Consider the following 72,089-nt stretch of genomic DNA (forward strand, 5'->3'; position numbering starts at 1 on the left):
ATGACAGCAACAATAGTAATAATAATAAAATAGCCCAAACTTTATGGCGCTTATCATGTGCCAAGCCACGTACTAAATGCCTTACATGTGTTAACTAAGGACATGTGACTGAGTTCAGTAGGTGTGAAACGGGATGTAATTACTACAGGAGGTATAGTTGAGGTCACAAGATTGACAAGAAGTGCACAGTAAGAAATGTCAGGCTTCCTGACAAGAGAAGAAGACAAGAGTTAAAGTAAACTTGAATGTCTGTTCACCTGAAAAAATTGCTGTAATTCTTAATGGAAAAGAACGTTTCTGAGAGGAGGAGGTCATTCATTCAGTTCTGGAATGTCAACTGTGTGATGCTGATAGAGCATGGAAGTAATATTCTGTAGTCAGCAGGACTTAGGGCCCGCATCATGGTTTAGAGATCTTGATTGAAATTGTGACTCCTGAAAGGTAAATCATGAGGTGAATGTACATTTTGGCATGTATTTCCAATTTTTCCAGCTACATATCTTTTCTTCCCAACTAGATTATAATCTCCATCAAGACAAAGAAATAATTTCTGCCCTGACTGGTTTGGCTCAGTGGATAGAGCGTCGGCCTGAGGACTGAGGGGTCCCGGGTTCGACTCTGGTCAAGGGCATGTACCTTGGTTGTGGGCACATCCCCAGAGGGGGTGTGCAGCAGGCAGCTGATCGATGTATCTCTCTCATCGATCTTTCTAATTCTCTATCCCTCTCCCTTCCTCTCTGTAAAAAATCAATAAAATATACTAAAAAAAAAAAGAAAGAAAGAATTTCTTTAGTGTCTTCCATAACTCCTCACACAGTGCCAGTTATGCTAATACATGCTTTTTTAAATATTGTTTTAAGAACAAACCTAGATGATTTTTTCACCAATTAAGTAAAGCAAATACAGTGATTCAAATTCAGGTGAGGTAAATATCCTAACGAATTAAATGTCCACTTTATAATACAAAGTACCGCATTCCAGTGACTGCCAATCCTGATAAGCCCATGAAATTAGAAGGCCATTCTCACCTGCCCCTCCACTGGTCCAAGAAGCAAGGCCCTGCGGTACTTTGACTCACAAACCGGACACTGGCAGAACCATAGGCTATGTTACAGTCAAAGAGCTGACGTCAATGTTGGGCTATTTTTAAGCAATGGAATGATTTCTTAGAATGATATATCAAGAATATTCATATGTAAAGCCAATTTGATTTCCAATTGCAAAGAGAACTTTAGTACCCACAGTCCAGTGGTATATTTGATTGCAATAGTTCTGGGGTGATATGTAATTTTTCTATTATTTGTCACTTTCAATTTAAACACTATAAATTGTTAATTTGAAAAAGCTGTGATGAGAACAGAACGAGAGGAGAAGGTATTACTGAGGATGTGAAAGACAGTTCATGAGATGAATGGCAAGAGGGAGGGGCAAACACTTAAGCGGGCTCCAGGGAAGGCTGGAATGATCAAGAGGCCTTTGTTAATATATATGAATGAGGCACTGCATTCCCTGGCAAAAACAAACAAACAAAAAACAACAAAACACGGTGACATGCATTCTATTTCAGTGCTGTGACTCACCAGCTGCTATTCTCACCTTGACTAAAGTCCATTCAATAGGAGGCAAGCGTTTCTAAAATATGTCCCCCCTCTCTTTTGCTATCTTTAAAGAGCTCAAGAGCAGCTCACAGAAAAAACAGAATGCAAATCACACACATTGATAAACAATTAGGAGGCGTTAGTTGAAAAATACTCCCTGAGCATGGATTTAATTAATCAATTAGATTAATGAGAAGTATTTCACCAAAGACTGGTCAGTTCGGAATTGAAGAGATCCCACTTGACCACCTGAACAAAATATTTTTGTTATTTAAAAACAGACACAGCCGAAACCGGTTTGGCTCAGTGGATAGAGCGTCAGCCTGCGGACTGAAGGGTCCCAGGTTCGATTCCGGTCAAGGGCATGTACCTGGGTTGCGGGCACATCCCCGGTGGGGGATGTGCGGGAGGCGGCTGGTCGATGTTTCTCTCTCATCGATGTTTCTGACTCTCTACCTCTCTCCCTTCCTCTCTGTAAAAAATCAATAAAATATATTTTTAAAAAATAAAATAAAAAAATAAGAACAGACACAAAAAATAATAAAGTAAAAACAGATGCGTTATGTAACAGGAACATAGTTTAAATCACTTTCAGACAGTACACTAGTTGCTTAGATAGCCTCCAAAATAAGAGAATTCAGCTTAGTTACCCTTAGTCTTTTACCTCACAAGATAGATCCTAAGAATTCATTCATCCATTTATTTTTTATTCATATATTTATGTACATTTTCTTTATATATAGAGAGTCACTCAAGACTTTCTATTCCAATGTGTTATTAAACAGTTTCGAAAAAGATTATATAAGGGCACAAATTTACACCACAATAAACTAGGAGAACTCTTAGGCAGTGGTTCTCAACCTTCTGGCCCTTTAAATACAGTTCCTCATGTTGTGACCCAACCATAAAATTATTTTCGTTGCTACTTCATAACTGTAATGTTGCTACTGTTATGAATCGTCATGTAAATATCTGATATGCAGGATGGTCTTAGGCGACCCCTGTGAAAGGGTTGTTCGACCGCCAAAGGGGTCGCGACCCACAGGTTGAGAACTGCCTTAGGGGAAGGCGGGCTCACACCCAGGCAGCTGACTGCATGAACACCATCCCAACTGCAGATTTGGAACCGACTCTGTATCCATTTGGCTTTGGTTCTGTCATTAACACCCAAAAGCAAGGGACCCTGGAGGAGTGCCACCACCATGCTTCAGGCAACAGGCATACAGACCTTGGTTCCAGCTGTGGACTCTGACGTGGCCTGTGAACCAGCTGCAGGCCAAGAGCCCTGGGAGACACCGAATGAGATAATCGAGCGAGCTTCGTGGATAGCCAGGAGTCCAATGGACAAGTTCCAACACAGCTGGAAGAAAAAAAAAATAATAATAATCCAAGTTGGACCCACTGGAGAGGTAGGAGGACCAATTTGATTTCCACATCATCTCTATCCCAAGGTATGAGTGTCGAGAGCTCTTCTCGGGCCATGATTTCTCCTGTAGGGACAGGTGAGAGCATTTGAGTGAGCGCCCAGCTCCCTGGCTGTGACGGACGGACGGACAAACACTGCCTAGACGCCCATTTCCCTCTGACCTCACCCAGGTGCTGAGAGGTGAGCTATGCAACCAGACGGGCAGACTGCGCGCTGCGAGAACAGCAGCCTGGGCTCGGAGCGGATGGAGCCAGAGGTCGTGGATCCTCCTGACAGCGTCAGGGGCCTCCGCGGGAGGCCTGCTCATGAGCCACTGGGGACACCTGGCCTGCAGGCCCCCTCCACTGGCCCACAGGCCTCACCCACACAGCCCCGCCACCACGTGCTCGCCTGCCTGAGGGCGCCTCCCACTGGCAGCAAGATCAAGTGCAAGGGTTAGTGAGCATGCGCACAAAGCTGGCCTGCACCTGGGCCTGGGAGAGCCCAGCCTTGGGAAAGCAGAAGGACCAGGCTCTGCAGGATAGAAAGCAGGCATACAAGCTTAAGAACTCTGCCACCGGTCAGGGCAAGAAATGTGGAGCAGGCCTATCCAAAGAAGGGCTGAGAAAGCCTCAGGATGGCTAGCAGGGTTGAGACTTTTTTCAAAGTATTAATATAGTGTTAGGGGATCCAGTAATCACCTCTCTTCACAAGTCCATAAAGCATATTTATGTAAAAAAAAAAAAAAAAAGAAGAGGAAGAAGAAGAAGAAGAAGAAGAAGAAGAAGAAGAAGAAGAAGAAGAAGAAGAGAAAAGTAGAGAAAAGAAAAGGAAAGGAAAGGAAAGAGAAGAGAAGAGAAGAGAAGAGAAGAGAAGAGAAGAGAAGAGAAGAGAAGAGAAGAGAAGAGAAGAGAAGAGAAGAGAAGAGAAGAGAAGAGAAGAGAAGAGAAGAGAAGAGAAGGAGAGGAGAGGAGAGGAGAGGAGAGGAGAGGAGAGGAGAGGAGAGGAGAGGAGAGGAGAGGAGAGGAGAGGAGAGGAGAGGAGAGGAGAGGAGAGGAGAGGAGAGAAGAGAAGAGAAGAGAAGAGAAGAGAAGAGAAGAGAAGAGAAGAGAAGAGAAGAGAAGAGAAGAGAAGAGAAGAGAAGAGAAGAGAAGAGAAGAGAAAAGAAGAGAAAAGAAAAGAGCCCAATGGAACCAAGGAACAGAAGTTATTGTTACCTGAGCATTGGCTGGCAAACTCCATTGCAGAGAACTTTCATCAGCTGGGCTGGTCATTAAACCTTTATCTTAAATGCCTGAGGTCTAAATTAATTTTAATTAAAACAGAGCAATCCAAATGTACACATACTCCATCCTGGAGGAGAACTGATTACCTAACTAAAAGGAGCGCGTTTGAGCCCATGATGGTGAAAACTGGCCCGAGTCCTAGCAAAGCCACTCCTGCTTCCTCGCTGGGTAAAACCATCAGGTGGCTGAGCATGTTAACACAGGAGTTCCTCACTACCAGTCGCGATCCAGTCTGTGTCCTCAGATGCTGAGTGTTCTTTTCGGGAATGAAGTAAAGCAGAGAAGTGAGTCTTGTCTATCCTGCAGTTGTTTGTTGTACATTATATCGGTGTATTCTCCTTATAGCCTTTTATGTTATGCATTATCATTATTTTGTACATAAAAAATAAGGTTCTGGTACACTAAATATCACCCAAGATTTTTTAAATGAAAATAACAAAGCTAGGACTCAGATCTGGTTTTGACTCCTTGTGAAGTCTGTCTTCTGTATGGCCCACCCTGTATGGAAATCACTGAGTATACCAGGAATGCATCAGTCTTGTAGGTTTCTTGGGCCCTGCTGCAGTGTATTGATTTCTATATATCGTCTAAAAACTGTGCTTTCAAAAAGTTAACTTGGCACTTGAACACCGCTATGACTAGGGAAAGTGACCCTATATTTCTGGCATATAATTTATAATACTGACTAAAAAACTAATTTCACAGCTTTCAACTTGACATGTATTTTGCAACTAAATGGAATCTAACTGAGCAATAGGATAGAACTTTGAATAACAATTTTAGAAATTTTGTTATAGTACTTTGTAAAGAACTGCACCTACAAATTACCTAAAATTAAGGTTCACTCATGTAACGATGCCTACTATATGAATGTAAATACAAAATGAGATGATTAACAGGCCACTTAGAGATTGGAGTGACCATTTCTTCTGCCAGATGTTATGAAATTAAAGGTACCCTATGATTGTGGGTTTCACGAGCTCATCATATTATAAGATCGGGCCTGCCAAGGTTATTATTTCCATTATACAGACGAATTTTCTCCTCCTGTGCTCTGATTGAATGTGAAATTCCTGCTTTTTTTGCAGGTGCCTCTGTTATAACTAGAAGGTTATTTAGGACATCATTTGAAAGAGCTGTAGTCAATGCAAACCACCCATCAGTTACAGGTATGCATCACAGCTTTCATCGTTCAAAGCTTTCAAAACCATAGATTGGTATTCGAGGCAACTGGTTCGAAACACAGGGTTGATTGCTTTTTTATTCCTGTTCTATAAAACACAAGTCCCTCCAAAAATGTGTTTTATAAAGTCATGTGTGTGTGTGTGTTTTTAAGTCTTTACACTCAGACCAAAAAAAAAATATTTATTATTGTAAGTATCTCACTGTTTCAAGTGAGATGATTAGAATCCCAGATCAATTTATTGGCTACAAGAAAATATTGTTCCCTCTTGATAAAGAATTGATAACAGAACTTTCAAGTTACTCAAAGGCCTGTCTATGTGGACTTTCCCACACACCTGTCAGTAAAAAATTGGGGAAGAAAGTGGAAGAGACTGAATTTTGTACTTGATTTTATCCTTCATTCAAGCAGGAGCGATCACAGTAGGGAACCTTTAAGTTGTCTCTGCTTAGCTTTATTTGCCACCTGGATGTTAATTAGGGGGAAAGAAGGTGGGGTTTTAGAGAGAGTAGAAATTTGGAGATATGCATAAAAGCTGCACATCTATAGTATTTCATACATTGTTTTGTTGTGTGTCATCCTTTTTGAGTCCTCAGTTTTATTTGTATAAAATTCATCTTGTCATCATGCTTGTTTTAATCAAAGTTTTGGATAGAATTTCTTGGAAGATAGTTCTTTATAATTTCTGTTCAGAAAATGGTCAACTTGTAAGGATATATCATTCTTGTATCAAGTTAATACAATGATTGAAAAGCAGTAACATCATTATTCTATCCGTAGTTACACCTCAGAAGTAAGTCTCAATTGATATAGTCCTTGGCATTCTATGATAATAACCAAAGGAAATACTAGGTAAAGAATATAATGTAATGTACACGAATAAGAAAGGCCTGGGTTCAAATTTGACACTGTTAATCTTGGTGAAATTAATTAAGCAAAGTCTGCCTCTGGGATAAGCAGTTCTGATAGCTTGGAGATGTAGTTGTTAGTCCCTTTTCAGAAACCTCTCTGCTTTTCTATTTTGTAGATAACAAAATTAAGATGCATAGAAATGTAAATCAACCTCATTAAACTCATTCACCATTCAATTGTTACGTTGTAAATGAGGGAAATGAGAGAGGACTTTGCTCATCTGTAAGGCAGAGCTCAAATATAGTAGAAAACCAATTAAGAGTGTTGGCCAAGCATTTCTAACTGATATTAATTCAGGCTTAGAAGAAGAAGAAAGAACACCTGGAACAAATAACCAGATATGAGAACAAAAACCATAGTATGAGAAATGAGAGGGGTGGAGTTTTATAAATTACATTTAAACTTTTACTATATACTAGTATATGGCTTTGGCTGCTCCCAGGAAAGGAAATTCGGTGTTGGTGGGGGGTGTAAAAATATCTGTTTTCAAGTAAAATTGAGTCCTTGGTAGTACACACACACACACATACACACACACACACACACACACACACACACACACACACACACCAAAAAACAACGCAAAATCATGGTCACAGTGAACCTAGCTCACCCCTTGCCTAAGAGAGGGGCAAACACTGAAGGCAGTAGGTTGACATATCTTTAACAAAGTTGAAGAAAAACTGTTCTGAGACAACATATTCAGTTTGGAAGTGCCAGCTCTCCAGCCCACTGCCCCAGGCCAGCACATATTACAGGCCTACATTATATAGCACCATTTCCAAAAGAACACATAGAGAAACCATACAACTTAGTATCAATTCTTATAATATATTGTATATCAGTTTTGGTATTGAAACTCAGAAGTACAAAAAAAATTTCATTTCTTTGTTTTCTTTAAATTAATTTGATCGAGCTTTAAGTCTCCATACTGAAAAGCTGGTGGGAAATTCTAGCTCATTCTTAAGACGAATGTTCTGAGCATTAGGGAGTCCCTTCTCATTCTCACACATCAGTTCACACTAATTAAGGCTGAGGTGTTTATTGTCTCAGCCTTCGCAATTCCCAAAGGCTGCCAGCTCTGCCATTTCTATACATCTTTGGGAAGTGAGAATGCCCAGGCCTTCAAAGAAGTGTCCCTAACAGCACCAAGTGGTCAAAAGTGTGCTTCTTGGATACAGAGTACTGATGATGACCATTTCGAAAAAAGGTCCCTGCCTTCTCCATAACCCCACTATACCTCTCCTTTGAAGCCTCTGTTAAATATGACTTCTAGCACTGTTTTTCAATGATCTCTCTCTGTCCTCCTGCAGGACACAAAGCTGAAACCTTAATCAGTCTTAAGCTTGTGAAACAGATAGACACAACCAACTTTGCTTCTACTCTGAGACATAAATCTTTTGTTTTCTTTAAATTTTATTTTGTACCGATTTTAGGTGCATAGCCTAGTGGTCAGACAGTGTTCCCCTTGATATTTTCAGGACCCCAAATGGCACCATACCCAGCCAGATATAAATATTTTCTTAAGTAAAGGAAAACAGCAGAACCTGACCACTGGCTTGAAACAAGATCAAAATTACATAGTCACAGAACAAACTAAAGAAAGAAAGAAATATGCTTTTGTTTAAGGTTCAGAAGGCTCAACATTATTAAGATATCAAACTCACCAGATATATTTATAGATTTAACATTATTCTAGTCAAAATGACATAGGTATTTTTTAAGAAATTGACAAATGCATTCTAAAATTTATTTGAAAATATAAAAAATGAGAATACCCAAAATATATTTGAAAAATTAGAATAAAGCCAGATGATTCATACTTAGTTATTTCAAAATTTATTATAAAACTACAGTATTGAAGACAGTGTAATATTAATATTAAAATAGACAAATAAACAGAATAAAAATATAGTCCAGGAATAGGCCCACACATATGTAGACACCCTACTTTTGACAAAGTTGTAAGGCTAATTCAGTGACTAAAGGAATTTTTAAAACAAATGATGCTAGAACTATTAAATAATTACATGCCAAAAATGACCTTTGATTCATAACTTATACAATATACATATACTAACTCAAAATAGATATACCTCAAAATTATAAATCCCTGCTCTTCAAAAGACACTTAAGAAAATTAAACTATAAACCACAGACTGGAAATATTTTGAAAATGACATATTTTATGAAGCATTTGTACCCAGAATCTATGAAGAACTCCCAAATTTCAATAATAATAAAATAATTGAAATCCTAATCAAAAGTTTTGATACGCACTTTATCAAAGAATATGTAAGAATGACTAAAAAATGCATTAAAATTGATAAATATATTTGGTTACTAGAGAAAGGCCTATTAAACTCACAGTGAGCTACCATTACACTCTTATTAGCACGGCTAATTTTAAAAAAGGACTGCAAGTGTTGGAGAGGATATGGAACAACTGCAATTCTCAGACACTGTCAATGGGAACGTAGAGGGCACTGCTACTTCGGAAAACCTTTTGTCAGTTTCTTAAAAAGTTTGATGTGTTCCTACCATATGGTCCAGCTGTTCCATTCCTAAGTATTGCTCAAGGGAAATTAAAATTTATGTCTACATAAAGACTTATATATGAATGTTCAAAGCAGCTTTATTTGTAATAACCAAAAACTGGAAACAACCCAAATATTCATCCATCAGTGAATGGATAAAAACTGTGATATATCAATCAATGAAATACCACAAAACAATTTTTTAAATTATCTATAACATGAATAAATCTCAAAATATTTATTCTGAATGAGGGAAGTGAGACAAAATTAGTACATACTATACATGTAAAGGGAGGTGGCAGGAAAGATCAAGTGTGAGAGAATACCAGAGACAAAAGGATACTTTTGGGTTAGTGGGTAGGTTCATTATCTTGATTGTAGTGATGGCTTCATGAGTTTGATTTAGGGGGTGTCAATTATACATCAATAAAGCTGTGGGGTTTTTTCTAAAATATATTTTATTGATTTCAGAGAGGAAGGGAGAGGGAGAGGAAGATAGAAACATTGATCAACAGAGAGAGAATCACTGTCTGGCTGCCTTGTGTACATCCGCTACAGGGGATCAAGCCCACAACCTGTGCATGTGCCCCAACCATGACCTCCTGGTTCATAGGTGGACAGTCAACCACTGAGCCACACTGGCTGGGCTAATAAATCTGTTTAAAATAAAACTAGTCACAGGCAACAACAGTTAAGAAAAATTTGAAGAAATAAAACTTAAGAATACAATCTACCAACATTTTTTTCTGAATTGACCTTTATAGAGAAGGGGGGAACACTATGTTTGTGTGTGATATTGGACCTCATTGTTTATTTTAAATGATTCTTATTCTCCCCCTTCTATTCTTCCATGTGACTCCAAAGCCATGTTTTGCACACTTAGGTGTTAAACAATGTTCAGCAGTGAACCTAAAAATAGCTTTGTATTAAAAATCCTGAACAATTAACACTTTCATGTTTAAGCCTAAGAGCATTCATGAAAATGTTTTGTGTTATATTTCATGAACCCACTGAATCCCCTTTTGAAGAAAATCAATACATTTTGTGAAATCAGAGTCACATACACTGAAAACTGTGCAGATAAGGGGGAAAATCTATATATATTCTAAGTCTTCCTTCTCCAGGAACTTAAAGGGCTACCTTAGTGCTTAGCAAGATGGAAGCCATGGAAATCTGAACAATAGTTTACATCAATGATGAGAAGAGAGCGACCTTTCCTTTGGAATAGGAAAAGTGGGTATCAGAAGCCTGAGGTACTCAAGAATGAAAAATGAGAGACATTACTTTTATCCAGTAAAATTTATAACATTATTCAAATCAAAATAGTCTCCTAAAATTATATTCAATTCTGGATTTGTAAATACATTTTTCAACTTGCAATGCAAAATGGATGTTTAAAAATGTGTATTTAATATAAATCAACATCCCCATTACCTATTGAATTTGAGAATTGCAAATACTTAAATAGCTGAGTAAAGAATATTTGCTTAGAAAGTAATTAAGGAAATCAGTTTTTTAATGAAAGCAATTAACATATTCACAGTGCTTCCATTTAATGTAATTGCTTAATATTAATGTGTGGCATAGATGGTTTAGTTAAATTAGTTTCAATTTGGTATAGAGCATAAGAACTTTCCAGTGAGATTAGATTTCACCAAATAACCTGTTTCTAGAGGCATAACGTGTTTGAAGATAGTGATTGGTCAAACATTTTACTATAATTGAAAATTGTATTAGAAGATCTTCTCATTGCCCTTTGCAGTCAAAGTTAAACTTTTGAGTCATGATGATGCAAGCCTGCCTAAATTTTAGTGATACAGAATCCATTGCAGCATCACTTCGAGATGCCAACCAGTAATGTTCCCCTTGTCCCTAGATCAGAGCTGATTTTAACAATAGCGCTGGTGCAACCAGCAGGACTTCTTGCAGCCTAATCTTGTGTAGAAAGAGGGATGGCCTTCTCCTAGGAGAAACATGAGCTTTTAACCGTTCTTTTTAAGACTCCATGGTGGGTGCCAAGAGGCCATGGGTCTTTTTTTAAACAAGGAGAAACACCTCATTTCAAGGGAAGACTGGCATTATCTACCTATAGAGAGTGCATTGGAGAGAAAGCCTAGAAAGGATAGACTAAGGCAATCTGTTTTTTTTGTTTTGTGTGTGTGGTTTTTTTTTTGGGGGGGGGGGGTATATGTATATTTGTTGATTTCAGAGCTGGAGAGAGAGAGATAGAAACATCAATGATGAGAGAGAATCATTGGTCAGATGCCTCCTGTACACCCCCCACTGGGGATCGAGCCCGCAACCCGGGCATATGGCCTGACCAAAAAACAAACTTTGACCTCCCAGCTCATAGGTCAATGCTCAACCATTGAGCCATGCTTGCTGGGCAAGGTAATGGTTTTTGATCTGTGACACACCCTAGTGGTTCTGCTGAGCTCCCATATAGAAATCTCTTATAATACTTATCACTCTTTGCATTAAAGTCATGTGCATATTTGCACTCACATGTGTTGCTTTTTCTTAGATTAAAGTTCTTATTAAGAGAGCAGGATTTAGAGTCAGATAACTTATGTTCATAACCTAGGCCTGCCGCTTGCTAGTTTAGATATCTGTGGAAGATACTTGACACCTCTGTTCCTTTGCTTCCTCACCTGTAAAGGGTTAATAAAAGTAACCACCTCATAAAGTAGTTAAGATTTAAAGGAATTAATATAAGCAAGGTTCTTAAGGTAATACCTAGCACATAATGAATATTCAGTAAGTTATCGTTATTACTTAAAACGTAATAAAGTGTACTTAAAGTGTAAGCTTCGTTAAGTACAGAAATATTTATAACTGTATCTACTACAGTGTTTAATTCAGTGTCTTGTACCGAGTAATTTAAAAAACCTCTTTCTCTCTGCTCTTACTATCTGTGATCCATACTTCAATCTCAGAAAGACCCATCTGATTCCACAGCCATTAGTAACCCTCACCTATAAGTTCAATAACAAATGGATGTTCACTTCATTAGTTGAGTTTTTCCCTCCTATCTGCTAGTATATAAACATCAGGAGGACATGGACTTTATCTGCTGATTCCCTGCTGTGTCATTACAAATATTTGTAAAATGTATGAGGAGTACTCACTGCATATTTGTTGAATGAATCCATTGGAATAATAATTCAACAGAACTGACCTAGATGCCTAGATGCTAGTGGCTCACATTGATAACAAAATCTTAAAAGATCAAAAAGGAAACCTGACATGTTAGCAGAGCGAATTGAAAGAGTCAAGCAGTGGATATTTTCATATTTGCACCCTTAGCAGTATTTCCTACTAACGGGAAAATTAGCCGCTTTCATCTCACTAAGTAACCATGTCACTCATTTCCATCATGAATGTGTGTGAATGAAAGCAGATACAGCCATGAAGCAAAAGCTCTAATCTCCATTGATTCTGTCTTAAGGTCTTTTTCTTCAACTCTTAAAAAGCTCTTTCACTTTCCCCTCCCCCTCATTACACTTAGAACGCGACAATCAGCCTTGCCCTGTGCTCTGTCTTGCACTTGAAGCAGAGACTTCACAGCTTTTTGAAATCAGCCGTCCTTTGAGACTGCCCCTCAACAATGCTGCTCTTGCCTTGAGAATGGCCTTCAGAACCCTTATTCCTTTGTTAGTGCTGATTCCTTGTATGATGTGATTTTTCCTAATACCAGCTAGGAATTGGTCTGGGTATTTGACATTCGAAATTAAACCATGCCTATGGGAGATTTATTTTCTCAACAGACATCTCTCTATATAGTAGAATATATAGTAGAAATACTTTTTCTTTTGGAAAGTGAGAATATAACCTTATAAAGATTCAAAATCAATTCCAAAATGCTAATTGCATGAATATTTCTTTGAGTAAATTGATAGATTGATCATATTTTGTTAAAGTAAGAGATACAAATAAAAGGATATGTTGGTGACTCCAAAATTAGAGATTACTATGAATACTATTTACCAATGCAATAATAATTATAATAATTTAAAATGTATAATATATACCAGAATGTTATCTCTTATATTTTTATAAACAACACTGCCTTCCATACATGAAATGACAATCTAATGGGATTCTCTCTATTGCTTTAATTTGTTGCATCTGTTTATTTTATATTATATTGTTATTGATTTTTTGTGCCTTGATGCCACCTAGCACAGAAAAAAATGCATTGTTATTCATTTCCCATTACTAATAACTCCTCACACATGTGGTTTCTATTCATAATTTTCTTTATTTTTTTCAGATCTATTTTTATTAAATGCATAATTTTATTTTTTTAGAATTGGTGGTAACTCAGGGAAATTCTTGTCTGGGTTATGGGGTCAAAGTGATAGAACTTTCATTATACAGTAATTTTGGTGTAGAGCCTGACTCTTTTTTTTTTTTTTTTTTTAATGATCCACTTAGATTTTGAGACAGACTATTTCAAATTTTCTACTGCTTTTATAAAAGAGACAACTCCTGTCACATGTTTCTGCCACTGTCTGTCCTTCCATACATTCCATCTATACCTTCTGCCTCTAGAAAAAATTCACTTTCAATGTGATCATTCATTGGGCCACTTTTGCTGATAGATGCATAACTGGGCATTAAAGAGACAGGTCTCCCCTGATGTCTTCCTAGTTCATGAGTCCGTGGGATATTAGACCTGCCAGACTCTGACACTGCCTCTCAAGGATGAATTGTCAAGTAGGAGCTGCTCTTTAATGACCTGGAAATGCTTCCCCTACTTCATTGTTTTCCAGCTTCTCTGCCTAAGACTGGAGGTCAAGCTAGAATTGACCTCCTCAGTCCAGCATTTTAGATTTAAGGAGTGACATGAATCTAGAATCCTCACTTAGGCCTCCTGGCCAAAGCCGGGTTCTCAAATGCTGGAAGTCTTCCGAAGTGCCTATTGAATATTTGTTCAGCCAGAAATAAATTGGTACTTGTTATCTCATTGAGTTGTATAACTCTTTGTATGTACAATTCCCTTGATAGAAAACCTCACTTGGGGGGGGGGGGGTAACCGGCAAGATTTAGGGACCCTCCTACCACTATCTCTTCTCTAAATGGTAAAATCAGGCACATATCAGAGGATAGCCCTAAATGGTAAAATCAGGTGCATATTAGGAGGTGGCTGTATTTTAATGGGGCTCCTTTCAGACAAATGGAGATCAATCTTTTAACAATTCCACATTCCGCACTGTTAGGTCTGAAACTTAGTCCAAATTCACTCAGAAACTGAGTGAGGAACTATGAATATGCGCGTTATAGTTGAGTGCTTATAGCCAAAATGAGCTGGGGTGCAATAATGATGATAATATAGTAAATAATTTCTAGTATAAAATTTTCTTTGATGTAATTCTTAAAATATATCTATGAGAAAGTGATTTTACTTCCATTTTCTGCAATTAAAAAAAAAGCCTCAAGGAAATCACATTGCTCAAAGGGAAATTTAAAATTCTTATCTTTACTACACAATTTTCCCTCTCAATCAAATATTCCTTTAGAAGATAATGTTTTATTTCACCAATGGTATTGCTACACGGAAATCTAACATGAGATTTATTCATCTGTCTTCTGCCCCACCCCTGGCCTCAGGAGAAAAAAAAAAACAATTTCTTTACAATAGATTCTATGAAAGAGAGAGAAAGAGCATGAAAGATCTGAGATGTTGTTGAAGTACATAAAAGATTGCAAAAAAAAAAAAAAAGAGGACTGGTCACAAAGGACACACACTAAATACTTCACCATTTTGCCTTATCTGTACAGACCTTGTCTGTACAGACTTTTCTATGAATTACAGTCTCATCACTTCCATTTCTTTCAGAGAAAACCTAATCAGAGATCTGTACCATTCACAGGGAAATAATAAAATTATTTCACTCCAGACACGAATGAGCTCTGAATTATCCAACAAAATGACTCGTGTTTGGTCCTGATCATTTTGGTTCCTAGTCTTTTGATCTTATTTGATGAGTCTTCTCTTTCCCTGTGTCCTCTCTACTACCTGTATCTTCAGATGTCCTTCTTACTGTCTGTCCTCCTGTTCCCTCTACACATTCCCTAAGGCAGCTCATTGGTGTTTAAGCAAGCTCAAACTCAATAAGTATCTTTTTTTCATCTTCCCTGTAACCACTTTGATGTACATTTCCTTCCATTCCCTTCTCCTGTCTGGTGTAGACAAAAGAGGAAATGGAAGGAAACAGCACAGCATTCTATTATTGACAGGAAAGCAGAAAAAAAGGGAGAATATTTATCCCTGGGTATGCAGAGGTATAAATTCTCTTACTCTATGAGTAAAAAAGATGCTTCAGCTTCCTTGACATCTTGCCTCTCAGAGTCCTTCATTTCTCACTTGAGTTACTGGCAGAAATGATCCTGGTAGACGCTCTTTCAATGATTTCTTAACCCAGTCAGGATGGCAGCGATGTTTATGGGGGGAAACTACTTCCAGGACCTAAGAGCATCTGTGCCACATAACAAATGTCTGGCTTGGAATTATAACAAGCTTAATTGAAACACTAGAAAGTTCATAGGCATCCTTTTTACCTACAAGACCCCTCTACCCCCTCACCCCACTCCCATCCCACACAGTGTCTAAGTCAGTGCCATATTTTTACAATGAATATTCAATAAATGTTATATTTGAAGGTCTATGTTCTCTTTAATGAATGAGCAAAATATTAAGGTCAAGTCATAACGGACACGTGGTGAAAAAGTCAAAGGCATTTTCTGTTAATCTCCTTCATTGGGTGTTCAACTAATATTTTTTATTAGAGAGAATCACTAATTATTTCTATCATTCAGTGATACAGAAAATAAGACCTAAGTTATCACCAGCATTTCCCCTGCCTTTGCATTTCTCTTGTTTCTGAGGGTAAGGAGGAAAATGGTGGCAGCCTTTAACTGTCTGTAGGATTCCAGAGAGAGCTCTTCGATGTTAACATTAAGAACATCTACAACAATGGGTGCTATTTAAACAGCCTATCATTTCCAAAGCATTCTAATTTATGGGTGGGTTTTTTTTGTTCTCACAACTCCCTTTTGTGAAACAGAATAAGAATTATTAACGCCATTTTGCAGCTAAGAAACTAATGCTCAGACAGGTTAAGGGAGTTGCACAAGGCCACATATCTTGCAAATGTTTGAGTTAGGATTTATCAAAGAGATTCTTTACTCCTGATCCTGTCATCCTTCCACTATATTATGTTCCCTACCTCTGAAAAAGCACATGAGCCATGAATCTGGACCAAGGTTGGACTAAAGAATACTATGGATTTAGTAATGTTTACCTTTAGATCACCTGGATTCTTTATGTGTAGACTGCTTCTCACTTTCAGATGCTCTCTACCTCCTGGAATTCTGCCCTCGTGTTGGCCTGTCTGAATAGATTGTCCATTGCAAGGCTATTCCTATCCTCTCTACCCCATCCCCATCCCCAGAACTTCTCCTCTTAATGTTGTCTCAGTCAGTACTATTCAGAATGAATTAGTCTTGTAACACCAATCCTCATGCCTTAGACATAGTAGGCAAGCTTAGGTATGGGTTGAAGGGACTTGAGTTAACCCATTGCCTTGGAACATACTATTATTTCATACAGAAATTATATACATAAATACGCACTGTTTTAATTATGGCTACTATAATGTTGCTCTTCACACTTTAATTGATGATGACTCACTCTGACAGTATCTCTCACTGGGATTACATCAGAAGCTTGAAACAATGTTCTTCCCCCAACCAGATATTTCTCCAAGGAGAACGGCTCTATCACCTCTTCAGACTCATTGGTTCACTCACCCTTGGTATCCTCCTTGCATTTCAGTAGGGGTACTTAATGTCTTCGTTCAAAGGTGATTTCAGGCAGAATGGAGGCTAATTGCAGGGTATGAGTGTGGGTGTAAATAATTCTGCAGAGATGGGTTCTCTATAGACATAACCATGTTAATCCCACCACTTCCAAATGTATGACAACAGAACCACTGGATCAGGTCTAGTCTTGGGGGAGGGGGGGGGTGTTGTAAATGATATGGAGATTTGCACAGACTAAAAAAGACTGCTATCTGAAAGAATACAAAGAAAATGGAAGAGGGAACAAAGGAAATTAACTTTTATTATGTACTTCCTCCATGTCAGGCAATTTATATACATTAATTCTCATAAAATCCTAGAGGTCGTTATTAGTATCCTTATTGTGTAGGTAAAAGAATTGAGCTTAGAGAGCTCAAATATTTCTCCCCATGCTCATTAAGTGGTACATTTATGTGTATACTTTATACTTTCACACTATATTTTAACAAGTTCGGTAACACAGGTGCACTATATGTACATTATAAATGAGGATGGCCAGGCTTGAACCCCAAGCCCCTCTTCCTTCTACTATACCCTCCCAAATATATAAATTGTGCTTTGTGTGCTATTAGTAAATAGGGACCAAACTGTGAGTGGTGCATGCAAACTAGGACAGTGGTACCATTTTGTAGGAAAGTATATTTGCTCTTCAGTATCTAATCTAGTAAAATGAAATGAACAATAAAGGCACACCAAATAAAGACACTAGTGGCCCAGTGCACGAAATTCATGCGTGGGGAGTGGGGGGTGGAGGATACCCTCAGCCCAGCCTGCACCCTCTCCAATCAGGGGCCCCTTGGGGGACCACTGGTTCAGGCCCGATCCCACCTCAACCAGTGGTCAGACATCCCTCTCGCAATCTGGGATTGCTGGCTCCTAACCCCTCACCTACCTGCCTGCCTGATTACCCCTAACTGCCTCTGTCTGCCTGTCTGATCTCCCCTAACCTCTCTGCCTGCCTGCCTGATTACCCCTAACTGCCTTTGCCTGCCTGCCTGATCACCCCTAACTGTTCTCCCTTGCCGGCCTGATCTCACCCCCAACTGCCCTCCCCTGCCGGCCTGGTTGCCCCCAACTTCCCTCCCCTACCTACCTGATCTTGTCCCAACTGCCCTCCCCTGCTGGCCTGATCTCACCCCCAACAGCCCTTCCCTACTGGCCTGATTGCCCCTAACAGCCTCTGCCTCAGCCCCCACCACCATGGCTTTGTCCGGAAGGAAGTAGGACGTCTGGAAGATGGCCGGTTGACCCGGTCTAATTAGCATATTACCCTTTTAGCAGTATAGACAGATTAGGATTATTTAAATGTGGTAAAAATTATTTAAGCCTTTTTTATCAGGAGGAGATGCTCTTGGCAGGCAAAAAATACATAATCCCTATATCTGGACTGATAGCCAGCCATATGCACTATACTGCCAAACCGGTCATTAAAAAATTGAACCGCTTTCTTACACCTTACACCAAACAGCTGTTGCCCTTAAAACGCCTCCTCAGCCCCCACCTTAGGTTCTGCCTTCACAGTTCATGCAGATCAGGTTCTGATTGGTCGGTTTCTATGCCAGTCAGCATCAAAAGCTCCACCTCCTAGGCAGCCATTGGCTCCTCACACTTCACCCAGATTTGGTTCTGATTGGTCAGTTTCTATGCCAGTCAGCATCTCCGGCCCTATCAATGGGCCTGATCAGAGGGCGGGGCTGATCAGCAGCCCCAGAGGAGGCCGAGAGAAAGAGAGGTACAGCTGCTGGCCAGGCCCGATTGAAAGGGAGAGGCAAGTGCCAATCAACAGCTGCCACAGAGGCTATGACTCAGACCCTGCTTTTTCTCCAGGCCTCTCTTCAGGCCTGATCCGCAGTGCCCCTAAGGCAGTCAGTGCTGGGTCATGGCGCCTGCAGCGGTGGCAGTCAGTCGAGCCTTTGTTCATTTTGGATCTTACGGACCCTGGGTTTTTATATATTAGGATTTGGATCTAATGAGATTCCAGTATATAGCACACACCTGAATGGAAAGTGAATAGAACCCAGAAAAATAGAGTGATTGTATAAAACTTAACAGAATGTTCAGATTATAAAAGATTACATATGGGTAGAGTGATTGTATAAAACTTAACAGAATGTTCAGATTATAAAAGATTACATATGGGTTACCTTCATGAATATCTAGTCCAATATCTGACCATTTAGTACAATAACCTTTATTTTCTAGATCAGGAATCTGTGGATCTAAAAAGTGAAATTATTTTCCTTAATCTATAGTTGTCATCTGCCATACACATATATTACTTTCAAAGCAGACTTCTCTGGGATGTCAAGGTGCCCTTCAATGATTTCAGGACCACCCCTGCAGGCTATCATTATGAAGATTAATTGTTTGCTTAACACTGATGGGCCTGGCTCTGTACCAGGCGTAAAGAATATGTGCTCGGAGCTCAAGAGACACACAATCTAAATTAGAAAGACAAATAGATGTTTTAAGAGCTCAAAGGGTGATTAGACCCTTGAAATGTAAGTCACCATGTTCACATTTATTTTTAAAATGTGATTTTCCCCTTTCACTGCCTTAACAGCTCCTAAATACCACTGAGATGGGAAGAATGACAATAGGAGCATTTGTGAAACTGCATGCAATTGTTTTAGAATATTATTCATTTTAGTGAGTTTATTACTGGACAGCTGTTTGCAAATTTAGGAACAGATTGTTCCATGGATGAATGAATTTTGGTTGAGGAAACAGGAACATGAGGGACCTTAGAGGTCCTTGCTGATAATATTCATCTGAACCAGTGTTGCATACTTCCCCATGGGGAGCAGTTGGATTTTCCACACCAGTTGATTAGTGGTAAATATTGTCTGGATTATTCTGACAATGTATAATATATAAAACATATCTTTAGGGACACTGAAAGCCCAGGAATCCATATGGATCCAGGAAAAAAAAAAGTTTTCAGACTTTAGCGTTGAAATGCAGTATGGTTTAAAATTTCTACAAGCTATTGTCTACTTGTCATCACACAGGCTCTATTCATCCGGTCCATCTTAATGCCAAAACAGATCCCTGAAGAACCATTTTTTAAAAAACTGTTATAAGCATAAATTGTAATCATCAGAACTAATATCAAACCCTAACTCTGCCTCTTATTTATAAGACTTGAGCAAGTAACTTGAACTTGAGAAGTATTGTCCCATTATGAAAAATAGAAATGATAATGCCAATATCTCAGAGATATTTTCAGAATAAAATGAGTTATTTTTGTAAAAAGCCAGCATAATGATTGGTACAACATTGGTGTGCCAAAAATAGTAGGTAAAGTTATTATTATTACTGTTTGTTTCTCACTTATGGGCCTTAATCAGTTTAGGGGTGCTCTCCACCACAGAGAGGGAAGGCTGTGGTTCTTTGTAATATACCATAAAGTAAAGGGTGTTTGCTGTGTAACCAGATAAACTTAAGCCTGAACAATGTATCAATTTTGCAAGAGGTTTAATGTTACAGAGCCTCAGTTTTCTCATTGGGAAAAAAGGGAATAATAAGATATAGCTCAGAAGTAGTTATGGAAAATAAAATATTATATGTGTTCAGAGGCCCTGGTATACAATAGGTATCCAAAAAAAGGTTATCTCACATATACATACCTGTGTCTTTTTTATAATTTTATTTTTTTAATTATGGTTACATTCAATATAATTTTATATTAGTTTCAGCATAGTGGTTAGACAATCATATACTTTACAAAGTTGTCCCCTGATATTTCAAGTATCCACCTGGTACCAACATAGTTATTACAATTTTATTGACTTTATTCCCTGTGCTGTACCCCTGTGTCTATTCTGTAACTACACATTTGTAGTTATTAGCCCCCTCACTATTTTTACCTAGCTTCTCAAACCCCCTCCCCTCTGGCAACCATCAGTTTGTTCTCTGTATCTATGACTTCGTTTCTGTTTTGTTTGTTTGTTTATATTGTCTGTCTTTAATATATTACATTTTATTATAATTGTTCGTCTATTTCATCCATGCCACTGTAAATACTTGGAGTAAATCAACTCTTCTTTCATCTCCATAATCTCAGAACCTGAGTAGTAAGTGGTTATTCATTTTAGTGAATGAATGAGTGAATATGTATGTTTCATTTACTCCTTAAAAATACCCCCCAAAAAGTCAAGTTAAATATATGTCCCTGGTGGAGACTGGGCTTGTCTGCATGAGAAGAAATTTCAATCTCACTCCAGGCCATGGGTGCTAAACTACCAAAACTTGTGGGATCACTCCACACAATAAGTAGAGAGCACTAGAGAGCTTTGCCTGCATCCCCCATAGTTTCAAAGCTTATATGAAGCTATAACTAGTGACCGAATACTGACAAAGTACTGAAGGTGGGAAAATCTAGTAGAAATAAGAGCAAGCTGGACTGCTTCTGTGAGTCAACTAGATATTGTGCAGCTAGGCTTGACTCATCCTGGAAAAATCTCTGTGATGGTTAAGTTTATGTATCAACTGGCCTAGATCACAGGGTGCCGAGATATTTAACTAACCATTATTTCTGGGTATATCTGTGAGGGTGTTTACAGATGAGATTGGAATTTGAATTAGTAGACTGAGTAAAGCAGATGGCTATCCCCGGTGTGGGTGGACATCATCCAATCTGTGAAGTCCTGAATAAGACAAAAAGCAAAGGAAGAGAGGTTACTGTCTATGCCTGAATGGTTGAGCTGGAACATCGGTCTTCTGCTCTTGGATTGGGAATTACATCATTAAGTCCCCTAGTTCTGAGGCCTTCAAACTCAGGCTAAACTGCATCACTGGTTTTTCTGAACCCAACTGTAGACAGGGACTTCTCTATCTCCATAACCACGTAAGTCAATCCCTTATCTATCTACTATCTATCTATCATCTACCATCTATCATCTATCATCTATCTGTCTCTTCTATTAGCTTTCCTAATGGTTCTGTTTCTCTTGACCACCTGACTAATACAATCCCACTTAAGGACGTCATCTGTCAGGATAGGGAGACCTTCACAGTAAGAGTTGAGAGGCATTATCAAGGAATCATATGAAAAAAGAACTTCTATTTCGGAGATCTAGACAGGACACTAAAGAAGTCATAAGGGAACAATTAGGATGTCTGTTACATCAGAGAAAGGAAGTGTTATAGAATGAGTGTGAGGGTGTTGATATAAAAATAAATGAAATACATCTTCTGCAATGTTTGAAGCAAATAACTCACAATCTTCTCTATTATTCCTTCTTTCCTGAACCCAATAGTATTTTGTTTCTTAAAGGAGAGGGTTCATTATTTGGGATAAAATACATATTAAATAGAGTAGAGCTCATAGTAAAACTGAATTACAACAACAGTAAAAGTAGTTGGAGGAAAAACTGAAAATTAGGTCAGAGAGAAAAATGACTCATTAGTGACTTAAAAATGGGAGAGTGTGCAATGAAAACAAGGCCCACAGTTGAAAAGAGGCAATGGGTAGTTGAAATGAGGAGGTCCATGCTAAATGAATGTTTGATAAAGAAAATTATCCCAATTGTCCAAACTATTTTCAAGAAAAGATGATTATTGATCCTCTTGGTGAACATATTCTAGATCCCAGTAGCCTGAAAATTGGTATTTTTTAAAACTTGCCTTTAAAATTTTAATTGACACTTTGCAAAGAACATTCTCAGGTATTATCTAATTCCCTTTTAAAATAAATATGGAATATCCAGGAAGAACCTAGTGGAAAAACTTAGGGGTTATCCTCACTTCCCAGAATCAAAAGGGGCTTCGGGAGTGTGGGGAGTGAGAATTCATTTCAAAGGGAAAGGCGGGATGGAAGGCTCTCTTCACTGATGGCCTTGCAGTTTTCACATGAAGGATATCTTTGAAGAGGCTCAATTCCACTCTTGAGCGTTGTCCTACTTGTAAGAATTCCCTACGATCCTGGCTCTCTTTTGGCACAAGAAATGGCCCTCTGATCGTGGTATCCCTAGTCATGGTGATTTCTGAGGGCCTGTGTCATGTTCACAGCAGCTCCTTCAATTTCCCAAAATGTGATATTCAAATAGTGTTCGCTTCTTCTACCGATTTACTCACTGATGAGCTTTCCCATAGGTGAGGAAATGAGAAATCATTAGGTATATATAAACCTGACAACAGGCCTACATTCTGGGGGTTGGTTGTAAATCAGATTGGACAGAATTTTGCACAGCAATCTGCTTTACATCTAAAACCCAGAAAGCTGTAGCATATATTTCCACCGTATGTCCAGTACATCACAGTGTTCAATAGCAGCTTCCTTTAGTCAGGAAGCTAATTGCAGCCTCTTACCAACTTTACATAGTGTATGTTCACACAGTATTTTTAAGATGTATCATTTTCTCCTTCCATATTTCACACGTTCACATATGACCTTGAGATGTCCACCTTCTAAATTCTGTCTTCCTCCCTCCGCCCTACAACAAGCTCTTTCTCCTGTTCCCAGTGTTAGTCATCCGAGGTAACCACTCCTCGCCTGGGCCCATTCTATCCCTAAAGACTTCCTCTTTAATCACTTTCCCTCCTTTTCTGTGCCCTTGGGGGGCCCTATAGAGCCCTCAGACTTATACACTGCTCCTTTTTTTTTCCTACTTAGAAGAAAATTTAAAAGCAAAGAGTGACATGTGATTAATCACATGCAAATTCATGCATGTCTTTTCTTTTCCCCAAAGCATTCTTTCATGGAGCAAATGCAGATTTTTTTAAACTGAAAGCACGGTAGCAGCTTAAGAGTTATTGTTTCTTTTTTTTTTAATGTGTTGATTTGGCATAGACTATGTTCACTATAGTAATATGAGAAGATAGAGATTAAAGTGAATAAGAAATAATGATTATATATGAGGAACTTACCATGTAGGGTACAGATAAGAAAATATCACAGTAAATATAATATATAGCAAACAGGATAAACCTCAGCAGAGGTCTAAAAAACGGCCTATAGTCCCTAGCTGGTTTGGCTAGGGGATAGAGCATCAGCCTACGAATTGAAGGGTCCTGGGTTCGATTCCAGTCAAGGGCACATGCCCAGGTTGTGGACTTGATCCCCAGTAGGGGGCATGCAGGAGGCAGCCAATCATTGATTCTCTCTCATCATTGATGTTTCTATCTCCCTCTCCCTCTTGCTTCCTCTCTGAAATCAAGAAAAATATATTTATTATTTTTTTCAAATTGAAAAATATATTTTTAAAAAATAACTATAAATAAGGGCCTATGGGATATTGAGGAGGGCATACTCAATAAAGCACATCAAGATATTCTTTAGAAACAAGATGCATTTGAGATGGATGGAATAAAGAGGAAAGAAGAGAGGGAGAGATAGACTGAGAGAGAGTGGAGAGGTTTTCCAGGGAGAAAGTAGGAGCAAAGACAAAACATCAGGATCTACAGGGCTGTTGGGAAACAGCAATAACCTTCACAAGACAAGTTTGCTGGCCTTTGGTCTAACCAGTTCAGGCTGATAGAGCAGCTCTACCCTCTGAAGGCAACTAGGGACCCGAGCTACTCAGAGCAGCACCACCGACTTAAACAGGCCTTAGGTTTACCTGGCCGCCAGGGTTTCCCTGCAGGAAGCGTGGACCCGGCACCCTTACTTACATCTATTCATTGAGTGAACTTCTCTGCATGGTCTCTGCCAGCTGCAAGGTACAGAGAGGAAGATAGTCTCCGGTTAGGAAGCCATGGGCCGCTGTAAACTCTTTTTCTAATAGAAGATACGGCTAATACCTTATACTGGCCATCTAGTGCATCCTTAGTCTCAATTCTGACCCTGAACTTTTCTCTCTGTACATTGAATTCTCATTCCCACAAAGGATGGGATGAAAGGAGATGTATAATTTTAAAATTTTTAATGTGTTTTCATTGTTTGTTTCAAAATGTTACTGCTTCTTTCTTTAAAATACTCTTACAAGATAAGCCGAAACCGGTTTGGCTCAGTGGATAGAGCATCGGCCTGCGGACTGAAAGGTCCCAGGTTCGATTCCAGTCAAGGGCATGTGCAGGAGGCAGCTGATCGATGTTTCTCTCTCATCGATGTTTCTGACTCTCTCTCTCCCTTCCTCTCTGTAAAAAATCAAAAATAAATAAATAAATAAAATAAAATACTCTTACAAGATAAACTGAGATCAATACATCTTATAATCTGAGTCAGAGAGTTAGAAACTAGTTGCTAAAAACATTTTCTTTGCTTTGATGCTATTAACTGCCTTCTCAAAGTTTTTCACCAATTCAGAACTTTCCTTCATTGCTGAATATATCTTTTCTAAAGCACTTTTCTGATGCTATGTTTTTTTCATAGATCTATAATAATAAAAGCGTAATATGCTAATTAGACCGGACAGCCAAACGACCTTCCGGACATCCTTCCGGATGACCTTCCAGATGAAGCCGGGACTGTGAGGGCCAAGGCAGCCACTGCGGCTGCAAGGGCCAAATTCCTTGGATGAATTTCGTGCATCGGTCCTCTAATACATATATATATACATATATATATATATACATATATATATATGTATATATATATGTATATATATATATATGTATATGAAAGTTAGAGAAATTATGTAAACCATTTTTTTCTGTTGTGATATTAAACACCATCCACTCCTTAGCAAGAATAAGCTACTTCATATATCTATTTGTCAGAGTTTATTCTAAATCTTCATCTTCCAACATCACTCTAGTCCAGCGGTTCTCAACCTATGGGTCGCGACCCCTTTGGCAGTCGAATGACCCTTTCACAGGGGTCGCCTAAGATCATTCTGCATATCAGATATTTACGTTATGATTCATAACAGTAGCAACATTACAGTTATGAAGTAGCAACGAAAATAATTTTATGGTTGGGTCACAAAATGAGGAACTGTATTTAAAGGGCCAGAAGGTTGAGAACCACTGCTTCTAGTCTCTAGTGGTGATCTTTATTCCCATCCTGTGCCAGATGGGTCTGTACTCTAAAGCCAACCTGTTGAGGTAGAAAGCACTGGTCTTCAAGCCTGAGATGATACACAGCCACAGACCTCTCATTTTCTTTGTAGTTGAAGTTCAGACATAGGAGAAATAAATGATTGTTTTAAATATAAAACCACACTGGCTATTTTTGTTTTCAACAGTAACTGTGCAAGTTTCTGTGAATGCTTCCCGCTGACCTAGATGGAGTATTTGTTTCCCTGTACTGAATATCATGCAAAACATCTTATCACTGGCTGAGAATCCTGAACTCTGTTATCTCCTGTGTTTTTCTTCAATATCCTCTCCTGACAGTATTGATGGGAGAAAAAGAAAAACAATATAGAATGAGCTTCTATGCTGATTCCCTGATTAACTGTTTCACACCAGCACTCAGAGGAGGCATTTATGTCCAATGATAGCAGTTGTCTCTTTGAGATGTTTGCTGAGAATTAAATTTATTCACCTTTAAACCCTTACACCTTCTAGAGGACCACACATAGAATAGGCCAGTCTTGACAATCTAATTGTACAATGTAGGGGAGAAAAATAGTCAACTGAATGTTGAATAAGATGTGGGCACACCTAGGAACTTGATGAACACAAACATCTTCAGATTGTGTACCAAGCATCTAACCACCTGGGTAATTTGTCAAATATGTGTTTAGGGAATATCAATAAAAAAGCACATAAGATAATTCAAAAGTTGAACTGAAACAGAAAAATGAACATGTGAAACAAATACCCAGTATCACTAGTGACCAAAGAAATGAAATAGTACTTTAATGTGAATATTGCTCCCAGGCTGAGGTAATATAGGCATTTTAATTTATATGTATTTAGTGTAAGTTGGCTACGCTTTTTAAAAAGCCATTTAACTAAGTCTATCAAAAGTACTAAAGGTGTTTTAATCCAGTGATTTAATATCTGAAAAATTATCCTAAAAAGGCAGTATAATGTAAAAAAAATCATAGCTCAAGATGTTCAGCTCAAGATGCTGTTGTTTATATTAGCAAAACTTTAGAACCCATTAAAAGTGACATTTGCCTCAATTGTTTTTTTTTTTTTGACGGGGATAGCACCGTTTATTAAGAAAGATCAAGACAAAGACCACAGGAGGGCCCTTCTGGACAGAGGCCAGGCGTCCTGACCCAACATCTGGGGAGCTACTGGTGGGGCGGGCGCTTGTCCCCAGCTGGGCCCTCAGGTTCCCACAGATGGGGCAGGGGTGCCATGGCCCCTTCCTGTCGCTCCGTCATGAGTCCTGGCTTCCCCCACCCAAGGCACTCGCTCTTTCCAACCAACACCCTCCTCCCCCCATATCCCTTGGGCCTTCACTTCCAGATCAGTGGGGGGATGTGGCCCTCTCAGTGCTGGGCTCGGGCTGCAGCAGCTCCTGGTAGGAGCTGGGGTGGAGTTTCCCTGTAGCCCCTGAGGGCGGGGGCCCTGGGCTAGGTGTTGGGTGGGGAATGCAGACCAGCTGGTCAGGCAGAGGTGAAGGTGGAGGGGGGCGGGGACATGGGCTAACGGGGTAGGGGCTGCCTGTCCAGGGGTGAGCTGCCTTTTGCTCCACAGTTGGCACTAAAGAGCTTTTGCTACCCAGAGGAGGGTGGCAAAGGCCACTGCGACGCCCTCTGCTCCTAGTGGCTGGGGAGGACCCGGGCTGTACGCCATGGTTGGCTCTTGTAGGGACAAGGGCTGCAGACACGGGCGGCCTGGCTCTGCCGTGGGGGCACTTCTGAGGCCACTCAGCCACCATGCCTGCCCCTCTGAGGCACCTGCTCCCAGCCAGCCTGCCCTGTTCCCCAGCCTGAGGCTTTGCCCAGGTGTGTTTGGGTGGGGGGTGGCACGCCCACCCTCCAGTCCAGCCCAGGGCGGTAGCAGCAAAGCGTGGCATCGCCTCCATTTCTTACAAAATATTCATAATAATAATATTAATAATAATAGACTCGACGATGTGGGGCTGGGGCACTGCCCAGGAGTCCTTGTGGGCAGGCAGCTGCCTATGAGGGGCAGGGCCGCGTGTTGGCCCCCCCCTGGGCGTTGTGCTGCAGGTCCAGGGGCTGTGGGGCGGGGCGCCCGGCCCGGCCGAGTGCAGCACCAGGTTCCTGAGACAGCCCGTGATGCCTGAGGAGAACCTGCCCCCGGTCAGTGTGGCCACGCTGGGGGCTCCGCCGACATAGATGCTGCCCTTGGTGTTGACGGCCACATTCGGGCCTGGGGACTGGCCGCTGACCAGCTCCTCACCGTCCACCTGGATGGAGCCCCTCCGGCCCTCTCGCAGCGCCGTCACCCGATGCCACTCGCCGTCATTGATGGGGTCCTCAGAGACAAGGCGGGCCTCCCCGCTGCCCAGCTGGTAGCTGAAGACAAGGTGCCCATCCTGAAGCCCGAGACTGATGAAGTCCTTCCCTTGGCTGGCCTCTCCCATCTCCATGCCCTGCCAGAGCAGGAGGCCGCTGGCTGTGCTGGTCCGAACTTCCAGCTGGATGGTCTCAGGCACCCTGGGCAGGCTCCTGGGGAAGACGTAGCTGGGGAGGGATAGGAAGCCACCATCGTCAAAATAGGCTCCGTATTGTCCTGGGGCATCGTTGCCCCCACTGCCTTCAAGATGCCAGTCGGATTCCGCGGTGCCATGTCTAGAGCCTTGTTGGCAGCGGGGGCCAGAGAAGCCGGGGGGACAGAGGCAGTGGGTGCCCTGGCAGGTGCCCCCATGCAGACAGGGCTCACGGAGCTGGCAGGGGTTCTCCTCATGCTCGCAGAGGTCTCCTTTGAAGCCATCTCGACACAGACACTGAAACTCAAACTCGCCAGCAGGAAAGCACGTGGCGCCGTTCTGGCAAGGCTGGCGCTCACACGGGGAGCTGTCATAGCACTGCCCGATGCCCCGGCTGCCCAGGAAGCTGTAGGTGAGGTCTAGCCGCTTTCCATTCACTGACACCTCACCCAGGCAGCCACGGAAGGGAGTGCTAATGTTGGTGGCCAGGGACAGCTGCACCGAGGGCTCCACGCCACCGAGGTAGAGGAGGGTGTGCAGGTTGAGGCCTTGGCTCTTGCCCGGGGAGGAGCGCAGCACGGGGCGTCCGCCGTCCACCCGCAGGCTGCCGTCCTTGTTGAGGTGCTCGGCAGACACACGGTGCCAGCGGCCCAGGGCCAGTGGCTCTGGGCTCCTCAGAACAGCCAGCCCTGACCCCAACTCGTAGCGGAACTCCAGGTGGCCACCAACCATCGCCAGGGACACGAAGTCCTCCACAGGCTCGCGCTTGCCCCCGCTGAACAGCAGGATTCCGTTGGGTGCCAGCGGCTTGAACTCAATGTCCAGGCGAAGCTCGTGGTGCATGTTGGTGAGGGCGGGCAGCACCAGATAGGAGCCAGTGCCCGACATGGAGGGCGTGGTCACGGTCACACCTTCCTCACACCTGGGCCCGGAGCGGCCCAGGTGACAGCGGCAGTTGTAGCCTCGGCCATCGGGCCTGTTTACACAGGTAGCGTCGGGCCCACAGGCCTCTGGGTGGCAGTGCAGGGCCTGGGAGTGCTCACAGCGACTCCCGGTGAAGCCAGCTGGGCAGATGCACAGGTAGCTGCTGCTCTCTGAGTCCTGGCACCAGCCCCCATTCTGGCAAGGCTGGTCCCGACAGGTAGGGCAGTGGGAGATGCCATGCGCTGTGAGGTTGAGGTCATGGAAGACAATCTCCTCGCCCTGGATTTGTAGCTCCCGGACACAGCCTATGAAGCCTCTGCTCAGCCCTGCTTTGGGCATGGCGCCATAGTCAGGGTAGCCGCCCAGGTAGAGCTCCTCATTCAGATCCAGGCCCTGGAACTTGCCCTGGGAGGTCCCGTTGACTGGGGCCAGGCTGCCTACAATCAGGGAGCCCTGGGTGAGGCTACGCAGCAGGGTCACGGTATGGAACCGGCCCAGCACCAGCGGTGTGGGGTGGCGGATGGTGGCCATGCCTGAGCCGGCGTCAAACCGGAACTCAGGCCTCCCACCCACAAGGCCGAAGGAGATGAAGTCGGGCAGCCTGTTGGCCAAGTTGGAGGGGCTGCCTGGGATCCGCTTCTGCCCATTGTACAGCAGCATTCCATCAGCTGAGTCAGGCCGGAAGGTGATCTTGATCTCAAACTTTCTGTAGGCATCCTTGATGGTGGGCAGTGGCAGGAAGGAGTGGGGGGTCTGCGTGAAGTAGGGCACCACCCGCTCTGGTACCTGCAGGTCGGCGAAGGCTTTGACCTTGCCCTGGCGGTTAGTGGCAGTGCAGACGTAGGTGCCTGCATCCTGGGGTTGAACTGAGGGCAGCAGCAGCATGTTGTTCTCCACGCGGCTGCCGGGTGGCAGGTTCCCATCCAGCTTGCTCCAGCTGATGTCAGGAGTAGGGTAGCCAGAGGCCATGCAGGGGAAGGCGGCTGCAGAACCAGCAGGCACACGGACCTCTGGGGGTGTTGAGATCTGGGGCAAGGCTTGCACGAGCAGCAGCACGTGGGACTGGGTGGTGCCGGCGGCGTTGGTAGCGGTGCAGCGGTACTGTCCAGCGTCGGCCAACTCTACGCGGGCAATCCTGACGATGCCTCCGCTCTGCATGACGCCAGGCCGCAGGCGTCCTCCAACTTTGCTCCACGTCACTTGAGGCTTGGGGTCACCCATGGCCAGGCACTCGAACTCCACAGCATGGCCGACCACCACGGTCTGCACGGAGGTCCGGATGTTGATGAGCACTGAGGGCAGGGCTTGGACAACTAGCTGGGCACTGGCCTGGGCCTGTCCCCATGGTCCATAAGCCTGGCAAATATATGTCCCTTGGCAGCTCTGGTCCAAGTTCTGGATTCGGAGCACCCCGTCCTGCACACTGTGGCCAGGAGGCAGCTGGCCCCCTTCCTTGACCCAGCGGAGCTGGGTGTCTCGGTCGTTAGGCACGGCACAATGGAACTCCACACTGGCCCCTATGCTCTTGGTCTCCAGCTGAGGCGTGACCTGAACGGTGTGTGTGGATCCTGCTGGGATGGGGGTGGCAGGGAGCGAGCCGGAGGGGCCTTGAACGTGTACCAGGGTGAAGGCCTCCGCCGAGCCCACCCTGTTGGTGACCTGACAGCGGTAGCGGCCTGAGTCCTCGGGAGCCACCGACTCAAAGTGTAGCATCTCGTTCCTGGCCGTCGCCCTCCCGGGGAGGCTACCACCCACGCGGCTCCACTGGAAGGTGAGTGGGGGCGTCCCATGAGCCAGGCACTGGAGCTGCACCGCCTCCCCTGCCCTCACCGAAGTGTGCTCCGGGTCCGTGGTGGCGTACGGTGGGCTCTCCACATGCAGGAGGATGGTGGCCTCCGCATGTCCGGCAGGGCTGGTGGCGTTGCAGATGTACTGGCCGGAGTCCTGCTGGGCTACCCGGGGGATGATCAGTGTGTCACCTTCCAGCTTGTGCTGCCAGGGCAGTGGGGAGCGCAGCTTGGACCAGTGGATGGTGGGCTTCGGGCTGCCTGTGGCTGAGCAGCGCAGGGTGGCCGTGTGTCCGGCTTCCACAGTCAACTCAACTTCTTCAACCTGGACCTGTGGGGCCCCCGGGGTCACATTGCCCGTGTCCACAATCACCTCCACCCGCTTCTGTGTCGTGCCCAGTGCATTCTGAGCAAGGCACACATAGGTACCCGCATCTGATGGTTTAGCTGATGAAATCTGCAGCATCGTGTGGCTGTCCACGAACCCGAACATCTGCTGCTCCAAGTTGGTGGGGGTGCCGATCCGAGTCCAGCGAGCAGAAGAGCGGGGCTCCCCAGCACTGACACATTCCAGGGTGATGGCCTTCCCCACTTTCACCCGCACAGGGCCCTCGGGGAGCACAGACACCGTAGGCGGCCCATGGACACTGAGGTTCACGACGCTCTGGGCCACGCCGTAGGCATTGGAGGCCACGCAGCGGTAGGCACCGTGGTTGCTGGGCCGGGTGCCCACGATGGTGATGATGGAGCCGTTGGGGCTGATCTGGATGTTGTCCTCCAGCTCTTGGTTACGAAACTTCCACTCAATGTTGATGGGAGCTGCCCCGTCGTGAATGAGGCACTTGAAGCTGGCATCCTGGCCCTGCTGCACGGTGCTGCTGGGCGGGTCGATGGAGATGACAGGGCTATTAAGGCGGTAGGAGGAGCCCGCTGCTCTGGGTAGGACAGTGACTGAGAAGGAGGCCTCCTGCTCAGGGCCGGCACCGCCCGCTACGCGGCAAACGTACTCGCCGGAATCGGCCGGGGATTGCCTCAATTGTTAAATAAATTATGGCATATTTACTCAATAACTTTTATAATGTATTAAATGTATGCTTATAAAGGGCTTAAAATAAGTTGGAAACAGGATGAAATATGTAATTAAGCAAAAATTGACCATATATTGTGATCACAAATATGTAAAATAAGAACACAAAACAAAAAACTAACTAACTAAAAACAGAAAAAAAAAAGAGAGAGAGAATGAAAAGAAATACAGAAAATGCTGAAAGGAATGTCATTAAAATATTGAGAAGCTTTTTTTGGATTATTTTAATATGGTGTGTGTTTCTTGATCCTTTTTTCTTTGTTTCCAAATTTGCTCTAATAATTTATAACATACATAATGGGAAGATATAATTTTTAAAATATTATTAAACATTCTGCTCTAATTACTGTAGTGTCTTTAAGTGATCAATGAGGTTAGATATTTAGCTAGTTAATGTTTTGCTGAACCAATTATTCTACTACCTGAGAGAAAACCAAAGTACTCTTATTGTTTCTTTAGTTTGCCAATTTTGCTGTTTAAATACCATTTGCCATTATCGCTATGTACTAATTTTGCCAACCTGGAAATGTTATATATGTGTGTAGCCTCTCTTAGCCTCAGTTTACTATGTGTAAAATGGTAATAATAATAACAACAGCTGTTATTTCACAGGGATTTTGTGAGTTATTAGAGCAGATACCAAAAATAATATTGAGAGCCGGTACTTTACAATGTTAGTTCTTATTCCCCAAGAATCTCTTTCTGACATCTGATAGCACAAACCAACATCATATGACTCATTGGAGCTGTCTGCATTACAGCCTCTTGGGTTAAGTTCGAAAGAAAAACACCAACCACATTGCATGGGCTAGTAAATTACATGTGTTTAAAATTGAGCATTAGTAAAATATGAAAAGAAGTTTTATCTAGTCTTATGGAAATTGTGTGCTTTTACAAAAGACTTTAAATAGCCTTTGCAATGAAATTCCTACACTATTTCTAATAGTGTCCAAATACTATTAAGTGTGTTCGAGAATAATGACACAAGAACATTTTGGAAAAAATATGAGTCTTGTTAATATGCTAATTTCACAGGCATATTTCTACTTGACAACTGTGGGTATTGTTTTAATTAGAGTCATACTTACATTCTAATATAAAAATTACCACTAAGAGCAGTCTTAATTTTCATCAAGGATAATTCATTGTATTCTTTTCACTTTATTCTTGAATCCACACCCGTTGCAAATTATCTTGTCTCTTTTAATTAGTAGCCTAAAGCAGTCTTCTTTTTTTCTACTCTTCTCTGCTATTTATATCAATTATCTTTGTTTCTTTTTCAATTTTCCCTTCATTTAAATTTCAGTGTGATAAAACCAGAATAAAATAATAATAAAATAATTTTGCTGGTTTTTAAATAAAAATCTATTTAGCATTATTTCCATTTATTTCTAAGTAGTGGGAAGGAATACACCTTAGTGAGACACAATAGGGAAAAATAAGGGATAAACAAACTTAAATCATCAGTGTGCTCTAGTTGGAAATGTTTATTTTTATCTAACACCATGGGCCTTCAAAATAATTGAGAAATTAGTCTGAATTGTTTTGTATTTTTCCAAATTTCCTGTGTAATTCCAATTCAGGCCAGTTATGTCACAGATGTGAAGTACACTTTTTAAAAATATTCTCTCTTTTAAACCTTTAGAGTACCATCACCTATATATATATAAAAGCCTAAGTGATTGTCTGACCGTTCAACCATCCGACGAGTAGCTATGACACACAATGACCACCAGGGGGAAGATGCTCCAACCAGTAGCTATGAAGCACACTGACTATCAAGGGGCAGATGCTCAACACAGGAGCTGCTGAGCTGCAGTGACTTGGCAGCTGCGATTCTTGGGTGATGCACCTGGAACCAGAGAGGAGGGAGCCTGATTCCAGGTTGCATCACCCAAGAACTGCCCTCTCACAATTTAGAGCCCCTCAGGGGATGTTGGAGAGCTGGTTTCAGCCCGATCCCTGCAAGCCAGGCTGAGAGACCCCACCAATGCACGAATCCATGCACCGGGGCCACTAGTAATAATATAAGCCAGTTATGCATTTACAGTGTGGCATATACAAATCTGAGTGTTTATTGTAAATTAATGGTTCAATTGATACAATTAATTATGTCATGTGCACATTATTTTCTTTTACTTTTCTGAAAATACATATTTAGTTAACAATCTATAAAATCTTTTTCTTATATCAGTAACTACTTCAGGAATTCGGCACAATATTCAATGCTTTAAAATGTATAATACATATGTTGGAAACAACTTACATATATATTGGGCCAGTTTCACGATGAAAAAACAATTTAGTAATATGATGAGATCTGAGAATTAATTTATGTCATATACATTGATTTTGTTGAAATCTCCATTCAGATATATTACATTGGAGGAAAATTTAGCTGAAGTTTTAAGAGAGATGGACATTTTGCAGTGCTGTTATGTAAATTGAATCTATAAAATAGAAATATTCAATGTCATTTTATAATGGGAATTTGTAAATTTAACCATATTCCCCACTATAAGACATCTCATCACCTAATGGCAGCTGATTGCATTCGAGTTTTGTCTACTTCTTTATTGCTAACTAAGCTTACTGAAATACTTTCTTGTCTTTTTTTATAGATGTATTTGTTTAGCACACAACAGTATTTTATGGTGCCCAATCTCTCTTTCAACATTTAGGTAATTTTCTCTAATTTAATCGCCTTCTATAGAATGCAAATGCATGCAGAAGTGTAGATTAAATGTGAGCAGAATATACATTTTCACCACAAACAACACTTCAGTGTCACACATTAGCTTGACTGGCAGTTAAATTTCCCTCATCTGAGGTTGCTATTGGTCTTCACCAATGCGAGGTAGTAAACTTCTTCTCTTACACAGATTTCTCCTCCAGAGACCATGCTTTAAAGGTCACTCATACCCTTAGCTTCCAGGAGATCCTTGAAAACTTTGTGGTTTTAGTTGTTTGGGAGACTCCTTTGAAAATCTACTGAAGCTATGAAATGTTTTCTCTGGAAAAAATAATGTGCGCTCTCATCTCTCTGCCTTTCTCTCACAGACACACACACACACACACACACACACACACACACACACACACGCACAATTTTACATGCCCATTAAGGAGGTGCACAAAAACCTCTTGAAGCTTATTGATAGCCCCTACAACTAGAGGTAGTCAGCAAAAATTTCCAGAGGAACTTTTAAAAATCTCTCTCTTAAATATACTTCAGTGATTCTCACTCTTAAAACCTGGTCTTTGAAATAAGCCAGTCGGAGAAAGATAAATATCACATGATCTCACTCATATGTGGGATATAATGATCAACATAATTTGATGAACAAGAACAGATTGACCCAGAGACAAATGGCAGGGAGTTGGGAAGGGGGGGTTAGAGAGCAACCAAAGGGCTTGTATGCATGCATATTAGCATATCCAATGGACGCAGACACTGGGGTGGTGGGGGCTTGCAAGGGTGGGAATGGCTCGAGGGTGGGGGGGGGTCAATTGGGGAAAAAGGAGACATATGTAAAACTTTAGACAATAAAAATGTAATAATAAAAATAAAACCTGGTCTTTGGTTACATGTCTTTGCTCTTTGAACTTCCAAAATATCTAGCTATTGGCCCTGATATTTTCTGACGACCTCACTATGTCCTTCCATCTCCTGAAAATGTCACTTTGTCCCTCCTGTCTGTTTAACTGGGTTCTGAACCATTCTTCCTGCAAACCCTGATGCTGGCTTTCAGGCTAGCCCTGAGGCTTCTCCATAACAAGCTTGCTTCTGCTTTCTGGGAACCACTGATACCGAATTCTCAAGGAAATACAACCAATGTCCCAACATGATAACTTCCTCTTGCACACCAATACATTCAGAGGTCCTCCTTATACACACACCCCACATGTTAGCTGAAAGGAGAGACAGAGCCAAGTCATTTTTTAGAAAGTATATTCATTCATGTGGTTACAATATAATTGATTCAGCAAATCATGTAAATGGAATTTAGACAGAAATTTATAATAGAAATCTACACATAAGCTTGAAATAATTTGAGACAATTCTTTCCCTACTGCCACATTTCTTTTTAGTGGATTCCATACAATAAATGAGACTGCTTTGTGTCACTTTATTTTATTTTTCCTATCTGACCATTTGACACAATTTAATGACTAACTATACAAAAAGTAGACATCAAGGAAAATAGGAGAAAGACTATTAAAAGACTGTTATCGCCTGTAATAGGAAAATATTTCCTAATGGAGAGTTCACAATGGGAATTGTGTGCAGTTAAAAGCTTAATTATACGAAATACTTTAGTTATGCTCTTTTTCTTCTTTTTTGAACAATCTTTTAACTATGTGTTAACCGGAGACCCCTGTTATATTTTATTTATAATTTCATTATGAAAACATATTTCCCACAGTCCTTATCACTAACGTACTCTCTCTGAAGCAAAGAACGCAATCTAAATTGGCCAATGGCAGATTATGCCGTGGGTCATCATGAGCATCATGAGTCACCATGTCTGTGGTAAATATGACCCCATCAAATGCCTTCGTGGAATTTGTAGATTGTTTCTGTTTAGAATTGGTAATAAGTTCCTGAATTTATTACCAATTTATTATCACATCATTTTTCCTCTTTTGATTTAAAGTAGAATAGTCAAACAAATGTCAAATGAGAAGTCCAGTTTTATAATGTCAGGTTAATTAGAAATTATTATACAGAGAAATTGATATATTGGAGTTATTTTTAAACCTAGTAAAACGGCTGGGCTTTAAAGATTTTAGATAAAGTAACATTTTGCTCAATTATATAGTTAATTAAGAAAGGAATTTATACCTGACATTTGAATGTACATGAGATGTTTGTTATTTTTAATAAACTTAGTGAGACTTAGATTGACATCAGCACTCATGATAAATAATTTTAACAAAGGTCTAAAGAGGAGTACTTCCAATTGCACAGCCTGTGAGCTGATGTGTGTCGTGTGTGTGTGTGTGTGTGTGTGTGTGTGTGTGTGTGTGTGTGTGTGTGTTGCCTACCTCCTTGTGGTGGGTGGGTGTCAAGTCACAAAATATTCAACAATGTTATTAATGATAAAGACAGAAAACAGCAGCAGGTTAATGGTATTTTCAGCCATTACCAAGTTAGGAGGCAATAAAACTCTGGTCAGAGAATAGAAGACAAATTCAAAAGGCATTGAGGAGTTTATGATAATTGAGAGGAAATAACTAGATGAGTTTCCATGGAAAGTCTGAAGCTTAAGCTTCTGGGAGCATAAGGGAGGGGGAGGATATAATCATCAGAAACCTAGCTATTCAGCAGCTGTGAAATGTGATGGTCAAAAGCAAACTAAGGACTATAACAGGCACCGACTATAGAGCAGTTTTCAATTGTCTGGGCAGCCAAGGAAAGCCAAGCTGATTGGAGCAGAATACCAAGCGATGTGTCCACACCCTGAGGAAAGAAGGCAGATCTTGGTAAAGATGTCCCTTGACTTGGAATTAGAAAGGTTCTCACAGGTTGAGAGAAAAAAGCTAAAGGTCTGGGACTTAAATCATTAATTTCTATTATAATTGGAACTGAAATTGATCAATGAAGTGTCTGTAATCTGGGATTCTGCAATCTGCATCTTTTCAAATATCAGGGTCTGTTTATTCTATTCTCTCCCTCAAACCTACTCTTCTTTAGCCATTATGTCACCATCCTAATCCAAACCACCACCATTTCTCTCGTGGACAAAGCAAGAGTCTCCTAAATGGTAGCCCCGCATCCATTTCCGACTTCCTCCAACTCGTCCTCCAGATGTTCACTAGAGGGGTGTGTTACAATGCAAATTGGTACAACCCGAGCCTGCTGCTAGCCAGAACGCATTGCCTTTCTGTGAATGTTTAAAGGACACTTTTCTCAAGACAAATTACTTCCATCTGTCAAAAATGTGTCATAAGACACTTACTTTGTTAGAATAAGACATTTTGTCACTGTCTACCACAAAATCACCATAATAACTATATAAATATAGGACGTCTACCGTGTGAATAGCACTCATTTAAATGTCCTCTTGTTTGCTGCATTGCATGCACATCATACATACAGCAGCCTTGCATGCCATGCCCATTATGGAAACGTTCAATGGCATCCATTTCTCCCCTAATTTAAAGGCTCAAAAGCCTAACATATCAGTAAAGCTCTAGATCTGTTCTCCACCTATGCTATTCTATCTGTCTGAGATGTTTCTTTCAACCTCTCCCCACACCCTCTTTGCTTTGTTAGCTCCCTCTCCCCCTTCATTTTCTCGGTATGAATGTCATTTCTCCCAGGAAGCCTGTATCCCACACCGGATGAGAGCCACCTGAGTCATCTTGTACCTTAGAGCATCACAGTCTCTTATTCAGGGTCTCGTTTGGTAGAATAAAAACTCTATGAGAGCAGACCACATGTCAGATATGTTCAGTGCCTCAGAGTTCTTGACACAGTGATTTGCATAAAATAGGTGCTTAGTACATCTCTGTGGTATGTGTAAATAAAAGCTGAGGCTATAAAATAATACTAAATAATGTATAGACACATAGTAAATTATGAATACTAATGCCTTGATAGGGATTATTTTAAAGACAATAAGAATCAGAGAAAGAAATAACATGAGACTAACATTTGATAAATTAGAACTGAGCTATCTGGTAAGTTTTGTTAGTCTTATTTCCGACTATGGATTCCAAATTTATTAACCTTTCTTAAACTGAATCCTATATCATAAAATAGAAAAAAATTACCTCAGTTCTCAAAATGGAGTTGCTGAATACTAGGTCGAAGATGGTGGCAGAGTAGGTATTATGGGTGATTATAATTTTCCCTTGATTTAGACATTATAATTCTTATAATGCAGACTCTATTTGCTTTAATGTTTTTCAGTAATCACATCAATCTGTCAGCATTTATTTTAAAATTGTGGTTAATTAAACCTCTCAAATCCTTTTCAAATGTATTCTTGCCACTTAATAAATTTTTTCTGGAAGTAACATTTAAGTTAAAATATATATTAAAAAACTATGGTTATCCCTGTTATGTTAACCGTTTTGTCTTAGATTTGCTCAGCATACCCATCTGTCATGATAGTTATTATGCATTGACTTGTATCTTACCCAAGTGTATATGTTGAAGTGCTAGGTTAGTACCTTAAAATGTGACCTCCCTTGGAAAGAGTTCTTGCAGATAGAATTAGTTCAGTTAAAATAAAATCATATCAGAGTAGAGTGAGCCCTTATTCAATATGACTGGCATGCTTATAAAAAGGGGAACTTTTGGCACAGAAAATGTTCTATGTAAAGATGAAGGCAGGGATCAGAGTGATGCTTCTATTAACCAAGGAACACCAAAATGGCCAGGAAACAGCCAAAAACTAGGGCAGAGGCAGGGAACAGATTTTTCCTTACACCCTCAATAGGGACCAACCCTCCAGCACCCTGGTCTCAGACTCCCAGCCTCCAGAATTGTGAGACAATAACTTTCCATTTTGAATGCACATGGTGGTACTTATGTCAGCCTTAGCAAACTAATATGATTACTTATAATTTTTAATCTATCATTTAATTTGAAACATCTCATAGGAGTTCTACTCATAATCATCCCAGAAATAGAATATAAGCATGAAATGGTGATCTGTGAAGTCCCATTTTAAGTGTTTACCTATCCAGGCATCTGTTAAGGTAAGAAATATTCAAACCTATAAAGAATTTTTGTGAGTTTATTTGAGCCAAACTGTTGATAATTGCCAGGAAACAGAATGAAAATGTATTGGGAGAATGCTCTGGAGAATGGCAGTTTTATACTTGTTTTATACATTACAGTTAAATGAGGAGACGTAAGTGGGTTACATGAAATCCACTGGTGATAGATTAGGGAGATGGGAGAAAGCAACGCGGGGAAACCCCTGGGAATGGATAAAAGGTAAAACAATAGGCACATATTTCTTTTACTTAGATGAGTACAGGATAGTTAACAATCAACAGTTAATTCAGTAACAATGAGGGGACTTGTGGTCTCCTCAGAGTGGTACCTGTGCTTTGAGGAGTTGGGGAAAGGAAAATTACTTTGACATTCCAAAGATATGTTATCGGAGATGCGAGAGAAAAAAAATAGGCTCAGTTAAGGTAAAGATTGACCTTTGTCAGGGATAACTACCCACCATAAACTGCTTTTTAATTAAAAAGTTTTTGTTTCAGACCATCCTTTCTGGTTACTTTTAGGTGTCTGAGTTTGCAAGGCCACCATGTAGGCCTTGAGATGGTCAGGTTAGCACGTGGCCCTTTTCGTCCACACGTCTTATCAGCAGGCTCTTCTCTCACTCCATCATTAGCTCACTTGTTCTTGCCTGTTCTGTTGAAGTTGTAGAAATATTCAACAGGCCAAGAAATAAAAAATAACTAATAATCCATGCTTCTAGAAAAAGTTTCCAGCCTGGGCTCTCAAGATTCCTGGAGTTCTAAGATTTGTTTTTCTTTTTTGGTATTTCAAAAGCTTAGGTTCACCTATACATACTCTGTTAAGAATGCACAAGCTAATTCAAAATACCAAGTACTTTCCCTGGGCTAAATTTCTACCAACTTTACACCTGTAATAATATAACCACTCCTTGAGAATTTAAAATTTTCCAAGCATGACACTAAAAAGATTGCATGCATTATCCCATTTAAACCTCATGAATATATCCCAGGAGGTGGTGCTATTATTATTCCCTCTTAGAGATGAATTCACCAAGGGGTAGAAGAGTAAATGAAGTATCTTGCCCAAGGTTGCAAAGCTTGTAAGTGATGAAACAAGAATTCAAATCTCAATCTAACGTTGGCGTGCAAACTGTTAACTATATGTAGGCTTCTGCTGAGAAGGAAAGAGACTCATTGCCTCAGCCACTGAATAGCTGCACAATGTTGGGCAAATGAATTAACCTTCTGTTTTCTCCTATGTAAAATGAAAACAAGAGCGACACCTTCTAAGATTGTTGTATGGATTAAATGAAATAATATGAAATAAAATATACAGGCCACATGCTGAATATTTTTGTTGTAAATGCAGTTGATTCTGTAAACAAAATCTTTCATAACATCAGAAAAATAGTGAAATGGATGAAAATTTTTGGAAAAGTTTCCTAAATGCAGTCGAGAACCAGTAAGACGTAATTTAGCTTTCCAGCCTTACTTTCTATACTTCGACCAATAAATGACACTGAAAAAAGTATGATCTACTTTTGTTACCAAGGTCCTTGAATTGGTGATGTAAAAGGATTCACAATGAGACAGTTACTGATATAGCAGGTTTATGATGGCTTGAGTCAGTATAAACAACAACAAAAAATTCTGGGAGGAACTATATTCTCTTCACACATTAATCTTCTGCCATGAAAGATGCTACAATCACCAAATTTTAAACAAATTCAAATTTCTTCACCAACATGTACTTTTCTTTAACTAGCAACTCTGTCAAATTGACATTGCAGAAATATTTTGTATTTCCTAGACACGTTAAAATTGTCAGATACATATTTTAATCTTTATAGTCATTGCCACAGCCTAGGGCTTGTCATAAACTCAACCTCATTCAATCATTCGAAGAGTCAAAGTGATCAAACTAACAATCTTGTGGTCCAGACACAGGGGGTGGTTTTATCTTGTGACAGAGAAATTGATTTATCATTATTCAGTAATTAATAGATTTATCATTTATCTGTAATTAACCTGGAAATTACAACCTGGCCAAAATTGGCAAATTTTTATGATAATTTGTTTTCTTTTCTACATCCTGAACATCCCTTTTAGTTCAACAAATAGCACACAAAATATACTATCTCCTTTCCATACAGATATTTTTTGATCTGCTTTTTAACACCATGTTTCTTATAAAAGGAAGAATATTTGAAATTCTTGATTGGAACGTATCTTGGATATTTCTGGCCCCCTCTCTCCTGCCCCTTCTGTCCCCATGAAAATAAAAGGAGGGAGCCTGTGAGACATAGTAAAATTTAAATAACAAACCTTTTTTTCCAGGTTAGTGTTCTCAATAATTGCACTTAGTGGAGGCTGAAATAGCCTAATTGCACTTCCATTTTGCCCATGTAATTACCTTAACTGAACTCAAGTCTGGTGTTTATAGTCCCAGCATCATCATTAAGCTAAAAATTGAACATTCTATCTTACCCTGAAAAATTCTAATTAAGCTCATTTGGAGCCTTCTACTGAATGCCAGCACTAATTTCTTTCTGTAAAAGATCAAGGGTGCCAGGATATCACACCAGAGAGAGGCCAATCGTCAGCTCATTAACAAGATTGATGAACTAACTACACAAGTTGTTCTTACGTGACTATCTCAACTTTGACTAAAGTCATATCCTATGGGACCCAATGGGAGATCTGGGAAGTCATCTCTCATTAAAAACATCTTTACATGGGCAGTTCAAAATGGAATGATCTAAAGAACTAAACTTGTGGATGATGCCAAACCTTAAGAAAAAGACGAGTGTAGTTAGGCAATATTTTGTGTAAATAGTTTATCTTCTGATGTAAAATACCACTAACGCTCTTCTCACCTGTTTGGTTTCACCTCATGGGAAATGCAATGGGAAAGACAATGGCTTTTATTATCCTCCTACCTTTCTCTTTAGCATTAAGATGTGATTCTGTTGTCTCTAACGCCAGAGTTAAAAAATGAAATGTAAATCTATCTGCTAAGTTTTTCATCAAAAGTGCAATAAGCACTGATTAGTGTGTTCTGCATGTTTTTCCATGAATTTTTAGAATACGGACCTTTTGAATAAATAAATAACAGGTCAGCAGTGTTGTCATGTTAAAACATTGTTTCATGAAAGAGCTATGTGGACAAGAAGAAAGCAATACATTATAAAAGTGTATTGTTTAGGCCACAAAGTTATCCTGGAGGAGATCTCTTGGGCCTTCTAGACTCATTGGCTGGCCATTCCTTTCTTGATTCACCATGGATGAGGGACTGGTCCAAAAACTAAATGTTGTTCAGGGAACACAGCATTGAATGAACTCAGTCAGTGAGGCTAACTCTAATGACTTAATTAGGGTTAAACTAGAATGCAAATGTATCTGTTTTCACTGCTTGAACACTGATGACCACTCTCCATTGTACTCAATGTACTGTAGAAATGGCCTTAATCTGTGAAGTCTTCATTGGTGAACATGGGTCCTGAGCAAATGAAGACAGCTAGTCCTGAGAAATATTTAGTTCATGTTATGGTGAAACTTGAAATTTAAAAAAAAATTAACACACAACTGAGGATGTAGCTCTGCTGAAAATAATGCACCTTTCCAAAAAATCCTATGCCTAACCTGAATAGAAATTAATGAATCTTTCTTAAATCTGTACTTTAATCTTTCCTTGTCCACTTAGTGTCTCTTTTATTAGAACTTTTTTCCTTCTTCATTAAGATTACAATGAACTTGACGGACTCACAAAATATTCTTTTGACTTTGGTCATATTTTCATGATACCTGCCTTACAGAACTTAATTGGAATTAGGTATTTCCAACTAGTTGAAGATGAACAGAGCTCTTAAAATAAGTCATACTTCAAAAGTTAACCCCATCTATTTCATATTGTGTCTTCCTATCTTAAGTTTATTTCCAAATTCTGGAGATATCTTAACCCATTTTTACCTAATGACTAGAGAAAGGATTATATATTGAACCCTTTCAGGGCATGGAAGGGGAAGAAATTAATAACCTTCCTCTGCCAATTAATGGCATAATTACATGTCTAAAACTTTATTAAAGGTAGAGTGTGGAGGGGACATGCAGAACAGAATTAACCACATGTTGAAGGAGAAAGTAAGGGGTAAGAGGCGTACTATTAAAGAAAAATTTCCTTACATCTTTAAGAAGGAGAAAGGAAATCTATTAGAAATTGAGATGCACACATGATTCTACAAACTAATAAGCTGGTTTCCTTTGAGAGCTAAATTTAAAACCTTCCCTAGGAAAACCCCAAAGTAGGCTAGGATTTAAGAAAATGATAGAATACCAAATTACTTTCCTAGCTTCATTTTCTACCATTCTTACCTATTTGTCTTTTATTCAGCTACACACACACACACACACACACACACACACACACACACACACACACATATATATATATAGTATATTTCAGAGAGGAAGGGAGATGGAGAGAGAGATAAAAACATCAATGATGAGAGAGAATCATTGACTGGTTGCCTCCTACACACTCCACACTGAGGATGGAGCCTGCAACCCAGTATGTGCCCTGACCATAGGTTGACATTCAACCACTGAGCCATACTGGCTGGGCTTTTACTCAGCCACTTTTAAAACTCATCATTCCATAATTCTGTTCAATACAACTTAATATAATATTAGTACACAAAGCACCTTGTTTGTTTATTGTTGCTTTTTATTTATTTATGATTATAATAACAAACCTGGTATTAAATCTCCTTTTTGAATACTTACTACTTTTATGACTTTAGTCAGATTATTATAATTCTATGAATCTTATTTTCCCATGTACTTGTAAAACTGGATTAAATAATACCTAACTTAGATGTGACAGTATAGAAATCCCAGAAACACATCTAACTATTTAGAACATTCCAAAAAAAAAATAAAGTTTAAAAATAATAAAAAGAGGAATAATAATAAACATTTTGATGAAAAAATAGGTTATGATTCAATCCATATTCCTCCAAAATCTATTTCCATTTTGCTCTGGATCCTCTTCTCCATTCTATGGGGACTGGATATGGCAGATAATTGTGAAACAAAATAGGAGAGCTCTTCTGCCATAACTAAGGAGCTATATGGTGAATGAAAGAATATTCCAGGTCCCTGATACTTCATCAATACAAATTAATCCAACAATAAATTTATCTCACCTCTTTTCTAACATCACAGATATTGAACTTGATTCTACTGATATCACCCTTGACTGCTAGCATATTATTTTTTAGTGATAAAAATAATAACAATATATAAATATTTTGTTAGGTGCTTGTGAGATTGTAATGCATATAAAAGTACCTACGCAGTGTTGCCAGATGAACTTTTTAATAGGATGGACCTGAGTTTGTTTGTGTGTTTGTTTGTTTGTTTTTGGAGATTGTATTTATTTATTTTGGTAGAACTTATTTTTAAAAGGTCATTTGACATAATTTTCTTAAGCTAATTAATTAATAATATCCAACATAAATCAATGCTTCAAATAATAGCCATATTGGCTATTAGAGAGTATATGTGTAATGCCCAGCCATCGAATAGGTACTCAACAAATTTTTAGCAACTCTTGCCATTAGGATTTAGTTTTTAGAAGCTATTATCGCTCAAACTAGTTCCATTTTTTGTGTGTGCAATTTCCAAATTATATTGCAATTTCACATCTATACCAGTGTTCTTATAGCCACAGATAAGAGAATTATCTGTAGAGATAGGTATACTTTTCTTGTTATTATTGCTAGAATAGGAAACTGGAAAACAATGAAAAGATAAATATGCACTCAATAGCATCATGTTTTCATGGCATCTCAAGTACACTCGAATAAGTGTATTATAATGTCTAAAATAATTTTAAGACGTTAAACAACTGTCATATTTTCAGCCAGGATGCTCTGCAGGGCGCTGCACTTGCAACTTCAGGGGCACCAGTCACATAAAGTACAATGTCAGTGGCACCCCCAGGGCTGTACAACATGGCAGACCTGAGACTAGACTTACCTTACAAAGACCCTCTTAGTCAGGGTTGAGTTCCCTGCTCACTATTCCAATCCCTCGTCCACCAGCCTTAGGATTGAAATCCTGTTCTTGAATGTTGATCCACTGGCAAAAATTAAGCATCGGGATTTCTGATCCATTGTCAAATGGGGCCTCTGATCATACTTCTAAATAAGGGGCCCTTCTGGGGGAGGGGGCAAAACAATGCAGTGTCCACATTAGGAAACTACTAAAGGCTTACTGCATGAGAGTTTGGGTTAGGTGTCATCATAAATTAACATTAGCACTAATTTTTAAATGGCATGTTTGGAACAAAAAGGTCATTAATATAAAACAGGAATAATGTTTAAACCATGTTCCACTGAGCTAACTCAATCGTTTCATTTGAAGTGTGGTATGAAAGTCTTCAGAGAACACTTCTTGTGATGAAGCAGATAATTGTTTAGAATCCCTTGGTGCTTCCTGAGCATGATGGGGGAGGTGGGAGACATCAATTCATGTCCTTACAGAATTACCCATTGTCTTCTTTCAATTGAGTTACCCATGCAATTAAATGGAGCTGATTGGTCCTTGGGGAAGTGACTGACCTCCACTAGCAACTGCCTTCTGATGTAGGCCAGCAGAGAATACCTGCTCACTACAGACTCCTGAAATATGAACACAGAGAAAAACAGGCGATCCGTGAGCTAAATCTGGGGAGCAAGGAAAAAATAGAGACTTGCCAGAACATACATCTGCTCCTTCATTTGGAAAATGAAGGAGAAAAAACTCCAACACACCAATCAACAAATTTCCAACCTCATTTAGAGCAGGCTATTTTCAGCAGCCCCTTTTAGATAGCACAGCATGAGTCTCAGACATTGTTTTCCCTAGCTTCAGCAAGTTGATTGCTTTTTATAAAAATTAATTTAATCAGTCTAAACACTATGTATCTGAGCTAATTTACAGCCATACATAAATACATGGAGAGATTTTTGTTTTCATTTTTACCAAAGGAAAGAGTAGCCCAATATGGAATCAGTCAGATGAGGTAAGTCATGATTTACCCTGTTGGCCTCACCCCCTAGAATTTTTCCCCCTCTCTTCTGTACTTGATGGCCTTCTTTGGTCCACAAAACAAAACAAAACAAAAAACAATGACAACAAAAATCACTAGCACATGTCTGATTAAGCTAAATAGTCTTATATTTTCCTGCACATGTTGATTCTTCCTAAAATAATTTTCACAAGAGAGTTTGATTTTTTTCTAAAGAAAATTGTTACATGAATAAAGAAAAAATAGTTTTACAATTTACAAGGTAGCCCCAAAAATGTATACACACACTTTGAATAATTATAAAGGCATTGCTTATTAAAATACATTTCATTTTCATTTAACAGCTATCAGCTGTTAAAGTATGTATACATTTTTAGGAACACCTGTTTATATTATTTACTCATTCACTATAGATATTTTTATTACTTATTTTTTCAAAATATAGAGTAAACAAGAGCAAGGATTTGGGGCAGTTTTGTGTATTGATAAACAGTACTTGCCATAGACTAGATGCCCAATAAATATTTGTAAAATAAATGAATGAACAAAGAGCATTAATAACTGTAAACTACTACATATTTAATGGGTAAGGGCAATGACTCTAATGTTAAAATAAGAACTTGACTTTTAGCTCCTCCATTTTCCAACCTGAGAATGATATTTAAATTTTCTGCATCTCAGATTTTTTTTCTTCTATAAGTCATAGGCTCTGATTCAATTGGGGATGAGGAATAAATGAAATAACACATGAGGTGCTCAGTCTCTTGCACTCTCAAAAATATTATCTGTTCTTGTAATTATTAGAATGTAAACCTAGCTACCTCATTTGGCAAAAGAAGTCGTAAAATAAGCATACTTGTCTCACCATTTCCAATTAACAGAAAAGTGATCAGCGTTACCCAAATTAATTCAGATATTGGAGACTTGTGCAAGGTCTAGAAAATAATCTTGACATTTGAGGATGCTATTTCTAGGTAAGAGCCAATGGAAAGAGGTGGGGGAGGAACCTGGAAAGCATCAGGCAGCATTTAGAGATAAAGAGTTGAGGATTCCCGCCAGAAAGAGTTTACCCAGATAACCCGTCAGCTCAACTAAGATAGTTAATACATTTGCATATATTTTGTAAATGATATAATCACATTGACATGTAAAACTAATATAATTGAGAATAAACTACTAAGACTAAAATATTTATTTTCTGTATTTTTAAGAAAGTCTCATTAGAAGAAAAGACAAAAAGATCATTCATTTGAGCACACTAACATTAAATAAATAATATGGTGGTCTAAATTTAAAATTTTGAATTATTTATTAAATCCCAAATGTATGTATGTGAGTGTGTGTGTGTGTGTGTGTGTGTGTGTGTGTGTGAATTATTCAGAAGTAGAGAAATAAATTAAATATGAAAGCTAAGGTAACATATGGACTAATTCACAGATTTTTAACTATGCCCAACTCTAATGCAAGTTTTTATTTTGTTTTTTTTGTTTCTTAATTGTCAAGTTAAAATTTACTAAGATAAGGTTAAAGGATGCCATCCAAAAGAGTAGTTATAAAGGCAGCTAAAAATTTTTCATAGCTAGGTGATAAATAATCAATTTTTAAAGAATGTATTGAAGGAAAGACAATGCATTTATGGTAATATTAATGAGCCTTTATTATAAATGTAGTTTAAATTCATGAAAGCTAAGTAAACAAACAAAAATAAGATGAATAAGTATAGCCATAGTATGTACAGATTTAGATTTAGATTAGATACAATTTGTTGTATAAAATATTGCAGCTGAAATTAGTCCCATTTAAATATACAACTGTCCCTTTATATTCACCCTAGAGGCCTGGTGCACGAATTCAGGCACCAGTGTGGTCCCTCCGCCTGGCCTGCAGGATCAGGCCGAAACCAGCTCTCTGACATCCCCCGAGGGGTCCCGAATTGCGAGAGGGCTCAGGCCAGGCCAAGGGACCTCTCAGGTGCACGATCGGGGCTGGGGAGGGATGCAGGAGGTTGGCCAGCTGGGGAGGGACTGTGGGAGGGCTCCAGGGCATGTCTGGCCTGTCTCGCTCAGTCCCGATCAGCATGACCCCAGCAGCAAGCTAACCTACCAGTCAGAACTTCTGCCTTCTGGTGGTCAGTACACGTCATAGCGAGTGGTCAACTGGTTGACTGTCTGCCCCGATTGTCAGTGCACATCATAGTGAGTGGTTGAGCAGCCTTAGTATATCATTAGCATATTACACTTTGATTGGTTGAATGGACGACTGAACACTTAGCATATTAGGCTTTTATTATATAGGATTACATAGGATTTAACCAAATTCCCATAATGATTGTGCTAATGAAATGTAGGAGGCACAGAGATTTCACTTACAATACAGAATGTCTGATGAAAGCATTTAACCCTTTGCCTTTGAAATTTTTTTCTGAAAGTTTTTAACAACTATCCAATTACTATCTATTTTAATTTAAGTGCCTCTGTCAGTCACCTTGGTTCTATTCCAGGGTCAGCCAAAAATATAGCAGTTCTCTCAAAAGGTATAACTTTTTACCTTACATGCAAAGTAACATCTATAGAGACACATGACAGGCATTCAACATTTACTTCATCTTCATTTAAATGTAGACTTGAGACAGCCTGCCCATTTTTAACTTTATTCATTGGAAATGTTTGGGAAACCATGCATTACCTTTTTCTGCTCAAAACATGTAGCTTTAGAGCAATCACAACTACTTTTTGTCAAATCAAGTTTCAGCCAACCCACATGACCAAATTGTGTCAATACTACTGGGAAATACTAGCTTTTTTGTCTTTAGATTCAATTTTAAATTCTCAATATACTTCTTTCTTTAACCTTTGCCTCAGAAGAGAAAAGCCTGCAGGCAATGCCAATTTGATTTAATACAATGGTTCTTTGTTTAACTACATTTCACCAAAAGGAATAAAAATCTGTATTAGAATTTCATGCACCATGATTTTTACACATCATCAGTTTTATAGTTTATTGAATATTACTTACTCTTTTTCATTAAATTATTATATTACTTACTCTTTTTCATTAAATTATTCTAGAACTTACTATATTTAAGAGGAGGTAATATTTTCTTCTTTTAAAATTAAATATGAATATCCATTAAAAATATCTTACTGCAAAAGATTTGGTCTCACTTTTAGGTGACATTTTCTTACCACATTTGCCTTTCATTTAATTTCAGAATGTTTCTAACTCTATACTCATTTCTTTCTGGGTAGCAGAGTATATCGGAATTAAGGACAAATATAAATATGGCTCATCAATATTTATTCCACATGGGCTATGACAGTCTTTTTCTAAAATTAAATCCCTATTCAGGGAATTTGCAGTACTTTATCTTGGATATTTGGACTACTTGAACCTTTTCAGATAAAGGATTTTCAAGAAGATATGAATTAATACTGTGTATATGTTTTTCCCATATTTTAGCTGTTTTTCCTATTTATGCATTTTGGAAGCCTATTGGACATTGATAGCTTGTAACATACTGATTTTGAATCATACCATATACATATATGTGTATATATAATGTATATCTAGCACATATGTGTGTGTATATATATATATATATATATATATATATATATATATATGATCCATTTAACATTTTATGTGGTTTCTATTTCAAATGTATTAAATAATTCAAAGCTAGAAAAACTGATAATCATATTTGTAAACCTTTGCTTTTCCTTATCACAACTGTTTCTAATTTCTTTCAAAACTGATATCAACAGAGAAACAAATGTATAAACCAACAATTATCTCAGCAATATGATAAAGTGAATGTATGTGCCAGGTACAATGAAAGCAGAAAGGAAGATAAAGCTTGTTTTCCAGGAGTGGATGATTAGATGGGTGGGAAGAATTGCTAATATTTGTTTGTGGCATATCAACAGTTGATTATGAACAATGGAGTTCTCTACTACTACATAATCCATCATCTAATGGATGCTGCGGATTTGTGTTTCATTTCTTGGGTCAGTGGTACACACTGCCATATCGCTATTCATAATTATAAAAAGTAAAATATGCTTAACTTACAATCAGGGTATAACTTGAAAACTTAGGAGAATATGTATACCCAATTAATATTAATTAATGATAATAATGTCAGTGCACTTAAGACTGTACTTTCTTCTGCACTTAAAATGATGTGATGAGAATAAACCTGCACTTGAGATTTTTCAAAGACCAAGGTCCTCTTAATCAGTTGCTTATGTTTACTTTTTAAAACTACATTTTCAAAACAACATGAACACAATGTGTCCTGCCAATATTTTCTTTAAAATTTGGGGGTAAGGGGAGCTGGGGAAGAGAAGAAACTGTTTCATCTATAGAAAACTTAGTGTGATGAATTCCCTCTTAGTTCTCTTAATGACCATGAAATTAAGAACCTGAGTTAGTTCAGTCTTACTTGTAGTCACACACCGGTAGCATCCTTGCGCATCAGCCTCCAGGCATCGTGCCACAAGAGAAAATGGCTTTTTGATTGAATAAATTGTATAGCTCATGGGTAAGATGTCATGCTTCTATGACTTAGGTGTTTTTTTGTGTTGTTTTTTTTTTTTTTTTTTTTTGCAGTACATGATAGTAAACACTCAAACATTATGATGTAGGCATTGCAATCCTCAGCACAGGACAACTCAAGCAACAAAAGACATCATAACTCACAGGTGTTATATCTCATTCATAAATTACTAGCAGCTATGGATGACAGTGAGGAACTGACCCGCATCCATCTCCACATTGCCATTCAGCTCTCAGAAAGTCTATGAGCAAAAAAGTAAAACATGATTTATGGTAAGTTACAAGATACCACGCTTCCATATTGCTGTGTGTGGAGCAGAGATCAATTCAGGGCTTAAAATTTGTCACAGGACAGTGCATCTTCCAGTCTGCCACCTTCAAATTAAGTGTCATGATAAGAGAAAAATATGGCAATGCCTTGGGGGGGAAAATACCACATTTTGATTAGATTACCGAAATAGTGTGGGACAGTGAAAGACGGGAAACTGGAGTATTCATTTGGTCACAACATCAAGTATAAGATCTAGGAGATTGAAACAGAAAAAGCAAATACAAAGATACAGAAGAACAGTAATCCTTACCACCAAAATGAAGATGGCATTTGAGGTTATAACACAGAAAAAAATGTTATTGGTCATCAATAAGGAAACTGTCCTTCCTTCATCTCCTAATATGTCTCTAAATATTGTAAAGGAAACCGGCTTTACCATTCAAATAAATTTATACATACATCAGCCTCCTGTGACTATGTATTGGAAAAACCTTCTTAATTTATGTACTTTCTCTTTTATTTTATAGTTTTAAAGGTGAGGAAGATTAAGAAGAGATGATGAAATGGTGAATGACTTTATTTCTTTCTGCATAAACAACTGTAAATTATTCTTATTTTAAGGCTTAGACTTATAATCTATCATGGGATAATGAGTAGGACAATTACACAATTAAAACTCTGCTGACTAATATAAACGTGACTTTGCAGATGCAGATCTGCCTTCATAGGACTTTCCAAAAGCTTTGTGGATTTGAGTTGCATTCATTCCAGTCACTCACTTCCATGCCTCCAGAGAGAATTGGCAGATATAAACTTGGCCTTCAGGTTCCTTCACCTTTAGACAAAGAGCAAAGGAGCTATATTATCTGTGTAAGTTAATTGTGGGTTTTAACTTGACAAATGAAAAATACCCAGCTATTTAGAATGATGAAATTGCTTCTTGGATTTCATCCATATTTTCAAACGTAGCATGTTCACATCTGAATTCTTGATCTTTTTTTTAAACCTACTATTCCACCTCAGTAAATGTCATCTCCATCAACCCAGCTGTTTATAGCCTATATCTGGGGGTCCTGTTGATACCTTCTTCTCCATTACCTCTTGCACCCTGTAGTTCCTCAAGTTCATCAATTATACCTCCAGAATGAATTCCAAAGACATCCAGCTCTCCTCCCATTACGACCACCTTCGATGTAAGCCATCTGTCTCTCTTCCCAGCAACAGCTTCTCAGTTGGGCTCATCATTTCCACTCCGTCGTCCAATGACCTTTTTCAAAAGGAAATCTAAATGTGTTTCTCCCATTCTCTAGACTCATTAATGTTTTTCCATTTCAGATAAAGTCAAAAGCAAATCCCTAATTGATCCATGAGATATTTCAGTTTCTGGCTACTACCCACCTCCTCAGATAAAACTCCCATGGTACCTTCCTCCCCCCTGGCTATGCCACGGCACCCAGGTCTCTTTTCAATCCCTCTGTTTCTATACTTTACTTGCGCTACTCTCTGTGCTCAGCATCCTTCCTCCCCATCTCACGCTCCTGACAAACTCATCTCCATCCTTTGGGTATGAGCTCCTTAGGAAAGGCTGTTCCTGATCCCTAATCCTGGTGGATCCTCCCTCTTATTTCCTCTTGTAGCATCCTAGATTCTTACAACATGTATCAAAATTTGTATTTTTTTTAATTTTGTATTTGTTTATTTAATTCCGGTGTCGCCCACTGAACTGCAGGCTCCTAAGTCAGACTTTTTCATTCACTGTGTGCATCCTGCACATGGCACAGCTGCTGACACGGGATCTGCACTCCATCCACACGGCCGTGCAGCGGTTATCTCAACCCACAAACTTGGATGTGTAGGACACAACTGTGTCTTTACTTCCTTTAATGAAAGTGAACTCCAGCCCTGGATGGTTTGGCTCAGTGGATAGAGTGTTGGCCTATAGACTGAAGGGTCTTGGGTTCATTCCCGTCAAGGGCACATACCTCGGTTGCAGACTCCAATGAAAGTTTCTCTCTCTTTGGCTCTCCCCCTCCCTTTTATTCTCTCTAAAAATCGATGAGGATAAAAATATCCTCAGGTGAGGATTAACATTTTAAAAAAAGTGAATTCCATTCAGAGCGTCCATTTTATTGGGCTGGTAGGAAATGTAACTGCAAACGTTGTTAGGACTCTTACTCCTCAAAGGATCACACTGAGGCCCAGTGGTGATGTCCAGATGGGAAGGGCCCATTATTCTTAAGCTTCATTGTTCACCACTGATATTTGCACGGTGCAAGATGATGAGGACTCTAGTCTAATGCCTCTCTGTATCTCTGTGCCATGTGTGGCTGATGAGAATTTTAGTCAATGCTAAAAAGCTGCCCAGAATTCAGTCTCCTTCAGCCAGGGCACCACCAGAGAGCATGAGGGAGGGCTTCTCTGGTCACAAACAAGTCTCCCCTTCCCATTATACAGGGAATCATCCTGCCCCTCCCCTTTCTCTTTACAGCTCACCCCTCCTCTCTTCTTGTTGCCCTTGAAAATACTTGAGAATTCTGAATTTGCTCTTCCTACTAGCCATGTGGCCTTAAACCAGCAGTTCTCAACCTGTGGGTCGCGACCCCTTTGGGGGTCGAACGACCCTTTCACAGGGGTTGCCTAAGACCATCGGAAAACACATATATAATTACATATTGTTTTGTGATTAATCACTATGCTTTAATTATGTTCAATTTGTAACAATGAAAATACATCCTGCATATCAGATATTTACATTACGATTCATAACAGTAGCAAAATTACAGTTATGAAGTAGCAACGAAAATAATTTTATGAGGAACTGTACTAAAGGGTTTTGGCATTAGGAAGGTTGAGAACCACTGCCTTAAACCATTCTGAACCTGTTTCCTCGTCTTTAAAATGGGATGATCGTGGTGCTTACCTTCTGGAATGATTAGAACATTAATAAATATAAATGTCTTAGCAGAGACTGGTTCATAGTAAACACAGAAGAAATGTTAGTTCTCACTACTCTCATAGGTACAATCCAGGAAACACCCGTTTTTTACTCAGGAATGAAACCTGGCATTCAGAAGGGTTTGGTTTTAATCTTCCCTCCCAGTACATATCCTAAAGAATGAGATTTGTTGTCTTTTTTCACCACTCTACCTCTGACACCTAGAATAGTGCCCAGACAGTAGCAGGGATTCCATAAATACTTGAAGAGCTCATCACAATTCACTGCCTAGTTTCAGTGGTGCTACTGAGAAACAGGAAGCCTCAGGCCCCTCCCACAGGGAGAGTGTTGTCTCAGGCCCCGCCCACAGGGAGAGTGATATCTCAGGCCCCTCCCACAGGGAGAATGTTGTCTCAGACCCCGCCCACAGGGAGAGTGATGTCTCAGGCCCCTCCCACAGGGAGAGTGTTGTCTCAGGCCCCTCCCACAGGGAGGGTGTTGTCTCAGGCCCCTCCCACAGGGAGAGTGTTGTCTCAGGCCCCTCCCACAGGGAGAGTGTTGTCTCAGGCCCCGCCCACAGGGAGAGTGTTGTCTCAGGCCCCGCCCACAGGGAGAGTGTTGTCTCAGGCCCCGCCCACAGGGAGAGTGTTGTCTCAGGCCCCTCCCACAGGGAGAGTGTTGTCTCAGGCCCCTCCCACAGCGAGAGTGATGTCTCAGGCCCCGCCCACAGGGAGAGTGTTGTCTCAGGCCCCGCCCACAGGGAGAGTGATATCTCAGGCCCCTCCCACAGGGAGAGTGTTGTCTCAGGCCCCTCCCACAGGGAGAGTGATGTCTCAGGCCCCGCCCACAGGGAGAGTGTTGTCTCAGGCCCCGCCCACAGGGAGGGTGATCACATCTCAGGCCCAAGGCCAGAGTGGTAGAGCCAACGTTGACCTGGCCGCTGTAGCAGCCCAGCCACTATGGCCCGAGGCACTGTGAGCCAGGAGTCAAGCTTGGCATCATGGCCAGAGGGCTCAAAGGGACCTGACATTCAGCAAATGTGAATGTGAAGCAAGGCCCTGGAGAAAGGAAAGAGTCGGGGCTTTTTAAAGGGAAGGCATGTCTGTGTCTGGCAGCAACCAGGTGGGGCTTGTGGCATTGCAGTGTCACCGTCTGCGCATTGTATGGCGAGGAGACCGACCGGTACTCACCTCCGGGGGCTCGCTGTGAGGATCAGACGAGCGCATGTGTGTCAGGGTCCTTAGAAGAAAGCCTGCTAAGAGGTGAGTTCGTTCATGGTAAGTGGCCACCAATCCCGAGTTCCTGGAGCCCAGCAAACCTGGCTTGTCAGTGACTGGAGCCTCCTTGGCACCTTACACGGCGCCTGAATTCTAGCAGGTGCTCGGCTATTGTCTAAACAATGAGCAGGAGGTGGGTCCAGTCTGGGGCAGAACACAACAGGTGAGCTGGTTCTTGAGGGAAGTCCAAGGTGCAGAGGAGGCAGAGGGGACTGGGGGCTTCCCAGAAACCAGACAATTTGAGCAAAGGCAGGCTGGTCCTGGAAGCCTGTTTCCCGCACCAGGAAAGGGAGGAAGGGTTGGAGAGATGAGGCAGGTGCCAGGAAGTAGCGGGCTTTACATGCGGTGCATATTTCTTGTTGTTGATGCTAAATGTGTACTTTTCTCTATCCAATTAATTTGTTAACCCTACTGAGGAAAAAAAACAACAAAACAAAAACCCACCTTGTTAAGCAGTCAGCCACGGAGTTTCAGCCTACCTAATCATGTATCTCCGCTCCTTCTCATTTTGTCTTATTCTGAAGGAAGTTGCCATCTACCGAACTGCTCCTTTCTCAGTGTTAATTGTTTTTACCAGGCGCAGGTGATAAGCCTGAATACTGATGCCACAATCTTAATTAGAGAGAAACTGACACTTTCAAGAGACAAGAAAAGTACAGTCAGATTTCAGGTTTTGTCAGGCTATCTATCAACTTCCTGAATACTAATTTTTTAAAAAAAATTTCAATATATCTATGTATTAAACAATAAGTAGGCAGTAACAGTTTACAAAACCAATAAAACTAGTGTTAAGGTCTGTATGATACAGACACACTTTTTACACTTATAACATAAACCATTTTTTATTTTCTATTTGCATAGCATCTAAATTTTTTCCTCAAGCAAATAAAGAGGTTTTTATAAATTAAAAAAATTAGCGATTTGTCAAGAAATAGCTTTTATCCTGCCAACAACCTTTATGTAAGTGCCCATTTGTTAGTATTTGAATACGCACTTGCTTGAAATAGACAAGCCTATCTTGTCATCGCCAAAGTTCCCCAACTCCCGGGGCCCTCAAGCCCCCCACCCAGACTTCCAAGTACTCTGGGTGTATTTCGTTAGGGTAGTTCCCATTCTGCACATTCTTTCTGAGTTTATGTGTGTGGCTAGTCTTCCCACTGTAGCTTCTTTGAAAGAGAATCATATCATCTCAGGCATTCTGACATGTCATGTGCAAAAACAACAATGATAATAGCAAACAAGTCTTAATGAATTTAAAGAAAAATGTTTAATAATCAGTTCCTACAAATATATGGTGGCTTAAATCTAGAATAACCATTATGGTAGAATTCATAACAAATTATATTTCAGGTATCCAAACACAAATATATTGACTAGATATGGAAAAATATAAATATTGAGTGAGTATATATTTTACTCTATTCCTTTGAATAGCTCTTTATTCTCATATTCTAAGAATCTTCAGAGTTTGAGCTTAGAAGTCCGGTTTTAGAGTGGTGGCCAAGAAGAAAATAAAGTATAACTTTTCCCATCATTTACCTTTTAAAAAATTTGACTAAGATAATTGTGTGTTTTTTAATGAACTATATTCTGCCCTCCTTCATCCTATGGGTGAGAAGTTGCTGCTAAACCAGGGATTGTTTCCCTGCATCGTTGTATATGGGGGTCGCCATGTTATTAATGCAGTGGCACATGATAGCAGCTACTTGTATCACAGGGGTTCACACCTGTGTGCCTCCTCCTGTTGTCTTCCCAGTCTGCAGGGCAGTCAGAGACTAGAAGGTGACAGCACCACTGGACCAAAGGAGCTTGGGTCCCTCTGTCATTTGATCAGGAGCACCCATATTCAACTTTAAAACACTGGGATGAGAAATAAGCATTTATTGTAATTATTGAGTGTCAAGGTTGTTTCTGACAAGAGCTAGCCTTAATTGCCTAATATGCCAAGACAATTATGAATTCATCCAAATGTCATACATATATATGTATCTATATATGTATATATGTTTATGTATATATGTATATGTATGTATACATATGGACATACATATACATCTATATACATATATATGTATGTATATATACATGGCAATTCAATATGTCCTGGGTAAACATTGGATTGTTGTGTTGCAAACACAAATCATATATATTTTCATTAATTTTTATTTTGAATGAATTTGATAATGAAGAGATAGTCTATATACACATTGATCAAAAAAGTCAGTGTATTGTTCAATTAGAATTTATGATCATCATATTTATGCATAACAAAAACATGAGATTTTCTTTTTGCTTCTTAATTGCCTGTCAGTTTTAGTCAAATGTTTCCATGTTTGACATTAGAAGATGAGCATTTCTACTTTTTAATCAGACTTAAGTATAATATTAAAATAGAGGGACCTATTTGAACATTTTAGTGATGTCAGATTGTTTTCTATTTTGAGGCAAGATTTCTAGATAGATAGATGATAGGTAGGTGATAGGTAGATAGATAGATAGATAGATAGATAGATAGATAGATAGATAGATGATAGAAAAACTATTTTCATTTCTTTGGCTATTATTTAAATAATAGATTGTTATGCAATGTTATGCAATGCTATGAAAGATTACATTATGTTATGGGAGAAAGTTTATCCTTAAAGTGAACAGAATTCTTTAGGCTATTAGCTTTCCAACTATAGTATAAATATGATTGCTACCCTATAATGTTGGCACACTGCTCTAGACTGTTGAAGATTGATATATCTTCCTTTCTCCCTGTGGAAACTCAACCCATTTGCAAATATGAACATTGCTATCCATCTTCTTTGACTTTGCTTTTCCTTGGGGATCCTACTTTAGGACCTAGAAGGACATGTCATGAGCTAGAGAAAGCATACCATTGTGAACAGTAGATTAAACTGTGGAACTAAAAGGTCATTTCAAATAAACTTTTTTATTTTCCTTGCAATAGTGCATTGCAAATAAATCTCAATCAAATGGATGCAATTCTCTAGCCTTGAGTGAGACAGAAGGGAAAACACAAGAGAAATACAACTCTGTTTTATATTTCTTCACTTGCACCTCTAAATATTTAGTCAGCCCCAGTCTTATTCTATGTTTTATTTAGCCATGAAAGGTACACAATATTTTCTTAATATACTGCAAAAGCACTATCAATGCCTGTATTCAATTATATGGATGTTCTCTGATTGGTGAACATCCATAAATCCAAAAGTGTTGGATGTTATAAATTAACATAATTCAAATTTTTCTCAAATAATTTAATAATGAGATAGATTTGAAAATTTTACATTGGCATGATGATATTTTAAGAAACATACTATATAACAGTTAATTTATAAATAAATATGACATAGGTCCTATACAAACCATATCATGTTTGTGTCTATTCATTTATTAAAGAACATGTGCCAATAATACTGAACATCAGTTTCTTTGACATATCCTTCTAATAAGTTATCAAGCAATAGAATATAGTGCTAGATTTATCTAAGTTCTAAACAACTTTGTAGTAAAAATAAATAAAGCAATTAAATTAGAAAAGCTTGAATATTTTTGTGTTTAAAGTTATATGCGTTAACTATTCAGGAACATCAGAAGATTCAATGACTTTGCTCTTTAATTGTGGTGGCCATGCGACTTCCCTAATTTAAATCTGGAAACAATTATCATGCATAATCAGTTTAACTCAAAACTGGAGCAAGTTGAAATAATCATTAAGATGGCTAATTTTTCATACATTTAAATAGGGTTAGAAATTTAATCAGGGATGCATATTGGAGGAAAATAATTATCTTACTTTGCCCTATGGGCTTTTAATTTTAATTCCTAGCAAATAATTCCCAGAAAGGTTTCATTTTTTTGTTTTCAGTAAAAACTAAATAACCCTTTTCAGATCACTCCTTTATATTGTAGCTCGCTTCTGAAACTCTTAGACTGTGGCTCAATCTCCTAATCACATGCTGATATGAATATGAGGATGATTTGGGAGTCTGGGCCTTAACTAACCAACATCAACATTTTCATCACAAAATCTGCAACCAACAGGCTTTCCTTCTGCCGTAGGAAATTAATTCAGGGTTAATAATAAAGAAAACCACTTCAGGCAGCTGATGATCTAATATAATACGTTAGCAAGTATGTATGTCTTATAAAATAACAAATAGATTATTAGCAGTCGTTTTGCTATGTGAGTGTTTCAGATAGGGCAAGAATTATAATTTTCAGTAATTACCAAAATCTACATGATCCACTGTTTAATCTCATCCTTGGTTCTTTTGTAATTATTCCAGCCACAGGCACTGAATTCCAAATTCTAAAACTTTTATTCTCCTTCTCCCTCCCCTGCCTTCCCCTCCTTCCTGCTTCCCTTTCTTTCCCTTTCTTCTTGGTTAGGTTTTGTTGTTGTTGTTAGAAAGTATTAGTTTTGTGTTACTAGTATTAATAAAAAATAAGTAGAGTCCTAGCCACTTTTGCTCAGTGGATAGAGCGTCGGCCTGCAGACTGAAGGGTCCCAGGTTCAATTCTGGTCAAGGGCACGTACCTCAGTTGCAGGCCCAATCCCCAGTCCTGGTCAGTGCATGTGCAGGAGGCAACCAATCAAACATCTCTTACACATTGACATTTCTCTCTGTCTGTTTCTCCCTCCCTTCCACTCTGTCTAAAAATCAGTGGGTCCTAGCTGGTTTGGCTCAGTGGATAGAGCATCAGCCTGCAGACTAAAGGGTTCCGGATTCGGTTCCGGTCAAGGGCATGTACCTTGGTTGTGGGCACATCCCCAGTAGAAGGTGTGCAGGAGGCAGCTGATCGATGTTTCTCTCTCATCGATGTTTCTAACTCTCTATCCATCTCCCTTTCTCTCTGTAAAAAATTAATAAAAATATAAAAATAATAATTTTATTTTTTTTACATTGGTATTTTGAGCCCAGATTTGGAATGATATCCAAATTTAAGAAAATTACCACCCAAGCTGGTTTGGCTCAGAGAATAGAGCGTTGGCCTGCGGACTGAAGGGTCCCAGGTTCGATTCCAGTCAGGGGCACATGCCCAGGTTGCAGCTCGATCCCCAGTAGGGGACATGCAGGAGGTAGCCCATCAGTGATTCTCTCTCATTATTGATGTTTCTATCTCTCCTTCTCCCTTCATCTCTGAAATCAATAAAAATATTTTAAAAAAAAAAAGAAAAAAGAAAATTATCTGGCAACAAAGACTGAATTACTTTTTTTAGGGGGAGGGGAAAAAAGGGGGAGGAGAGAGCCGGCCCTCGGCCCCACTGGGAAAGAGGCCGTGTCCGCTGCCACCCACCCCCTCTTCCCCATCCCAGCACGGGCCGAAGGCCCCAGAAGACTAAATTACTTTATTTATTTTTTTAGGGGGAGGGAAAAAAAAAGGGGAGGAGAGAGCCAGCCCTCTTCCACCCTGGGAAAGAGGCCGAGTCTGCCGCCACCCACCCCCACTTCCCCATCCCAGCCCGGGGCCTGAAGGCCCCAGAAGATTGAATGACTTTAAAAAGAGATGTATCAAATATTGAGAAAGATAATTACAGTTTCTTAAGGCGATTGTAACTAAGAAGATACAAAGAGGATATTCCCATCAGCATCTATCATTTTTGTGCATGCCTAAACTATGTCATAAAGAAATTTTAGAAATTAAAAGAAATGTTAGCACTGCACTTTTTTCCTGAGAGATGAAATGATTGTGGAAGCACTGAGAAAGATATTGAGATCTAACAATACATTCATAGGCTCTCCTGTCCTTTTCTGAAATGTAATGGATCTATTACATGTCATCATGCAGTTATAAATGCTGTAACAGCCTGACGGGGCTCAAAAGAGGGACCTCTAGGGCCAGTGGTTATCATATACACAGCTTATGGATTTTAGCAGGTCTTCCATTTCTAATGGGAAAAAAAAGTAAAGGAATGTTCCACTGTAGCCTGAATTCATCTGTAATATTATCAGAGCTAATGTCAGCCCTGATATGTGATTATTAAGTTCATTTCTTTGAGTGGCACCTTGACATTTACTGCCATTAAATACTGACTTAGTAAGGTTATAAATTCTAGCAAACAGTTTATATCAATCTTATTTGCTGCTTCTTAAAAAGCAGGATAGAGTGCATTAGGTACATTTTCTTCTATAGCAAATGGTTTTAAAAAATAATTTTGTTACATTGTATACAGTCAAGTGATAAAATCAGTGGAATGATAGAAAGTAAGGCCAATACATCAGATGTCACCCATCAATTCCAAGGTCAATGAGAGCAAAAGCACTCAATTTTTAAAATAGCCCATGTGTTAACTAATGTAATACGACAATAATAGTCTGTTCAATGTAATGAGTGCTTCAAAATATTACAAAAGAACTGTTATAATCCATCAAATTATTCATAACACTTATACATCAGCTTTAATTTGACATTAATATGTGCCATTTGCATAAGTGATTCTAACTAGTGAAGGCCAAATCATTTAAAAGGTTATTTATTAATTAAGCAACTGATTAATGATTACAGGCTGGAAAATAGCGATTGAATGTTTCAAAATTCATGTGTCTCATAAAAATGACAATTTCTCCGTTATGGACTCCAGACCTTCCTATAGTGATGATCATGAAAATTCTTAACTAGTCTGAGAGTTACTGGGCTTCTGTTGTAAAGCATTCTGTCAAATTTCACTTACTTAAAATAAACATAAATAATGGAAGAAGTTGTTTAATTTCAAGTCTTCCCCAGAAGTAATGTTTTTTTCTATAATGATTCAAACCAAGAAAATGTAGACCTGTGTGTCATAAGATAATTCAGTCCTGAGAATTTGCTTGTGCCCTTCATCGTCATCTGACCCTGTCATTCTAATAATTGCATGGGACTGCGCTCTACCCCATGCAGTGGGGACTGTGTCGTGAGACAAACTTCCTGAAACATGACAAGTACAGGCAGTTAGTCTTGGGCCCTTCCACCTCTGTGCCGGTCCTTCTAGGCTCGGGATTGGCACTCACTGCTCACCTCCAGAGATACTCTCTTGGCTGCATGCATTCAGGCTGCCTTGTTTCCTGACCTACCAGATCACTATGTTCCTTGCTTATCCATTAAAGCACATCCATTCTGTCTCATTCCCTAAAATCTTGCTTTTAAACATACTGATGCTAACATGCTACTAAATACATGCCTGCAACTTACATACCTGTGCCATCTAGACATGCACCACCATAGTTTTAAAGCTACTAGTATACAGTTTTGTAGCATTTCCAATTTGTTCCTTTAAAATCAATCTTGGAGGAGGAGAACCACGATGGCGGCATAGGTTAACGCCGGAGTTTGCTGCTTTGAACAACTACTTCAAAAGTGAAACTACAAGACGGAACGGACATCACACAGAACCACAGGAACGCTGGCTGAGTGGAAGTCCTACAACTAGGAGGAAAGAGAAACGCATACGGACACTCAGAGGAGGCGCAGTGCTGAAGTCAAATTCTGAGGTGCGGAGTGCACGGAGCGGGCTGGCGGCGGAGGGCACGGTTGGCGTTTTCGGTCGGGAGGGAGTCGCAGACTCTGAGCTCCAGATACAGGCGAGTCTTTAGGGACCCAGACTTAAACGGGAGAAACGGGACTGTCTGGCTTCGGTCAGAGCGAGTGCAGCTTTCTCTCCGAGCTTTGCAGCAAGTGCTGGAACTCAGAGAGGCAGAGCCCCTGGGGACAGGACTGAGAGCCGCCATAACTGCTCTCTCCGGCCCACACTGTTGATCCTGTTCGACCCGCCCTGCCCAAGCCCTGCACAGAGGCATTTGCCGGATAGCCTCAGGCAAAGGCTAGATTAGCACCTTCCTAGAGGACAGAAGTTCTCTCACTGCTGACACAGCTGATTCTCATAGCCACTTGGCCTGGAGGTCAAACCCTCCCTAGTATTAGCTACAACAATCAAGGTTTAACTATAAGACTGCGAACAAAGACCACTAGGGGGTGCACCAAGGAAGCATAACAAAATGCGGAGACAAAGAAACAGGACAAAATTGTCAATGGAAGAAATAGAGTTCAGAACCACACTTTTAAGGTCTCTCAAGAACTGTTTAGAAGCTGCCGATAAACTTAATGAGATTTACACGAAAACTAATAAGACCCTCGATCTTATATTGGGGAACCAACTAGAAATTAAGCACACACGGACTGAAATAACGAATATTATACAGACTCCCGACAGCAGACCAGAGGAGCGCAAGAATCAAGTCAATGATTTGAAATGCGAGGAAGCAAAAAACACCCAACCGGAAAAGCAAAATGAAAAAAGAACCCAAAAATGCGAGGATAGTGTAAGGAGCCTCTGGGACAGCTTCAAGCGTACCAACATCAGAATTATAGGGGTGCCAGAAGATGAGAGAGAGCAAGATATTGAAAACCTATTTGAAGAAATAATGACAGAAAACTTCCCCCACCTGGTGAAAGAAATGGACTTACAGGTCCAAGAAGCGCGGAGAACCCCAAACAAAAGGAATCCAAAGAGGACCACACCAAGACACATCATAATTAAAATGCCAAGAGCAAAAGATAAAGAGAGAATCTTAAAAACAGCAAGAGAAAGAAACTCAGTTACCTACAAGGGAATACCCATACAACTGTCAGCTGATTTCTCAACAGAAACTTTGCAGGCCAGAAGGGAGTGGCAAGAAATATTCAAAGTGATGAATACCAAGAACCTACAACCAAGATTACTTTATCCAGCAAAGCTATCATTCAGAATTGAAGGTCAGATAAAGAGCTTCACAGATAAGGAAAAGCTAAAGGAGTTCATCACCACCAAACCAGGATTATATGAAATGCTGAAAGGTATCCTTTAAGAAGAGGAAGAGGAAGAAAAAGGTAAGGATACAAATTATGAACAACAAATATGCATCTATCAACAAGTGAATCTAAGAATCAAGTGAATAAATAATCTGATGAACAGAATGAACTGGTGATTATAATAGAATCAGGGACATAGAAAGGGAATGGACTGACTACTCTTGGGGGGGAAAGGAGTGTGGGAGATGCGGGAAGAGACTGGACAAAAATCGTGCACCTATGGATGAGGACAGTGGGTGGGGAGTGAGGGCGGAGGGTGGGGCGGGAACTGGGAGGAGGGGAGATATGGGGGGGAAAAAGAGGAACAAATGTAATAATCTGAACAATAAAGATTTAATTAAAAAAAATAATAAATAAATAAATAAATAAATAAAATCAATCTTGTTTTTCTCATATATTTTTTTAATGTCAAAACAACCTTTTCCCCATATGTTAGGGCATACAGTAAGCAGTTAGGCTATCAACATCCCATAGAATAGCTGTAATGACTTATTCAACAATATTTTTGAACAAATATTTGTTCTATATATTGTTCCAACAGAGAACAGGATAGGTATGGCTTCTGCACACATAGAGTGCATATTCTAAGAGAGGAGGCAGTTACTACACAAAAATTTTACACAAATGGATGTAAAGGACATCCCTACATTTATAAAATTATTTTTAATAAAATAATTCTCTGAGAATATGCAAATTTGAAAAAGGAAATTAGCATTACTCAAAATTCTAAAGCATAACCATATAAACCACTTTTAATATTTCTTTTAATATACATGTGTATAAATACAGACAACATATAAATGAGATGTATATGTTAGAAAAATAATTATATTATAAAATCAGGATCATATATTTTTTAATTTTATTTAATTTATTGGGGTGACATTGATTAATAAAATTTTATAGGTTTCAAGTGTATATTTCTACAATACATCATCTCTATATTGTATTGTGTGTTCACCACCCAAAATCAATTATCTATCACCATTTATCCCTCCTTTATCCTCCTCAACCTGCCCCCCATGGGATCATTTTGATTATACTATTTTGTATAATACTTTAGAGTTAATATTAGATATACTTTTGCTAATTTAATTAGCTATCAATATCAAATATTTATTTCATTTTTTAAAACATTTTAATAATGACACAATGGTCGATTATTTGAATTCATATTTTTTAATATATATTTTATTGATTTTTTACAGAGAGGAAGGGAGAGGGAGAGAGAGTTAGAAACATCGACGGGAGAGAAACATTGATCAGCTGCCTCTTACACATCTCCTACTGGGGATGTGCCCGCAACCAAGGTACATGCCCTTGACCGGAATTGAACCTGGGACCTTTGGGTCCACAGACTGATGCTCTACCCACTGAGCCAAACCGGTTAGGGCTGAATTCATCATTTTTAATTGATCCCTTTTTATTGGGTTATTAAGTTGGTTCATTTTTTGGCATTAAAAGTTTTGCTGTGATAGTCTTTATATAAATTACTATGTCTCTCTATTATTACCTCTGATAAATGTTTATGCATTACCTTGATAGATCAAAAGATACAAAAATAATATAGAGTGCATAGTACCATATATGTATATTATACATATTATGTGATATGTATAACTATGTCTCTTAACCTTTAATATTTTATATTATATAACATGTATATAATAGATCGTATGTATAATATATATATAGTTAAGAAAATCTTGAATAAAAGAGTTGGAGGACTTACACACTTAAATACTTAAAAAGTTATTTAAGTCTGTGGCTTTCTGGCAAAAGGATAAGAAATAGACCATGGGGAGAAAATAGAGAACCCCAAACAAACATAGATGTGGATATTTGATGTATGACACTGATTATATTGACAAGTCATAGGGAAAAAGACAGGATTTTAATAAATAGACATAAATTGGAAGTCTGTGTGGAAAAAAGTTCAACTTGACAGAAGAATTAGGACCTCAGCCGACCCGGGTAGCTCAGTGGTTGACTCTCAGGAGGTTACAGTTTGATTCCCAGTCAGAGCACATGCCTAGGATGCAGGCTTGATCTCCAGTAGGGGGTGTGCAGGAGGCAACGGATAGATGATTCTCTCTTATCATTAATTTTTCTATCTCTTTCTCTCCCTCTCCCTTCCTCTCTCTAAAATCAATAAAAACAGATTTAGAAAAGTAAAAGAAATCAGGATAGTGGTTGCCAGTGTAGAGGAGTGAAGTGTAGGGATGGCAAGAGGACCTGAGGGGTACTTTGAAGATGCTGTTGGTCTATTTCTTCATTTGGTTGTTAGTTGACTGTGTGATCATTTGCAGTCATTCAGCACACTACAAATCTTAATGATTTGTCCCTTTTGTATATTTTATACTTTGATAAAAGACATTCAACATGTTTACTAATTGCCTTAAATTCCTCTCAAGATAACATGAGAGAAAATAATGGGTAGTGTGTACACATACACAAACAAAATTGATTAAATGTTCAACTAATTCTCACAATGCAAACAATCATTCAAGTAGAAAAATTCTTCAGGGGATTGAGTTTAATTTAAATTACCTAGAAACTTGCTCAAAGTTTTCTTCTATAGTCAGAGTCTTGGTTTTATGGGGAAACTTTTTATAAATGTAGATGGGAAGTAATTCCTAAAGATATTAAATGCGCAATTTAGTATGAGAATGATATTGTTTTGGTTGTCCAAATATATGGATTGATGAAATATAAAATAAGTGTTTGACAGAAATATACGTTTGTTAAAAAATATAAATTCTCAGCTATCTCGAAATTTTCTGTCTTTATTTGTATGAGAAGTGGAAAAGGATCAGAAGCACAATTTGACCTTGTCTTTGTAAAATACCAGAGCTCTCTTACTTGTCAGTTCATTTTTATTTATGACTGTCAACACTGAAAAGCCAATCAATCTACATTCTTGGTTGGCTACCAGTATCATTAAAAAAAAAAAAAAAAAAAAGAATAAAGAAAGAAAGAAAAAAATCACAGTGCCAAAACATTGTGCTTGATTACAAATACCAAGTAATAATGGTACAATACTAGCTTTTTGAACTAGTAGTTGTGAAAAAAGTGACCTATGGATAAATTTTTAGTAAGGATGTTACCATGAAAGCGAGCAGCATTGTAACTGTTGAAAGTCATATTCCACAGTCAGATGCTTTTACCCATGTTGTTGAACAGCTAACTGGATTCCAGTCCCACAGTTTTAGGGGGAAATTCACTAATTATTACGTTGGTTGAATTGACTTGTGAAATCCTCAAATTATGCAACGTCAATATCAGAAGATATCATAGAGCAGTTGCAACAATCTCCAATACAAGACAGGAATCCTCAGTAGATGCCCATTCAGGCTTTCTAATGCAGTCAAAATATGTCCAGGAAATTCTCACTGGAGGCTTTGGTGCATTGGCTGTTCGTACATAGACTAGTTGTCACAACAGTAATCTAGAAAATCAAGACAATATTCTGATACTTCAGACTTAAAATTATTGTTTTCTTAATTGGCTATAGATTTCATTTAGTGAAGCTTTTTCTGATACAGATCCTTATCTTCATTTTTCTTTGTTGTTGCTTTCAGTAGAAAGTTTTCCCTCTCATAGCTTTAAACTCAAGAGTCATCCACGGGTACTTAATGAGATAGCTGTATTCATTTCTGTTAAAAAACAACAACTAATTTTTCTTCTCTCATCGCATGAATTATGTAAATACAATTTTGCTCTTGCTGTAAGGAATTGAGAAAGGTACCTTGGGTATAATTAGATTGTAACACTTTTTTGAATTATTAATATAAAGAATATGAAACCAAATTATGTTAAGCTTGGTATTACCTTATGCAGTCCAGGCATTTAATGTCCTCCACATGGTAATGAGCCTTCGTCAGCCAGACAGGAAATACACTAATGAAGACTACTGTGCAATTACCATGTTGCCATGAGGAACAACATCATTACCACATATGAAGATGGGACCCCCATACTCACAACTGAGTGTTCACATGGGAGGAGAAGATGAGGAAAGTCCTCAGACTAAAGGGAGAAAAACTTCCTTCTGCTTTAGGGCCCATGAGTCTCTTTTGACCTGAGTTCTAGAACCCAGGGCACAGGAATCCCTGGAACATTTCCCATGGTGACTAAGAGCTACTCTGGGCATTGGAAATGAGGCAGGACAGGACTAAGGCTGAGAGCTGGCCTACGAGGGGATTTCTGTGACTCTTCTGAGCCTTTTTAGTAGCTATATATATTTCTCTGTGATTCCCTTTGTTATTCAAAATCTTGAGAATCTTTTCTTTAAAATGTTAAGGTAGTCACCATCGTGCTGTGAGCAATTAAAGTAAAGCACATCTCATTCTCCTGGTGGAATAGCAAAGAGCCCACAGTCCCTATGGCTGAGGGGAAGGTCAGCCACACCCAGCTCTGGAGACCTCTTGGAGATAGCCGATGGTCACTCTGAGAGAATGTGATTTGTAAATACTCGCCTAGTGGGACCTCATATTATCATAAGTTGGATATTAAAAGTAAATGTGGCTTTATTTTCAGTCACAAGCTAGTGGGGTCTAAGACTGGAATTATAGTATACATCTAGGGGCCCAGTGCATGAATTCTTGCACCTTGAAAGAAACTGTGGGCCGCGAGGCTGCAGTAGGCACAGAGGCAGGTTTTAGCCCATCCTCCGCACCCCTGCCTGGCCCCTCCTGCCACAGCCCTTCCCCCCGACCCTGTCCCCTGTCTTCCGGCAGCCCCACTCCTGCCACCGCCGCTCCCATGTGCTGACGGTGCTGGCCAGATCTCCCCTCAGGAGCAGGGGGAGGTGGAGAAGCCCTGAGGAGCGATTGGGGCTGGAAGCCGCCACCTGCACCAGCAACAGGGGCAAGTGCCGGGCGGTACCGCGGCATGCGGGGGCAAAGAATTTTCAGTAACCACCAGAGGCTTGCCCCGATGGCAGCGACTGGTGCCCCACCTTGGTCTGGCACCCCCGCTCACCTGCTCCACCATCCTGCCGCGGCTGACACCTGCCATATTCCTCACACGCCCCCGGGAGTCAGCGCACGTCATAGCTGGCACCCCCGCTCACCTGCTCCACCATCCTGCCGCGGCTGACACCTGCCATATTCCTCACACGCCCCCGGGAGTCAGCGCACGTCATAGCGACCGATTGTTCAGTGGTTCCAGTTGTTCCGCCATTCGGTCTATTTGCATATTAGCCTTTTATTATATAGGATGGTATATTTCACTTCATTTAGGAATCACATAGAGGTTCACTTGAATTTAATGCATAGACCTTATAAATAAATAACTTGTGGCTGTGAGACAAAGCACATGTAAACAACAGAATTTCACCTTGAGGTTGAACTATATAAAAATAACTTCTTCCTAGCCCTAGCCAGTTGGCTCAGTGGATAGAGCATCAGCCTGCGGACCGAAGGGTCCCAGGTTCCATTCTGGTCAAGGGCACATGCCTCGGTTGCAGGGCCTTGTGCAGGAGGCAACCATCGATGTGGAAAAAAATATCCTTGGGTGAGGATTAAAAAAATATATCTTCCTATATCTTCACACACAGAATAATTAAGTTAAGAAGTAATATAGCAAATTTAATTGAAATCTGAATAACTTTTGCCTTTCACTTTAGGGGTATCTTATTGAGACATCCATTTAATTATTTCTAATCACCCCTTTGCTTTGATTTATGCATTTTTTTTTGTCACTCATTTAATCAACAAACATGTTTTAACCACCAATGTGTGCCTGGAAATCAATGTAAGGAAACAAGTGTAGACAAACTTCTCTTCAATCTAAATATTATGGTATTCTTCAGTGATCTAGTTCAAAAGGATGCTTATATATTGGCCTAATAACAAGGTAACAACCAATTGGGTTAGGTTTCCCAATTAAGCAGTGGGATTTGGAGTTATAGCTTAGGAGGCTAATAGATAATAACCATTACTCTCCTAGACAAGGCAATAGTCCAGTCTAGTTTGATCTTGCATCTCTTATTTATCATGCAGAGCCTCCCAGTAGCAATCTTGGGATGTTTTCCAGCTTTCCTTGAGTAGAAATATGAGCCATGTAAAATGGAACCTTCCATGCTGAACCAAGACTTTTTAGTCCTCATGGACAGGTGTTAGTAGTGCAAAAAAAAAAAAAAAAATACAAAGTAGCTAAAAGAGAGGATAAAAGAAAATCTCTGTACAGAAGAATAACCAAATTGAGATCACAGTCATTTGCACAGGTGATTCATTCTTACCATTTTTTTTCTAGTAATACTTCCCCACCACTCCTTTTATGTATAGGTTGAGATGCCATTTCTCTTGTTTTTTGAACCCACAATGAACGCATGAGGGTAAGAAATATCATATGTAAATGAACTCTAAGTACTATGGATTCTGAAAGGAACTCCTGATACTAAAAAATACCTAAAACTATTACTATAAATTATTTATCTTATTACACAGTATTCTTATAATTCATATAAGAAAATTATAGAATGTGGCCAAATGAAGGGGCATAACATGTCAGAATGTGTCTTTATTTGGAAATAGGGTTATTGCGGATGTAAATAGCTAAAGATACCTAATGACAGTGGGTCAAATATTACCCTATGACACGTGAAGAGAAGAGTTCATACCAGAGAAGAGTGGGCCCTTGATTTAGACTGACTGGTGTCCTAGCTAGAAGAGGCAAGGGACAGTCTCAAAAGCAGGGTGACCCTGCCCACAGTTTACTTTTGGGCTTGTAACCATAGAGGTTATAAGCGAGACAAGGAATTTATGTGGTTATAAGTCACTCAACTTGTGCTACTTTGTGACAGAAGCCCTAGAAAACTAATATGGAGGCTCATGAGGGAGATCAGATGTGTTACAGAGATAACACATTTGTGTATCTGCGTGAAGCATGAGGAGAATGAAGACTCCTGCCATAAAAGTGGATCTCAAGCTTCTCACACCCTTGTTATGCACTGGCTTTGTTCCAGCATTTTATTAATGCTGTTTTATTTAGCACCTAGTATCATCTAACACTCTATCCCTATAATCATCTAACACTCTATCCATACCCACTCTGTCCTCAATTTGTGACAAAATCTGCACTAATTCTATTTAAATAATATCCTTTCAAGAGTATATTATTCAGCTCCACCGATTGTTCTGGGAGAATAATACAGCTCTTGTACCATTTTTGAACTTCTGCTATATTTAGTACTAAAAATTCTAAATGTTTCATTTCAATGAGAAAAATAATTGGCAAACCTCTCTGTCTTCAAATCTTGTTATATCAATGTTAAATGAAGGGAACAATACAGACCTGTTCTCTGTTACCTTTATGTAATGTGCTAATAATCATTATATGTCATAAATTACAGTCAGTCAAATATTACCCCATGGCATA

At 39.6% G+C, this 72,089-nt stretch overlaps 1 protein-coding gene across 1 annotated transcript; it reads right to left on the reverse strand.

Moving 5' to 3' along the window:
- Positions 1–26,803: 26,803 nt before the first annotated feature.
- LOC132226807 (basement membrane-specific heparan sulfate proteoglycan core protein-like) lies at positions 26,804–52,833 on the reverse strand. Its single transcript, XM_059681232.1, is given in 4 exon segments — positions 26,804–27,822; positions 27,825–31,990; positions 51,588–51,627; positions 52,755–52,833. Coding segments are annotated over 4 exon segments (4,353 nt in total). The 3' UTR covers positions 26,804–27,754.
- Positions 52,834–72,089: the final 19,256 nt, after the last annotated feature.

Source organism: Myotis daubentonii, chromosome 2, assembly GCF_963259705.1.
Source record: "Myotis daubentonii chromosome 2, mMyoDau2.1, whole genome shotgun sequence".
Taxonomy (NCBI): Eukaryota; Metazoa; Chordata; class Mammalia; order Chiroptera; family Vespertilionidae; genus Myotis; species Myotis daubentonii.